Below are 72089 nucleotides of genomic sequence, written 5' to 3' on the forward strand. Positions count from 1 at the left end.
AGAAGCCACAGGAAGCAAGCAAATGAAAGACCTTGAAGTTGGCCAGAAACAGGTGGAGGAGCCATGCCAGGCATATATTCTTTCTTAGCCTTGCGGTATTGCTTGTGAACATCCCACTGGTGCTCCCTTGGTGGGGGCTTCTCTGATAGACCATTATGGTGGCTGCAAGGTGAAAATGCTGCAAAAAGACAAACTGTTGGAGACACCAGGAAGAGTGGGTGCTACTGATGCCTTGATCAAAATGCCTTGGCATCCCCTGCACCCTTACGTGGCACTTTTTCTTATATATAGCTCCTGCTACTCTGCCTATGACATTTGTGGGTTGGGAGCATGTTCAGGCCATCTGGAGCAGGTCAGAAGTAGACAGCCCTAAAATTAACCTTCACTACTGACAGGGGAAGTTGGTGCATAAGCATCCCAGTTTCCTCATTCTTAGGTGGGACACCTCTGAGGTGGATTCTCTCCCATCTCCCAGAGGTCCCTAGGGGGTGCTGATTCCCTGTTGCCCGTAGTGACAATCTTCTCATGCACTAATACATATGGAAAATCTAGAGAAGCATCTGTATTAGAATGCTCACCAAGATCTGCAGCTGAAATGAGGGCCCTCCTTGACTTTTGTCCCTTCCCTATCTCACTTTACGTCCTTCCCAATGATTCCTGGACCTGTCCCTAAAAAAAAAAAAAAAAAAAAAAAACAGTTATATCCAAATCCTTGTCTTAGAGTATGATTCTAGGAGAATCTAACCTGAAACAATGAGGTTAGTTGAGAGACAGGAAATATCAAAAAATAAGACTTCAACTTGTTAACTCTTATCATTATAGGATAGGAAAATTCAGAAATCTCTGGCTCAGGAAGGAAAGTGACCCTTCAAACAGCAATTTATTTTTCTTGAGTCTCCAACTTTGACTAATACCATGGTCATTGTTTTAGTCATTCTGGCTGGAGATCCAAATTTAGAGTCTCACTCACAGTCATTAAATTACTAAAATGGACCGAAGTCATCCTGCTGACAGAGTCCTGAAGAAACTGGCTTTCAGTTCCTGTGACAGGATTTGGTTATTTTAACTTTACCTTAGGTTCTCTGAAGAACCCGTGTTCTTTCACTATCAATGTTATTGTTTGTTTCTGTGTGTTGTTTTTTTCTTGTCAGTTTCTGTGGTTTACAAAGAACTGTAATAGATAACACTCTCCTCTTTGTACCTCAAGTTCAGTTACCAAGCCCTTTCGATTCTTTCTTCAAAATGCCTTAAGTCTGTTGTTCCTCATGCACAACAATGTATCTAAGTAAGTGGACAGAAAAATGAGACACAGCCATGTGATTGAGTAAAAAATACATACAGAATGCACAGAAAAAAAAATCTGTATTACAGTTTGCATCAAGATCTGCTGCTGAAGTAAAAGTCCTAGTGATCATCTTCAGAGAAGGGCAGGGCCTGGCTGGTAGAACGGAGCAAATGGACTAATGGGCCCCTGAGGCAGATAATCTTTTAGAGAGTAAAAGACTGTCTGTGGATCCTTGTCAAGTCTGTAAAATTTCAGAAGATATTCGAGCTCTCTGCTGAGTCTTATGATAATCTCTAAGAGATGTCAGGGCTACAAGGGCTGAGGCCATCTTTGAAAAATGCCTCTGAACAATTAAAAAATAGCCATCATTGAGTGAGTGCCCGCCATGTACCCACTTGCTAGGTATGCTTACCTAACTTATCTCATTTAACCTTTACAAAATTCTGCAACATGGGCATTAGCGTTCCCATTTTACAGATGCAGAAACTAAGAGCCAGAAACTTCCTCAAGGCTATATGTGTTAATAAGTGGCTGGGCCTCCCACAAAGGTAATTGTTCTACTAGAGTCTAAATTTTGCTACTAGAATAAATTAAAGATAATTTCCCTGTATATAAGTTTATTGAGTTAAACAAAATTCTAAAGCAAAAATAATGTAGAATGATTAAAAATTGCGGGGAGGGGATCAGTTGTAACCTAACTGAATATGAGCTCTTCTCTCTGCCCAGCATTTTCCTCGAGACCAGGCCTGGTTAGGCCATGCTGAACAGTGCTAAGTGCTATGGAGAAGAATACGGGGAGTGGTGGTGGGGGTGTCTGGGTAGGTGAGGTGGTGGTAATTTACACAGGTGGCCCAGAAAAGTCTCAATAAGAGAGCTACATTGGAACAAAGGCCTCGGAAAGAGATGAGGAAAGAAGCCATTGATACCTGGGGAACAGCATTCCACTCAGGGCAGCCAAGAGCAGTGGTGCTGGCCAGGTGTGCTTCAGGAACAGCAGGGACAGAGAGGATGGGATGGAGCCATCCAAGCAGAAGGGAATAGGAAGTGAGATCCGGTTGTGTTGGGCCTTGTAGTTTTTCTGAAGAACATGTATCTCTCCCGGGAAAACACAGATTTTCTGAACCTTTGGAATTTGTTCCTCCTTCCCCATCAGGCTGCCATGAAGTGAGCTGACCAAACCACTGCCCTTGGCCACACTTGGCCAAGCAGGCTGGCTTTGGTGTCAGAGTCTTAGATCGGGTCCCCCAGAGAGAGATCCTGATTCAGGGATTTGAGGACAAATAATTTATTAGGGGAAAGGCAATACGTTATTTGTACTTAAATACAAAAGTATTAAAAAGGGATTTTTAAAAAAAGCATCTTAGGGCAGTGGGGAAGGGAGGTGGGAGGGGAGGCATTTTGTGAAGATGTGTCACCAACCCAGGTACCACCGGGGCAATGGGAACTTAACCCTGAGAGCCCTGTAGGACGTTTGCCTCAGAGTTATCCCACCCGAGGCTGAGGAAGCTGGGGTGTTTATACACCAATCCCTGCTATTCAGGCAAGTGCTGCTTCTAGGGAGGCATTGGCTTCCCACATTTCCAGTGTGCTCCATCGTCATGTTTTAGGGAAAACTCTCAAGCAATGCCATGTCAGTCCTGGCAGCTGAAAAACAGTTGTTCCACGCCCTAAATTGGTAAGGGAAGACCTGTGGGAAGGTACCAGCAGAGTTGCCAGCTTCTGCCTAACACGTGTGCATCTTCTCTCTCTGCCACTTGCTAGGAGAGAGCAGGAAGCTTCTCCCTTCACTACAAGACAACTTTGGCAGGAATTCTCAGAAGCAGTTAGTAAAAACTCAAGATCAACATGTAGATTACCCACATCTACCTGTTCAGCAAAAGGTAACTGTACTGTAAAACACACATCCGTTTTTAAGAATGAATGAAAGGGAATATTTATTGCTAATTGCTGTCGTTAGGGTGAGGATTATTTCTTGGTAAATTGCATGGGAAGCTTTTGCAAAGATGCTCATTAATATCATCTATGATTCATGCAAACAGTCTGACAGGTGACAGCCCTGCAATTCACACTGTCATGGGTATTGACTCCCACGATTGCAGGGGGCAAGAGCATTTCTTCCTACCATGAACTTTTTCTTGCTCACCCAAGTCCAGGGTGTTTCCTCTGTAAAAAGATGCTCTCTGTGGCACAGAAAAAGGAGATCCACAGACTATCTCTCTTCCAGCATGTATCGTATGCCAAACATTGTGCCCCAGGGTGGGTTATACAGCCCTTGGGAGAGCTGAGTAGACTTTGCACAGGGATGGATCCCCTCTGTGCCAATCAGTTGCTGGTGTTCTGGTAGCTTGGGATGGTTTTTTATGGTTTTTGTGTTAGGAATGGTTTTTACACCTTTAAATAATTGGAAAAAAGATCAAAAGAAGAGTAATAATCCAGGATACCTGAAAATTATATGATCTCCAAAATTTAATATCATAAATAAAATTTTATTGGAACCCAGCCCCTCATGCCCTTTTGTTTACACATTGTCTATAGCTGTTTTGCTCCACATGGCAAAGTCGAGTAGTTATGGCCACACAGACCACAAATCCTAAAATATTTATAAAGGACCCTTTACATGAAAGTTGGCTGGCTCTTGCAGTAAATAATGGTTTTGTTGAGGATCTGCCCCTGACCTGCCTAAATGTCTAGCAATGAGAATAAAATACTAAACAACCATTCTTAGGGTAAATCTACTCCTGAGAATTTTTTTACATGCAACTCAATATAGACAACATCGTATCTAATTTTTTTTCTTTGCAGTACTGGATATTGAAATCAGCGACACTCTGTCACTGAGCTACATCCCCAGCCTGTTTTATTTTTTATTTTGAGACAGGGTCTTAAAGTTGCCCAGGCTGGCCTTGAACTTGGGATTCTCCTGTCTCACCCTCCCCAGTCACTGAGACTATGTGTGCCACCACGCCTGGCCAGATCTTGGTTCTAAATCAGACCCACGTGTAGGCCTTACTTGGAAGATTTTTGTATTTGTTCTGATCCCTGTTGTTTTAAACAAAGAGGCTCCTCCTGACAAACAGAAGCCTGAGTAGACGATGTTGCACAGCTGAGGACATTTGTCGGACTTATCACAGTAATATCTTCCCATATTCCTGCTTCTAAAGCTATATGACATTGATATGTGAGATTAGTAGAATTCATCTTTTTACCAATTTTATAACTCATCACTCAACACCCTAAGTTTCGTAAATGAAATTGAAAGCCTGGTGATGCTTGAATATTCTAGAATATTGCAGAGCTACATGGAAGGGCATCTTAGCAGCTATGAGCATATAGGTGCTGGAATCAGATCCCTCAATTTAACTCCCAGCTCAGTCATTTGCTAGCAGTGCAACACTGGGGATGTTAATAAATCATTTGCTATGGTTTGAATTCACCTCCAAAGCTCATGCTGAAATTTAATTGCCACTGTGATCGTATTGAGTTGCGTGACGTGTAAGAGGCTTCACATTCATGAAATGGGCTATCGAAGGAGTAGAGTGGTTACAGAACTGCCTTCATTATAAAGGTGTGGTGTCTCTCCATTATGTTCTCATGCTCCTTCTCTACCTGCTCATGTTCTCTCACCATAAAAGCCCTCTTACTGCTATGATGCTGCAAAAAGGCCCTTACCAAATGTGGCCCTTTGATCTTAGACTTCAAAATCCCCAGAAATATGAGAGATAAATTTCTTTTTATTTATATTTCCCTGTCTGTGGGATTCTGTTAGAGGAGCAGAAAATGGACTAAGTCATCCCTCTACTCCCTACTTTTCCCATTTATAAAACGAAAACATGAATGGCATTTCCCTTATAGGAATTCCCTGGGATTTTTGACATGTTCTTCCACAGTAGCTTAGCATGGTGCCTGGCCAGTAGAAAGAGCTCAAGGGACGTTAGCAATGGGTACTGAGAAGGCAAGCTTGCACATTTGGTTAAACACAACAGTTCATCCTCAAATTACTTATAAATCCGGTATTATAAGCTACATGTAGATGTATTCCACAACAAAGACAGTGGTAAATTGTGGAGGAGATCAAGCAAAGCATTCTGCATAAGGAATTGTGATATGTGTGTCAGTGTGTGTAAATGTGTGTGATCAGTGGAGGTATCAGTCAGAACATTGAGGAAGAGCCAGCCCCTCTTGAAGCAATGGTCATTCTTTAGAGCAGAGAAAAGCATATATGTCTCAAAGATGAAGATAAAGGCATGTATGGGGCCAGTGGCATTTCTAGGCACTTGGCTTCTGTTTAGAAGTGCAGACCACGTATCTCAGACTCCGGGTTGAAGCCCAAGCCAGGGGCACCATCATGGGATGCACCCATCAACTGTCAGGTGTTTGTGGTAATGTACGTGAGGGGTTTAAGAAGAGGAGAGGTGGAAGGAGTTATGGAGAATCCCCGACAGCTGCTAAAACAAATTCAGGCAAAACAGTGTCTACAATGGGTTTAATGAACAACAATTTACTTAAAATGACATCCAATATTTAGGGACACATTTCCTGTTCTGCAGATGCTATCAAAGTATAAACATAATGCAAGAATAATACTTAAGGGACTGAAAACATCACACAAATTGCTTGATGAAAAGCGACAAAATAGTCTGTTGTTATTGTCTGCTGCTTGGCAGAGCTCTTCTTATGTTGAACATTAGAATAACGTGACATCAGTTTGTCACTTAGCAAATGGTCCTCTGCTTTCTAAACCGACCAGCAGATGGTCTAGGTGATAAAGTGCAGCCCGGGCATGGTCATGTTTGTGCTAGCTGCCTCCAGCCTGCACTGCTGCAATCATTCAGCATCTCTCTGTCAGGCAACCTCACCATGTTGTCATTCCTCAGTGTCACACACCCAGGTCACATGCATCACAGGCAAGCCACACAGCTCTGAAGTTAAATTACCCACCTTCTTAATGTCAGCTCCCTCAAAGGCTTTTCTTCCTCATTCTTCATATACCTTCTCAATCTCTTGAAGGGTGGTTCCCCAATATTACTGCACTAAATTAAAAGCTCCATGTTCTGGATTTTTGCAGCAAAACTGCTCTCTTTCTCTCTAATCCTAGATTAAATGCATACAAGATCAAAAGATGAGGCAAAGCTAAAAAACCCTATCATTACCCCTAAAGTCAAGAGAAGGGGATTGTGCACAGATGCGAGTTTATAATTGACCAGACCGCATAAGGTTCTTCTGGTTGTATCTTGCACTTCCTCTCTCCCTATGTAGGATGGAAACATAGGATTCTGACAGATAAGATGCTTATAACTGGCTGGGGTTGGAGCAGTCCTGCATCTTCACTTGGTCCCTTCTAAAATGTAGACATGTGTGTGGTGTTCTATTAAGGTTCTCACTTTTGTTAATCTACTAAATGTAATTTTTTCACATGGTTAATCCATGAGTTAGTTAATCCTAAATACGAGCTAAGACTTGAGAACATACTTCAGAGGTACCAGGAAAGGCAGTAGTCATCTGAGGAAGGTGGAGATATGGTGACCTCTGAAAGGTGAAGCTGCTAAGACCTGTGGAGGTTCTTGTCATGTCCTCACAGAGACACTGGCAGGAATGTCATGAAGGCTTTCTGGTTCTCACATTGTGACTTGAGCTTGGAGTTGAAGAATCCAAGCTTATTGTTTTCTTTCCGGAAGTGCTCCAGCTCACAAAAGTCCATTCCATGCCATGGCCCTTGTAGCCACCATTATTGTTATAATGATGAAGTGTAGCAGCCACCTGGGCTCCCATGGCACTTGCTTCAGTTGGCATTCCATCCACAATCAACTACAGGTGACAACTTGACTAACTAGGTGATGCTGCATGTCCTGGTTCACTAGCACTCTGTTCCCCTTGGCAAGGAGCTCAGTGCTGCACACAAGTTCAAGAATATGGCCAAACGACCAAATCCTCTTTCCTAGCCCATTTCTTGGAACTACTTTTGAAGCTAATTTCATATCCATCAGAGTCCAATCAGAAGACATAAAACAAAGGAATTTGAATAGAAAAAGTTGAATATAAAGAATTAATCAACAGGAGATCGGAGCAACATATCAGTTAGTAAAAGGTAAAAAGAATGCCAAAAAAAGAAGAAGAAGAATAACATATACACAGAGCAACCACTGTCCCTGGAGCTGAGCTAGAGCTCTCCAGGAAGAACACCCACTCCCATCCAGTTGGGGTCCAGACCTCACTGGTGAGGATGCAGCTCTGGTTGACTAATGCATCACTGCTGAGAGCCATAGCCAAGTCCGAATGACGCATGGCATTTTTGCCAGAACGGAGTGGTTGAGAGATGACCCCAGCAAGCCATTGAGATGATAATGGCTAGCTCAGTTGGAGTCTCGGGTTCATTCATTCCCGTACTGGCCACCAAATGCCGCAGTCTGGCTGGGCACAAATCACGAGCCACTGAAGCAGGAACAAACTTTATTTCTGAACTCCACCAGCACACTCCACACACGCTCCCCGGGAACTCTCCCGAACACCACCCACGTGGCTCCTCCAGGAACCACCAACCGGAAATCCCTCCTCCAGCACTTCCCCAACCAATGGGAACTCTCCAGGAATCCCCGCTAGATCTCCAAAGTAGCCTGAGAACTCCAAAGTAGCAGGCCGAGGCGGACAGCAGGGGTCTAATATACACAGCTTAACATAACCATTATCATCTCAATAGCTTGCTGGTGTCACCTCTCAACCACTCCGTTCTGGCAAAAATGCCATTCGGACTCGGCTATGGCTCTCAGCACATCACAGCTCTAGAGGGTTCTGGGGTAAGCCTTCCAGGAGGAGGTGCCTGGGCCCCGTTCCTCATTGGGAAATCATGTCGGAAGCTCCTGGGAAAGCCCTTAATGGGAAGGTGTCAGTGTGTCACTGCCAGCCCTCCACTTGGAAGCCACCCAAGGTGGACAGTGGAAAGAAACTGCCTGATATAGGAACAGGATGATGTGTTTGTTTTGTTTTGTTAGGGGGAAAAAATATAGCATGTGGCACGAGTCCCCTCAAGGAACACCAGAACAAGAAAGAGAAACTCTGTTCTAATCCATCGTCCCTCCAGGGCCTCTGAGACAGGTAAGCTGTGCTACCTAACAAGGGAGAAATATTCACAGCTGGGTAATTTGGCCTCAGCAAAGCAAGGGTACATGTCACACATGAGAGAGACAGAGAGAGGAAGAGAGGGAGGGAGGGAGGGAGGGAGATGAGAATATCTAGGAAGACGGTATTTTAACAATAGTATCTATGTACATTTTTTTATCATTTCTAAAACTTTAATTATGACATAGTATTTTTTTTTTAATTTTAAATTGGATGGAGAAAAAAAGGTAGGAGGTAAAGAAACTGCATACTATTTAGAGTATTTAAGGCCTCTAAAAATTCCTAAGTCTGGTCCTAAGAGTTGATTATCATGAGCCACCCAGTCGTGAGGACAAAGATGGGGCCAGGTTCCTGGAGTGGGGATCTGAGGTGGGACTTTGGTCTCAGGAGAAGATCAGGAACCCAGTCATCAGTGGGGCCAGGTTTGGAGTCTGAAATCAGCAGCAGGATAGACTCAGGCGGCCCTGGGCTGTGTGTGTCCTATCTGGCCTTCCCAGGTCCACTAATGGCCCTGCTTGTTTCACAGCCTGAGATGGGCTGGTCTTCTCTAATGAACAGTCAGGGGTCTCAGCTGAGAATGAAAGAGAGCGAAGGAGATGTGGAAGCCAGGAACATCCTGGACAAGTCTGGAACATCCTTCTGATGGTTTACAGATGAGCAAATGGGAGGGTCGTGGAGGGAGACAATTCCCTGCAGCTGTGCAACCTGAACTCTGCCACTCTGGGAAAATGCAGACACAATCTAGGGAGGGCTGCCAGGTCCCAGGTGTGGGACAGCGTCCTATGCATGTGCTGCATTTCCTTGGGACCATGGAGCTAATTCCAAGCCTGACAGTGTACCCCAGGCTATGTTTACATTTTTTTGTAAATATGCATTATTTATTGTAAAATTAATGTTTTATTTTATTACTAAATTATCTATAAAATATTTACATGGGAAAATTTTTTCTGAAGATTCTATATTCTGAATATTGCTATATTCTATATATTCTATATTCTGAATATACTCTGAATATATTCTATATTCTGAATATCACTGCATACTGGACTGGGAATCAGGAGATCTGGGTTTGGGTTCTGGCTTTTGACTGTGAGGTTCTGTGATTTTAGGCAAGTTCATTCATTTCTCTGATTTTCTCATGTGCAAAATAAGGAGGCAGGACCATGGACCATCCAAGATATTTTTCAGCCATAACACTGTATGGTTCAATTCCTCTAGACAGGTACAAGACAGGCAGCCCTCCACGTGCAGAAATCTGTGAGCCTTGTTAGTGTTTCCTCCAAGCACATAAAGGAGCATGTGCCAGCAGGAAGAAGCTTATCCCAGTGTGGATCAGAGCGAGACCTCTAAACTGCAACTATAGAAGGAAGTTGGGAATGTAAGGAGTCAACCAGTGGCTAAGAATATGGGCTTCAGAGAAAGGCCCGTTTGTGTGTGAGCACAGTTTTGCTGCTCATTGTTTTATAATCTTGGGCAATTTGTTTAATCCTCTGAACTTTGAAGACCTTCTCTGCAAAATGAAACTAATACTAAATATTCCTGGAGGTGTTCTGAGGATTATTTTTGTTAGAAATGTTAAATGCATTTTTCAGTTGATATGGCATCTGATAAAGGCCCAGTAAACTTTAATTATTATTTTTATTACTGATTTATCCAAGAATCAACCATGAGACAACAAATCCCCTTCCATCTCCTCAAAGATGTCTATCAAATTCTCGCCCACAGAACCCTTCTGGATTCCAACATATTTAACTCTGTGTTCCTTTACTCACTGACTTGTTGTCATATAAAATAGATCATAATTATAGATAAAAAGGTAATAATTTGTGGAATATGCTATTAGTTGAATATTTGAATATAATTTTATGATTAGCCATTATATTAACTTTTTATTGCAAATTCTAGGAAGATTTGAACCACATAGTGATTGATGTTAGAGCATCTTGTTCTGGTTTTCATGAGATAATATTCATTGATGTTTATTATCCTTGAGTTATTATTTAAAGTGTATCTTTAAGTGTCCTGATTTAGACAATATTTGCTCTATTTAAGTTAATTAGATGTTAGGTTGATGGTTATCTTTACTTAGATCTCTTTGGGAACAATTTATCATAAAAAAAGCCAAATTACACATGTAATATTTCAACTTTGGTCATTTTTCTGAGTGCTCATTTCTTCTCCATATGAGTGTGGCCTAAAAGGGACTTGAATCTGCCAAAGATGGCTACTTAGAAGTTTCCACAGAAACAGATGTCTCAAGTATGTCCTGATTCATTGTCTTCTTCCTTCTCTTCCTCTACCTCTCCCGGCTCCCTTCCTCCTCCTCCTCCTTCTCCTAATGCTGGGAATCAAACCCAGAGCCTTGAACATGCCAGGCAGGCACTCTATTGCTGAGCTACTTCCTCAATCCCCAAGGCTTAAAGTCAAACTGCAATTGTAATTTGAAGAAAATGATTAGGATAAACCTGGATAATATTTCAGAGATTGTGATTCCTCATTTCTTTCTTCGTTTTTTCCCATAGTGCTGAACAGCGGGATGTGGTGTGAGGAATACCATAGTCACAGATAGTCCATTCTTATCTTCATGGGGCTCATATTTTACTGAAGGTCACAAAAAAAAACAACAACAAATTTCATCAAAAATTTTTTTCAGTAGGAAGAAATTATTAGAAATCAAGACAAGTTTAAAAAAGGAACAAAGAAAGAGCCAAGATAGAAAGTAATAAAAGTGAGGAAAATAATGTTCATAATGGGGTTGTTGGGAGAAGTCCTCTACGGGATAAGACATTTAACATAAGGGCAAAGGAGTAAAAGTAGGAGAGATTCTGAATCAGGAAGGATTTGGTCACATTTACAGAACTAAGAGGACTGGTGTGACTAGCTATCACCAAGTAAGGGGAAAGAAAGCCTGGCATGAGATGAGGTGGAGGGGACAGGGGACAGATCATGCAGGGTCTGTGGTAAAGAAACTAGATTTTATTCCATGTGAAATAGAGGGTGCTTTAGCCAGCTATTTTGTCACTTGTCAATAAACCTGACGAGAACAGCATAGAAGAGGAAAAGTTTATTCTGACTCATGGTTTCAGGGTTTCAGTCTGTGGTTGGATGACTCCATCACTCTGAGCCTATGATGGTTTAGATGTGGTGTCCCCCCAAAACTCACATCTGAGAAAATGCAAGAAGGTTTGGAGGAGAAATGGTTGGATTATAGCTTTAACCTAACCAGTGAATTAATACCTGATGGGATGAATTGAGTGGTAACTGAAGGCGGAAGGGTGTGGCTGGAGCTGGGAATTGGGGGGCATGGCTTGGGATGTATATATTCTGTAACTGGAGAATGGAGTCTCCCTCTGCTTTCTCATCAGGATATGAGCTGCTTCCCTCTGCCACACTCTTCCAGCAGATGTTCAGCCTCACCTTGAGCCCCAAGGATTGGAGCTGGCCTCCTATGGCCAGTTCTAAAACTGTGAGCCCCTAAATAAACTTTTCCTCCTCTACAGTTGTTCTGGTTGGGTCCTTTTAGTCACAGCAGTGAAAAAGCTGACTAAAACAGCCCAAGGTGAGGCTCAACATCATGGTAGAGGGTGTGGAGGAGGAAAGCAGCTTAGGACATGGCATCAATAAGAAGAGAGAGAGAGAGCTCCGCTCCACCAGGGACAAAATATAAAGCCCAAAGGCACACCCCCAGTGACCCACCTTCTCCAGCCACACTCCACCTGCCTACAGTTACTACCCAATTAATCAGTATCAGTGGATTAATTCACTGATTAGCTTGCATCTCTTATAATTTAATCATTTCCCCTCTGAAAATCCTTGCACTGTCTCACTCATGAGCTTTTTGGCCTAAACCTTAACAGAAAGTGATTAAAGAGTTTTAAGCAGAGGAATGACATGATCTGATTTATGTTTGATATTAATCTGATATAGTATAATTTACTTTATTACTATGTGGAGAAAGAATTGAGTTGAGTTGGGAACAAAAATGGAAAGAAAGACACCAGTTGGGAGGTATAAAGTGGACCCAGGTGAGAGATGATGGTGGTGTGGCTGGCAGGGTAGTGGTGGAGATAAACAGATTCACGACTATTGTTCAGGTTGATAGGACTTGCTAGTAGATTGAATGGTGGGTATGCAGGAAAGTGAAGAGTCAAGAATGAACCCATGGTCTTGGCTTCAGATGCTGGGAGGTTCTAGAGGGAAGATATGTGGAGGTGGAAAGTTAAGTTTGGGGACCAGGAATCAAGGTTTGTGTTCTGATAATGTTAAACATGTTAAATCAGAGAAACATTTGAGATATCCAAGTGTAGGCAGTTGGATATATAAATAAAGATCTCTGATGATCTGTGGTTGTGAATTTGGTACTCATTAGCAGTGGATTAATTCACTGATTAGCTTACATCTCTTATAATCTAATCATCTCACCTCTGAAAATCCGTGCACTGTCTCACTCATGAGCTTTTGCCTAAACCGTAACAGAAAGTGATTAAAGAGTTTTAACTCCATGGAGTTAAACGTTGAGAATGATGGGATCAGCCATGGAGAGCATATAGATGGATGAGAAAAAGAGGGAGAAGAGAGAAAGGAAGGAAGGAAGAGGAAAAGAAGAAAAGAAAGAGGAAGGAAAAAAAGAAGGGTGATAGGACCAAACTCTAAGGAATCTTAACCTGTGAAACTGAAAGGGGAGGTAGAGGCAACAGAGGGAAAAAAGACAAAAGCCATTGAAGTGAAGCAAACAGAGGATGGTGTGAGGAAAACCAAGAAAATAGAATATTCTTAGAAAGAGGAGGTGGTACAGGGCTGGGGTTGTGGCTGAGCAGTAGGTAGAGCACTTGCCTAGCATATGCGAGGCTCTGGGTTCGATCCTCAGCACCACATAAAAATAAATAAATAAAATAAAGGTATTGTGTCCAACTACAACTAAAAAAAAACATTTAAAAAAAAGAAAGAAAGAGGAAGTGGTAAGTTGGATGAGCAACCAAATTAAATGAGATCAGAGAAGTGTCCCTTGGATTTGGTCACATGGATGGAGATGGTTAGAGACCTGACAGGAGCAGTTGAATCACTGTCTTTAGAATTAGGGTATCATATAATGGATACATTACTCTGCATAGATTTTCTTGTGATTCACAAAGATTCAAAATTCAAGTGAATGACCTGAAAATAGAGGCTCCACTCTTATGCTTGCTCACTACGATGGCCTCAGCAAGAAACTTAATGGGATCTTAGCAGACAGTGATGGAGGGTTGCTGGGACTTGGGAAGCTTGGAATGGGCAGGGTGGTGGGTACATTTGTACATTGTAGTTTATATAATGCAGGTTGAAGATACAGTGGAATGTCCAGAAATGTTTGTGGACTGATTAAAAAAGAACAGAGAGGAAAAAAAATTCACTGCAGTTCAACTCCTTTTCTGTTTACTTCATGAGAGGCAATGGAGACCACGAAGGAACAGTTGCATACATGTCTAATAAGGATTTCTCTAAACAATATAGTAAATGATTTCATTTTCCTTATTTCTCTGTGGAGTGAGTGAAATGTTATACAGCATTGCTGTCCTGATCTTGAAGACTACACAAGTTGGTCAAGACTGCATAGCCACACGTTCCCCAAGTGGGCTTGAGTCCCAGGCCTGTGGGTTTCCCATTCCTTCACAGGGAAGGAGTTGTGATCCACAGCCCTTACACTACTGCCCTGGAGCAAGACCATTCTCTTGATGCTTTTCTTCTCTGTTAGGTTCCTTCCTCTTTTCTATGGGTACTCTTTCATTTCTTCCCTTTTCCCTTTTGGTCTTTCTTTATGTGGTGGCTGGAGAACCAAAGAGGATTGAGGCCCCATCCCTCACCCCTTTCTCTTGTCTTTTCATTCTGCGAATGGCTCAGTGTTGAAGAGCAAAAAAAACATGCCCAAGGTAAATGGATGATTTATGAAATGGGAGGGAAGGAAGGACTGCACACAGGCAAGGTCATTATGTAAGAGACCGTGAGGGCTGTGCACATATGATTCAATTCTCAACAAGACTCATAATATCACTTTCATGTGTGGGGCTGAAAAACCCCTTTTAAAAAATTCTTTTGAGTGATTAGAATCAGGTGGTCATGTACAGTGTGGCCATTATTCCAAAAATGAAACCAAAACAGACATATAAACACTCCACACAGTTTTCTCAGCTTCACTGTGGAGCATGGAGTCCTGAGCCAAGCCAGATGGACAGGGGTCCCCAGTGTCACTGGCAGCATCCTTGTGAGAACTCTGGTGTGAAAGCCACTAAAGGAGCAGGATTTTGGAGGCTCAGAGGACACGAGTGGCTGAGAGGATTTCTTGAGGACATCCCTGATGGGATCATTTAAAAATATCCCTCCCAGAGCAGGACATTGTGCACCTTCCTGGCTACCTGCTCTCATAATTCTGAGTTGCCCATTGACCACAGCAAGAAAGGGATGGCTTCAGTAAATTCCTCACACTGATACTCTAATTAAAAGAAAGTCCTTCTATGTTCTGTAGCATTCAAAAGCGTCATTGTAATAAATGTATGTGGAAATAAAGCCTTCCTTTGATTGCCTTGTGGCACAGGGAGAACTGGCCACATTTCCACAGCAGAGATGCTGGAGAGAGAGGACCTCTTCAATGTGCTATGCAAATTTATGAAAACAACATGCAAATCAGTGGAGTTCAAGTGACTCACAACAAACAAATGACAGGAAAGCGAGCGACCATTGTGTCTTGTATGGGATTCTTGACCATATAGGGTTGTCCAGGTGTGCAAGTGTGTGCTTGCATGTGTGTGTCTCAGTGTGTGTGTCTCAGTGTGTGTGTGTGTCTCTGTGTTTGTTTCAGAATGTGTGTTTGTGGAGTGAAAGGAGAAGATGTAGGGCAGCAATGAGATCTGAGCACAACAAGAAAATTAGAACTTCAACTCTATTTTGCTATTTCCTTATACCCAAGAAGTCCTTCCCCTGTCAGGAATAATAATTATCATTTGGAGTAGAATAGGGTTATAGGTACATTGCATTATGCAGAAGCGAGTGTTGTAATACAGAAAAATGTCTAGGACTAGGAATCAGGGTAGGAGGAGAAGTCTCTTAAATGCGGCCCTGAGGTCCTGCTGGACCACAGGTTAGAGGAATCAGCTCTGGCACGCTTCCGTACAGTTCTTACAGGGCCAACGGCATGTGCCTCTCTGGAGCTTGCATCTCCCTTGTGCATCACATTCTGGGTACCCAGAAAAACCCAAGATTTCTAGCACAGAAGCTGGCCTGCTGCATTGTTAGGAAGTTATGCTTGTCAAGGGAGGAGATGGACTACATTTCATAGTTTACTAGCTCTACGGGGACATTTAGATGGCTAGCTTTATAGATGACAGTCCCTTCTTACTCCAGCACTTGTATCTCCAAGTAGAAGAGGACCTGGACCAGGGACATTTTCTGGTCTTGGGTCAGCCCTGAGTGGTGGTATCATCTTGAGCAATTTCCTCTCTGGGCCTTTGATGCCTTATTGCTCAATCAGCATCAGGGAGAAGCTGTACTGGATGAGCATTAAGGGCTCCGGAAGGTAAACATCTCTGAGAAAGTTGGGACCTTTAAAAAAACTCTCCTGTGCCTGTGACCTATAGGAATTGTGATGTCAAAAGGAGGGTTCCACACAGGTTGTGTATTCACAATTTCTGAGTTACAACGAATTCAATGGTTTAATAATCTTACATTCTCAAATAGCATTTATCTTGGTATGTATTTGCATACAGTTGTAGGGGGTTATACTATTGATATAATTCAGTTTAATTATGCCTTCTTGGAGTTAAGGCCTTCTGAACTTAGTAGTTGAGTTTACACAAATAACATGCAAATAAGAAAACAAGTGATTTAAAGAACCCACCCAAACAGGACTGACCACCATAACCTGGGTTATGGTTGTGGTTGGCACCACAGCTAGGTTATGTCACAGTTGTCAACATTTATCTGACTTTTAAACACTGTACCAGGGTGATACATGAATGAATTCGTGCAAGTCCTTTTCATTCAGGACAAATAGGTGCCCTGCAAACCCCTTGTGTGGCAAAATCTGAGGCAAACTACTCCAGAAGCTACACTGAGCACATATTCCCACCTCCCACTCCCAGGCCAGTCTTCCTCTTATTTGTCCCCTCCCTCTTCTCCCCTCATGAATAATTAGCTGGCATACCCAGCAGCCAAACAGGTGCTTACCAGAAGGGGGGCATGATAAACCTGTGCTTTCCTTTCTTCCAACTTTGCAGATAAGCAGCCCAAATACCCCAGTATGCCTTGAGCCCCATTGTTTTACTGTGTCTGATGCCAAATGTTGTCCCTCCCAGGCTGAGCAGGACTACTGGACCGGCTTGCTCACCCCTGTCCTTCACAGCATGGAGAGACAGCCTTGGTTTATTCTCTGATAGCTCACAGGCAGAAATGTCACAGTAGCAGAATGTGCCCTGGAAGCCCCAGAACCATTCCTTGTCCCTGACTTCTATTGCTCCACAAACTCAGGTTCAATAGTCCACAGCAACATTGTCCAATAAAAATGTACTCTAAGCCACAAGAGAATTTAAAATTTCCTACTACCCATAGTAAAAACATATAAAGAAATATTTTAAATTTATTTTAATAAAATACTTTGTTTAACATAATATATCCGAAATATTATCATTCCCATGTATAATCTATATAAAATTATTAATGAGATATTCAAGCTAAGCCTTCAAAATTTGGTACTTTTTTTTTTTTACACTCTTTGTACATTTCATTTGGGACTAGAAACATCTGAAGTGCTCAACAGGCACATGTAGCCTTTGGGTTGTTGGATTGAATAGCAAAGGGCTGGAGCCTTTGACTTTCCTGACCCTTTGCTTAGGACCCAGGAGGCTGAGATGAGACACGGGGAGAAAACTGGCTCTCAAATGTGTGCACTGCCTTTTTGTAAGTATGGTTTATCTTTGCAGTAATATGAATAACCATCCCATCCTATATGCCTACTTATGTAATTAATTAACATTTATATAGAAGTTTATGTTTGCAGAGTGCTTTATTGATGTAGTTGCCAGTATATTTATCTACTTGCATGTTTATATTTCCATGTGTGCCTACCTGTGCTAATTACCACTATAATTATTGAAGTTGTTTAAGAACACAACTCATAGTTACCTTCAATAGAACCAACAACTATTTTAATAGCAACAATAAATTCCATCTTCCCTCTCCAAGTTCTGTCTACTTCACTAAGAGATTTTATACCTCCACCCAATATTCTCCAAGTTCTTGCTATGCCTCAGAGTGAAAAACGCATTTAAAAGCAATCTAGTAATTGTCTTTTCCCCTTTGTCAGCTTAAATTTCATAGGAATGAGATAGAAATTTAATGGCACATCTTCCAGCAACCAAAGCATCAAAATACACAGCATTCCAACTTGAGAAGGATTATTACAAATAATGACCACCACCATCAAATAATGCTATCTCTAATACCGAATGTCATTTCCTACTCATCCAAAGAGTCCGTGAGCAGGAGGGGGATGAGAGTGGAAGTAGGTGGAGATGGGGACCTTGTGCTCTGGTCACCGAGGTCATGTATCCTGCTTGGACTATGCACCTGATGCTCTGAGGATGGAAGCAGTCTGGGCCTGTTGAAGAGGCTGGCAGAGGCAGGCAGAATGGAAAGAGGGGAGTTTGAATGAGCAGTTGTGAGGTGAAAGAAACATCCAGTAGTGGTGTTGTTGGGAGATTTGAAAGAACATTCCACCTTACCCATTCCCCTCCCCATCCCCTCTCTCCCTCCCCCCAAATCAATGAGGGGGAAAAATTACAGTTCTCCAATTCGTTCTGTGGTTCTGCTGCTCTCTGTGATTGGAAATGCCAGTGCGGGGAATGATATACATCATGTGATGAAAAGAAAGTACAAAAATATTCACCCACAGCTAAGAAATGCAGCTGCCTCTGCGGCAAAACCGGCGGCTCTTCAATAGAACAGAGCAACACCACCCAAGAGACTCGACACCAACTCCCGCTCCGAAGCAATTTTGTGAGCCCAATATTGGGGATTAGAGCTGAACATGAGAGATCTTATGCCACAAATCACTGCATACCCAATGCTTCTGCTACCTATTCTGCTGTCCCCTGGGGAGAATCATTAAGCCTCTTTGTGTCTCTCTTTAAAATGGGAGCTAAATTAGTAAGTTACCACAAAGGAGTGTTTTCTTAATTACTTGCGTACAAATTACTTGACATTATTGAATGAAAAGTATCAAGGAGAATGCAAGCTATTACCATGATTATTTTTGCTCTAATATAAAGCAGCAAGCCAGAGCCCTTTCTATCTCTGGATTATGTTTCAGATCAGTGATACTTCAGGGAATGGTTTCCTAAGGCTCTGACCACCATTAGTACAAGCAGCCTTTCAAAGGTGAATTGAGAGAGGCCAGCATCCCTATGCTGAGTTTTGATTGATGTGGAGGTACAATTGGAAAGAAAGAACAGATCCAGGAGAGGAAATGAGGGAATGAGCAATGGCCTCATCCTGTGTGATCACAGATGAAACTACTAGTCCTGGGTAACCAAGAGCTGTCTTTTGCCCTGCCATTGGGTATCCCAGACTTGGTAGTGAGGGCACCCAGATAGATGGTTGCAGGATGACACTTGAACACCCATTTGTTCTGAGGCATCAGACATGCTCACAGGCACCAGAAATAAACATGGACCAACCCAATGTGATATTGCTAGAGAAGACAAAGAGAGAGGCTTTCCTCCAGGTTATCTCTAAGGGCAGGTGGAAGAAGGGATGCAAGAGGCCAAATATAAGACAAATACAAGAAGCACCCTTTCCTCGAAATCCTGCCAGAGCCAAGCCAATGTCACAGTGAGCACACCCATCCTAATGGGTGGTGGTCCAGCCCAGGAGGGATCTATGAATAAACCCAACCTGCCCAGGGAATTCAAACTAATAGTGATTGACCCTGATTTGCTCTTGCATCTTTGAATCACGCTGTGATTGTGTCTTCATTAGGAATGTGGGGTTAAGAGAAAGTGACACAATACGGTAATTATGCTAGAAAATTGAGTGACATTAGAATCAGGCCTTGGAACATTTTCTGTGGAATTCCTTTGATCAGCCATTTACTCTGTTGGAGATGGTACTGCTGGATGCAGTCCAGTGGGATGGCAAGGGAGAGGAGGTCTATTACTCACTGAATCTCTCTTTTATACATAGAGTTGTTTATATACTTTCTGAAAATTCCTTCTTATGAATTCCAGTATATTATTTTTCCTATTAATGTCTTAATGATAGTGGCAGGAGAATGTTTAAACCCCATTTCGCTGATGACTCTCTCTGTAGAAAAACTCTCTCCTCCCAAATGCAATTTTCTGTCCATTCATTAATTGTACTGCTGCTTTCCTAAGTTTATTTACTGCTTCTAAATATGTATCTTAATTTATGCCTCTAGTCCCCCGGGGAGCCTATAAAATGTAAAATCTTATATAATAGCAGAAGCAGTCACAAATATTTTAATATCCAGGGCTGCTTCGGAATCCTAATTTTGCAGATGGCGTGATGTTCATTTTATAGCAGCTATTGAAAACTAATAAATGCCATCCACATCACTCAGCATTGTCAATAATCGGCCAGATTGTGTGCCGGGGGATGCTGGGGAAGCAAGATCGGCTCTCAGCCCATCCCTTACCAGCCTCCAGCTGCAGACCCCGTAGCTGCCTTGCCTTATCAGCTGCCATGATTCTATGCAGGTCAGCAACAAGGCGAAGCTTTTTGAACTTCTAATCTGCCAGTGGAGAGATACTTGCAAGAGGGTAATTGCTGTGCAGGGCATGCAGGGGAGGGAGGTGAGTGCATCTTCTCCCCTGATTATTGAATTTGCATTCCTCAAATGCAAGAGGGGAGCAAGGGAGAAGGAGCCGTGAGGCCACCACTGGGTCTGGTCTGGAAGTCAGTGGAGAAGTCATACATCCCATATTGTAGGCCTTCTTTTTAATTTTCTTTCTTTTTTTTTTTTCTTTTTGGTAAATTCTCTCTTTAAACAAAACAAAAGCTCATATGATAAGGGAACAGTAAGGGGTTCAGAAACAGATTCAGTGAATTTATCATTTATTCTTTCATTCTTTATTTTGCCAAGTAGTTATCAAGTTCCTACTGTTTTCCGGGCACCGTGCAAGATTATGTCTGTGTCTATGTGTTTATTTGTGTCTCCATAAACTTACATTCAGTGAGAAGTTATGTCACACTTCCCAGTGATCCCTGCCCTAAAGGAACTTATAGTCTCCAAGAGAGTTTTTCCATAGAGTAAGCCAGAGTAGGAAGTAGTAAGGGCTGTACTAGAGCAGAGAAGAGGAGAGAGTCTATTTCCAACCTTGAGGATGGAGGAAAAGGTAGGAATCCAGATAGACTGCCCTGGGGAGATGACACCTGGACTGGGTGTTATGGGAAGGTGTCATTTGGCCCTCTTGGATCCTGAAAGATCAGTTGATGTCAAACAAAGCAGAGCTCAACTCCCTCTTTTCCTTTCTAATCTTCTGGGAGCTGGTTGCCTTCTTGTGAAAACTTCTATGCTTTTCCCTTTTACAGCTGTCTTTGCTGTTTCCTTGAACTGGATTTCATCTGGATGCAAATTCAGAAGGAGCAGGAGGGTAATCTGCTTTTAGGCAGTCCCGGGAGATGGTCTGTGAAAGCTGCGCAGAGCAGCGTATCCAGAGTCTTGATGAGATGCATTAGTTCAGAGGAGGCAGAAAACGGCTGGCCCCAGAGCAGCTTGGACGCAAAGGAGCAAGTAAATGGTTCAATCGAGTTTTGTCTTCAGATTCATCCAAGTCACCTAGATGGGAGCTATAGAGAGAGAAAGCCTGGCTGCCCGAACTCTTTGTTCTGCAGTCACCTGGCCTTAAATTACCTGAATTTTTTAAAAATGAAAAGTTGTGCCCATTGATCATAATTTTATCATTTGGGAATCTGCCTAACACCCAAACCCAAAAACAAATGGATCAGATCTAATCTTTCAGTGGGCTGCTTCTTGCCTTGCTTTCCCTCCTTCCTTCCCTCCCTCCCTCCCCGGAGCTTGCTTTCTCTCTTTCTTTCCTCTCCTTTTTCCTCTCCACCCTCCCTTTCTTTCTCTTATAGTTTTTTACCAAAGATATAAAATAAATGATTTTTTTTAAAGGAGGCTGCGTGGGGTGAGGTGGGGAGGAAGAAGTCTCATACATTGCCCTTGACAGGAAAGAGGAAATCTCCACTGTCACCTCCATAGCTTTCAGTCCCCCTAGAATGAGGAAGTCCCTGAATCATAGAAACATATCAGATAAAGCCTCAGGCTGTGGTGTGAAAGAAACACCAAGTTTGAGCCAGAAGGCTTCCCATCCATCTGTACTCAGGGACTCATAGAAAGTTTTGGGCCTGGTCTTAGGGCAGAAACAGGAATTAGGCACATGGTGGAAGAAATGTTTTTTTTGTGTGTGTGGAAGGAACTACAAAATGTTAGAATTGGAAGGAACATCTTCATCTGAAAGGATGAACTGGGGTGTCCATCTATAAGAACACACTGGAAACCAATGATCTCTCTGTTCCAGAATGGAAATGACAGGGCTGGTGAACAGCACTCATTTCTGCCTGGATGCTGTGCACTAAACTCAGAGTGGAGGAACAACCCATTATTATTATTTTTTTTAAGATAGCAACCACCTCGTCAAGCAGATAAGGAAACTGAGGCCCAGAATAGTGAGCTGATTTGTTCCAGCTCCTAGAAATTAGCTGTAGGTTCAAGAGAATCCAGAAAGAGGTGAGAAAATAATAATGATCCACATTCTCCATCTCCCTAGTCAAGCACTCAGGTGAGTGCCTCTTTTTGGTGAGCTGCAAATGGCTGAACATTTCACTCTTCCCAGGGACAGCAGAAATAAGTGGTGTCCAAAAGAACTCATCTAAGCATGTGTTACTGCACTCAGCACGACAAATATGACCCTGATGGTACGCGCCCAGCTGACAGTCTCTGGCAATTCATGCACCTCTCATTCATGGTGGCATGGATTTGGTAAGGAAGGGTCTGAAAAAGAATTTGCAGACCCATTCATTGGGTGACCCAGCAAACTAGGATGGGGTTCTGACATGGCTGAGTCAGTCAAGAGAGGCTGCCCAGCAGCTTGGGTACTATTCAGAGATGACTAACGTGGTGATTTTATTGTATCACAATATATGTTTATAAATATATAATATAGAGCATAAATAAAATATTTATATTAAATATGTAGAGTATATAAAATTTATATATATAAGATAAATAATATCATTTTATGTATATTAATTTGGGGGGGAAGCATATATACTTGAGTTAGACTAAATTAAATGTATATATGATATCACTTGACTGTAATATCACTTATTTTTAAGGGAGTTAGAGTGAAAATTAAAGCCAGAGTGTGTGGGACTCCCTGCCACTAATTGAGCTGATCCCAGTCAAGTAGGAGGCATGGGTATATATTCAACAAATAGTAGCTGTTTTTCCTCTTCTTGTGGCAGTTGAGTTTCAGTAGCCAAGAATGTGGACTGTTATTCTGGGGACAAGTATTTGAGTGACGAGACTGTAGTCTTGGAAGATTTATAGGAGAAAGACAGAGCACCCTGATTCCTTGCCAAAGGGGGATTCAATGATCATCCTATAGGGAGACCAGTGACTAGGATGAGGGACTGTCAAATGTAAGGAGTGGGCCCCAAGTGAGAGGCCTGTTCCTGATGCAGTACCACTGAGGTAGGTAGGAGTAGAAGATGAGGCAACAGGAGTCCAGAGCACACCAGGCACCCAGAGACCATTGGAGACTCCACCCCACCTTCAGTTTTGTAAGAGAAAGCCTTATTGGAACCAATGCTGGAAGCAGCCATGGTTGGGCCTGGGCACTGGGCCAGAGAACAGGGTGGCTGTGGAGGGACGAGGGATCAGGTGTCCAGAGTGATCTGGAAGTACACCATTTCTACAGCCCCATGGGGACCTATTGTTGCTGGCACCATTATTCCTGGAGGGAGATGAAGCAGTGGCTTTCCACTGTGATTGAAACAAAAGAAAGGAGAACACACTAAAGTTCTCCAACACTGAAAGGATGAACTGGGGTGTCCATCTATAAGAACACACTGGAAACCAATGATCTCTCTGTTCCAGAATGGAAATGACAGGGCTGGTGAACAGCACTCATTTCTGCCTGGATGCTGTGCTTATTCAGACCAAACCCAGAGTGGAGGAACAACCCATTATTTTTTTTTTTTTTAAGATAGCAAATTCTACTGTATTTAAAATAATCATCCCAGATAAGTGAAGAGTTGATAAATGAGCTCAATCTGCATAGCGCCTTGTAAGAGCAGAGCTGTGTGTAATTACACAATTGCCCTGGGGGCTGTCGCTTTATTCTGCTGAGTAGAAAAGGCAATGCCTTGTGAAATGTGAAGCCAGGGCTCTTGCGGGTAAGCAAAAGGAAGGATTTCATCCCACCCATTTGCTCCCTTTGCTTTGTCAGAGAAACTCCCCAAAGAGAAACAAGGTATTGTCAACTCTAATTGAAGGGGTCCAGCATTGCCTCTGGAGATGCTGTGGGACTTCTTATTTAATAGGCACACACAGCCGTGTGGTATAGGCCCTCTGACAGCCATAGTTAAGACAGGCAAGTTTAGAGGATTTTAAATCCACTGAAAAGATAGAAATCACAATGAGAGGGAGAGTGAATGCAGGTGCAACTGAGAGAAACCAAAACCACGAAGGGAGGTGAGAGCCACTGGAAAAGAACTGCCTCCATCACCGCCATCATGAGCTACGCATTTCCCCTTCTAGTGCTGAGTTCTTCCGTGAAGAAATCATTTTCTCAGTCCTACCTTTCTTTGTCCTTCATTACTTATTAGGTTTTCTTTTTCAACCTATTGGATTTCTCTTTTCAAACCACCCTCCCAGTGGAAGAATGCTGAAGGCCCTGGACACATCCTTTTTTTCACACTCAGAGAGAAGACTGAGGGCTCTGAATTCAAATCTTTGGGAACTGTCAGATCAGAGGTCTGAAAAAGCATTAGAGAACTAAGGTTCTTCATTGTGTTCCACAATGGGCTTCTGCAGGACACCTCCTTCCCATGCCCCATCCTGCCCATTTTAATGTGAGCCAGATCATTTCCTATTAAAATTGGATCATGCGCTGCACTTTGATCAAAAGTTTATAAAATATTTTGGACATAATTTCATAAGTTACAAAATGTTATACAATGGAGGTCAAATCTCACATTCTAAAATTCTTTGGATACTGGGTGGTCCAGGAAAGCAATAGCTTGATGACATTCCAGGAGTCATTTAGAAGGCCCCCTTTCAACTTCAGGAAAAATATTGCTGCTAAAATCATATCACACCAACTAATATTCACAATGGGGTCCTCTCTGGTATTCTCTTTGGTTATATAGTAGACCCTTAGGTATCTCCTCAAATTCTTTTAGTAAAAGACACTTCCTGAATTTTAGTAGGGTACATGGATGTTCATTTTTTTAAAAAGCCTACATTTTTGTGAGATATGTGGCTAAATTTTAACCAATGGGAAGTCAGCAGAGATTCCATATCTTACTTTTATTACTGAGAAGCAAATGGGAAGGCAGGAACTAGGGCAGCCACTTTAAGAGAATAACCACTAGAGGATATTTGTCCAATGCCAGAGGAAAGAAAATGGAGGGCTGTGGTAGAGAATGCTTGGCAGGCATCAGAATACCTTAAATGTTCTAGTCACTTTGTTCACAAACAAGGCATATGATTGAAAAAGTCATGTAATTCCTCAAGTCTTTGAGCCAATCACATTTCTCAAGGTTTTTAGTATCTTCATGTACTGAATCCAAACAGTAAGAAGAGCTCAGTATCATAGGGCTATTATGGGGATGGTAGAAGCTATTTGAGAATCAGGAGTCATTTTAAAACCGAAATAAGTTATGGCTGATACAATTATAGGCAAAATGAACTTCATCTATGGAGTTAAAGCAGATCTTTTGATGAAGATATCCCGTAGGAGGAGCTTCTCAACTCAGGATTCTACAGTCTCACTGTTCAAGAGAAATCGTGTCAAAAAGAGAAAGCATTTGACCCCAAGACCCAAAGCTTGCCCAGGTTATGTATAAGTGGCCTTCTATGATGCTGTCCCCTTTGAAAAAGGAAGGTTCTGCTGTCATCAGCAGCAGACGAATTTCCCATTTTGACAAATTCGATGAAGAACATTATTCTGCCTAGAACCAGACAGATATATAACAGCTGTACCATCTTGTGACAAGTTAGTTGCCATGGTGGGTATCTGAGGACCTGCATGTGTGAGGTTCAAATCAGAGACGCTTGATACTTAAAATTCAATGTCAGCTGTCTGTGATCCTGCTCACCCAATGTGCTTTAGTGTGACTTCAGAATGATCTAGTCCATCCTTCACTTGCCCGCTGTGAGGCTCAAAATATCGAGGCTCATAGAATTCCCCAAAGCATCCAAAGGCCGAACATGTTGTCTGGTCTTCTGCATATATCTGAACACAAAATTGAACATCACCATTTTTGATCCATTTTTTTTATCAGTACCACTCAAGTTTCATGAGGCAGTTTTTGACCATCCCCCAAGGTTTGCTGTAAACTTTCTGAAGCAGGAAAGCATGGGAAATGATTTTACATGGCACATAATAGCAAGAGGCAAGATCTCTTAAAATAGGCAGTTTCAATGCAAACAGAAAATCATCACTGAGGTCTTATCATATCGTTATCTATTACTTATCTTATTCTTAAATGATTAAATGTAACAAATGGCATTTATATGGGTTGTTCCACTGAGTAGCCCTGTTAAGAAATGTATAAAGATGCATAAAGATGCAAAATTTATACATTTATGTATAAAGATTTATGCATCTTTATAGAATGAAAATAACTTTTGACACAATATAAAAGGAAAGAGAAAATAAAGTACTATTGTAATTATTGTATACCACTGCCACAGACTCAAAACTAGGCATAGACTAGTTTTGGCCCAGAAACAAGATTGTTGAAATACCCTATTTCTCTAGTTAGGCATATGTTGGAAGTGTCATTCTCCTCAAAGTAGAACATCTGGTAATGTTGATTTGTCTTCTCTTGGTAATTTCATAGGTTAGAAGTTGGAGACAGCAATGTAGAAATTTCTATTTGATTTTCAATTCTAACCAACAAGGAAGAACTGGATAGTGTTATGAAAATGATAAATCTCTGGCAGAAATTGGCCCCATTATCTTGAAATCCATGATAATAAAGGGAGATTTACTAGCTTAGCTTGGTGAGAAACATAACATTTATAAAATATTTTATATTAACTTAGACAAAATATATAATCTAATAGATGTAGTTTGGGGTGTCTACCTCAACAATGGTTCATTTTTTTCCAGGAATTTTGTCCTTCAATGATGGATACCAATCAATGATGAGACCAAGAGATCAGCCTAGACTACCATGTTTGCATCCCACAACCTGAATTAGGGATGACCTCCAACCAAGGTCAGCCAGTGGCTAGATGGCTAACAGAGTGTCTAGTTGGTACACTTTAAAGCTGAAAGGTTGTAGAGAATCAGAGGTGATTTCTGTAATACAGTGAGCCAAAGTTAATTCCTGATGAAGCTATAGGGGAGCTGAGACAAAGAGAAAGTCAGGGAAGTTCAAGTGTAAAGAGAATAATGGAACAATGGCAGATTACATGGAGACATATAATTGGAATGGGGGTGAGGAGGGAGAAAAAGCTAAGAGACAAGACTCCCTAAAGATGAAAACTTCATATATTTTTCTTATTTATGTAAGTGTCAAATAGTCTAAATTAATAGAGAAGGAGGCAGAGACAGATATTAGGATCTCAGTTACCAACTCTGAAGTTCCACATTTCCAGCCCTGTGAGGTCCAGTGGTGCTTTACTTTACGCCCTTGAATATTTATTATTGCTGGATGAGGCCTGTCAATAAGTGATCGATCTTTTAGGGAATATTTTTGTTTTTAAATTTGAATTGGTCGGAGTAGGTATTTGTCAGTTATTACCAAAACATCCTGAATCTTTACTGGATGTGGCCAGAGATTGTAAAGATATCCATCCATACAGTACAGATTTTTCACTTTAAGTTCCCTCCCTTGAATCTCTGCAGAGCAAACATTCTTTGTCTATAGTTCTCTGTCGTTGGGTCTGCGACCGGTGCTTCAAGAGTTGTCTTTCAATAAGGAATCATTGTAGAATACCTAACAAGATGTCCTTGGCATTCAGTAGCCTAATTGTGGCTTCTTTAAATAATTCTTTCTCATGCCTCTTCTTAATCATGGTTCTATTCCTCAGACAGGCATTCATGGAATATCATTCTTCCATCTTTGATCATACACTGTGTTTATTAAACTTGTTTTTAAGCCTTTCTCCATCTCAAATGGAAAATCCAGAAAACCACAATTTCTCCACTAACAAGGCTTCAAAGTTCAAATGAGTCAGCCTTTCTATGTGAGTGACACTAGAGTCAGACAACTCAGATTTTCTGGTTTCTGAACACAAAATGGGTGTGTCATTCCACATACCACTGCTCATTCCACATCGCCTCCTGGAATACAGCTAGAGGGGAAGCAAAGGTAATTAGCTATTCTTCTAATCTTTTCACCAAACTCTTAGATCATGTTATTTGGTGATACCAAGTTTGGGGATATTTCTTTATTGTGTGCAGTGTCAAAGTGGTTCTTTTTCCTAGTGTGTTTTCTCACTAGAGGTTGTACTCATTTAGAAAATGCGGACTGGTGGGCCACAGTTATCATATTTGTAAAATGGGGATATCATCCTGGTGCATAATCCATAAATTTCTTTAACTTCTGATTATTTTATACAATGTTGAAGTCAAAGAAGATTAAGTAGCAAATGGAAAATGGAGGGTATAGTTCCAGCCAGTGTGGTCCATCCAGCTCTGTCAAGATTTGATCCAGATGAATTTAATTTATTTGGGGAAGAGACAGACTGCTAATTAGAGTCATTGATGTTTGCTTATGGGATCTTTTCAAAAAGATAAAGACATGACAAATTGAAATATCTAGATCTTGTCCGGTAGGTTTAGAGATTTTGAAGCTGAACCATGTAACAGGCCTCTGTCAAGCTACACTGGGAAAGCCAACAGGGAGAGAGTCAATGCCTTTGTTGATTTTCAATCTGCAACTCCTGTTCAGATACTTGTTTCCCTCTTGGAACAATCCCCAGTGGGAACTCTAACCCCTTCAGAACCAAACTGATGACTGTGTAAAGCAGTTCTCAGATGATTTGCTTGGTGCAGCTCACAAGCATTGAACAACTGCTACCTGAAGGAAACTCCTTGTGGTGATACACAGCTGCTGTTGTCGTGGTGTGATCCATTTTCCTTTCAAAAGCCCCTTTTGCTCTACAATTTATAGAAACTGACTTTAGAAGAGGTAGTGCCAGTTTGACCCTTCAGTTGTCCAAAGAGAAGAGAATCAAGTCTGTCTTCTCTGTCCTTATTCTTTTCTCTTCCTTCATTTCCTACCTTCCTTCCTCTTTACCATTTTTCATCAGCTTATATGGCCTGGGACTCCTTGTCTATTTTTTTAAAAGAGGAATTCAATCCATTAAGAAGGCATTTTAAGATAGAAATTAACTAGAGATTTTTAAAAATGAGGACCACTTATCAAATGGAAGGAAAGTAAAGTAGGCTGCCATACTTGGGCTTGACTTGTCCTCCTGAAGGTGGGGAAACTTGAGACTAACCACAAAGTTCGGGGCATCTTTAGTAGGTTGTTCTTGGCTTTGATTCAATGGAAGAAGGTACATAGATGTTTGCTAGTTGGAAAGCCCTCTAGACACTGGCACTCCCACCAGGACATCATAGACAGGACATCCAAGCCTTGACACCAACCCTCCTCCAACCTAGCTCATTATAATCCATGCATTGCACTTTACCAAGTCCCAAGGGTTCTGGGTAGCAAAGAAACCAATGCCATGGAAAAGGTGATCCAAAGGTGACCCAAACCCTGGGAGACAAATGGAGCCCGGCACACTTGTGACCCTCATAATGAGCCACTGGATGGCACTGTGGGTCTGTGCAAATGTGCTCAGAAGGACATTTATCTTTCTTTTAAAAAGGCTGTTTAGCTTTGGCAGGTAATTTGGCACATTTTGAGTTGAAATGTGCCAAATGATTTGGCAAATATTTCACTTACCTCTGAAAATAGGCACACCTGCTGTTGTGGCCTGCAGGGAGTTGGGGGAGGGTAGCATTCACCCCAACTTCCTTGTTTCTAATTTTAGAACTGAAAACAAGATTTTGGTCAAGGATACATAAGTCAATCCATTTTCAGTGTGGTACCATGTTTTAAAGAAATGGAAAATGTTTCATGTTTCTTAAGAAACCAATCTGTCCAGGCTAAAGGGAGAATTTTTTTGTCACCCCAGTGTTGTCTGTTTTGCCAATACCTGGCACATCTGGCTCATGACCAGATGGAAAGGGATTTGGTTGAAGAACAATGTCTTCTAATGGTCCTCCAACCAACTAGGAAAATCTGACTCCAAGCTTTCCAGTTCTAAAGAATTCTCTGCCCAATACTTGGTGTTTGTTAAAGAAGAAAGCCAGGCAACATAAGAACATCTCAGAAAGCAACTCTTGGCCATAATGAAGTCTCTGCTTTGCTGTACATGATAGTGACATTCACAGTGGATCTTCCCATTCCATGGAAGAATCCAAGTGACAGGCTGAAGCATCCTTACACCAGCCTGCATGTCAGGCCAAGTTCAAGCTGGTACATGAAATTTAACTCCATCTCTTACATTATTTGCTACTCAAGAAAGCATATTGGGTTACAAATGAATACAAATGGTGTTATCATTGATGTAACTTTAAATGTGATCTAGTTTTTAAAGTGGTGAAACATTTGCAAACCCAATCACTGTGGCTCATATATCTACAAAATGACTTGGGATCACTTCCTAAGTGGCCAAGCCACATGCTGGGAGCAGGTGAGTTAGAGAGAAGAGATTCAGAACTCCTCTTTTTGAGTATTGCCTTATCAGGTACTGACTAGTAAAAGAGACATCTTGCTGTGGCAAATTTACTCATCTTTTGAAATATATCAAGGAAGCATAGCACTACAGAATGACTCTGGCTTTGAGTTTTGAATCTTGGCTGCAGGTCCCAGGTCTACCAATACCAATTATGTGAAAGTAGGGGATGATTAAGCCCCTACCTTGTTTTCCTACGTAAGCCTAAGAAAGGCAACTCGCATGAGCTCCCATGGCTAGAAAATAGGGGAATTTTCTTCAGTTTAGGCATCTTTAACAAATTTAATGTGCTCTTTTAAAAATGTTTTTTAATTGTAGATGGACACATTTATTTTATTTATTTATTTTATGTAGTGCGGAGGATGGAACCCAGTGCCTCACACATGCTAGGCAAGCCCTCTACCACTGAACTACAACTCTAGCCCCTTAATGTACTCTTAGTGTGTATTAGGATAATATGTAGAAATTATGATAGGAGGATACATTTGTTCAAATAAAATCTAAACTATGTACTTAACAATTTTCTTGAGTACAATAAATACCAGTGTAAAAAGAAAAAGAAACTCTTCTGGGAGTAAGATTTTTTTTTTAAATAATGTATAGCTGTCTAATGATGTATATTTACTTTTTGCCCTTAGATTTTATTTCAGTGCAGATTATTCATAAATTTTGATCTGTAAACACCTGTTTGTTTGTTTTTTAACCATTCTTCTGTGTCATGGTACTTCAGGGTTTTGTCATATGTGGCCAGATGAAGAACATCATGGAAGTTGTAGGTCACCCTGATAAGAGGTTTCTGTGGACTGATAGGGCAAGAACCCAGTTGCAGCAGGCTGAGAACAAAAATGAGAGATGAAGCACTAGTAGCAGCAAGTACAGTCGACCCTTTGTGACTGCAGGTTATGCCTCTGTGGATTTAACCAACTGCAGACTGAAAATACTCAGAAAAAAATACATCTGTATCGAACATGTACAGACTTTTTTCCTTGACATTATTTCCTAAACCAAATTGTATATCATTTACATAACATTTATATTATATTAGGTATTATAAGCCATGTGGGATAATTTTAAAGATACAGGAGGACAATTTAAGTTACTAGCAAATATTATGCCATTTTTATCTAAGGGCTTGGAGCATCCATGCATTTTGGCATCCATGAGGATCCTGGGACAAATTCCCTCCTGGATGTTGATGGAGGACTGTAGTGACCACTTTTATGAGGAGTCTGCTTTAAAAGGAGGCAAATAAAAGTCTTGTAGCTGGTACCTGAAATCCAGGGAAAGATTTATTTTTTAAGAGATACAAGATTTCTTTCTAAGATTCACCACATCAGGAGGAAATCATGGATATACCTATTCATAAACATATCTGGAGTTTTGACCAAAAGATTGAAATCTGGTTGTAGATCTTGAACTCAATTAAGAACAAGGTCATCTTCCTGTCCCATGCCTCGAAGCAGAGTTGTCAGGGTTTTCAGTGAGCTGATGGAGAAGGGCCCAGGAGCACTCCTTTTTCCTGCAAAGTTAGCAGGTCTTTATTTAGCAAACCATTTCAGAACCGGGAGATAGTGTCATCCAATTTCCTCATTAAACTGACTGAGGTATCTGAGGCTCAGAAAAATTACATCTTGAGATTTTGTCTCAGAACAGTGGTGGATAAAGACTAAGAAAATGACTTTAGGTGTAGAAAACACCTGGGTTAGAATTCCAACCCTACCACCATTTATCACCTCTGAGAACTGAAGTCATCCTCAGTGTTCTCATCAATTGAGAGAATTGTGTGATATTTGATAAACAAGCATCCTAAGGGGACCTTTCCTTATGGGGTTGTTGTAAAGATAAACAGATAAGATAAGCAAAGTGCTTAGTACAATGCTGACAATATGGCTATGCTAACCACTAATCTTAACTAATATTAATGTAAACATAAATGTTAACTAATATGATTAAATGCCAAACATAAAAATTAACTAATATAATCATTGCCATCATGTGAGAATTTGAATACGTGGAAATAATACAGTATAAACTTGCATGCATAGAAAACATTTTTAAAATGTTATGGAGAGTTCCACAAGTGGAATGTAATAAACACCAAAGAAGGCACACAGGCCACAATGTTTAGTCTGAGCCTTGCTAAAGTCCATAACCAGCTGTAGTCACCTTATTCAAACTCTGTAACTCATAATTGACTTGAGGCTAGATGCCCTTCCAAACTCCTATGTGGCCTGCTGATACACAATTGGTATCTTCTGTATAAAGACTTCAGAGCCACCTCCCCACTGGCTGGATGCTGTTTAAATTTTTTCTCTCGTTTTTTCCCCCTGGCTTTTCTTTTTAAAGCCAGCCAGAAGTTTAAGTAAAGCTGGTTGTGGTTGAGGGCTGCCAGGTGGCTGACAGGAGCTACAGCCAATCCTCTTTCAACGCTTCAGAGTTGGCCGGATAGGAATGAAATGGGAGAGATGTGAATGCAAGTCAGAAAGAAGGAGGGGGAGCAATCAAGAAACGCAGCCCTCCCCCGTCCCACTGTGTGCCCTAAAGATCTGTTTGCCTCCAGCAGCCTGGCCAAGCTGGGTCATCAAAGCTGTTGAGTGGGCGCCTACCTTTGTTGTCACCTCTTAGCTGAGGCACTGGGAGGTTATCAGAGATTCTGTTTGTAAACGTCAAAGTAGCTTAGAATGTTTGTTCTCTCTCTTTGGGACTTTTACAAAGAAAAAAAAAAAAACAAATTCCTAAGCCACCACTTTGCTCAACCTTTCCTATGTTGGTTTTTCTTCTCACTGGAGATGAGCCACACAGGCCTGAATCAAAACCAATAGAACCGCACAAGTTAATTGGAGTCTCGAAAGGATCAGGAGACCTGAAACTCAGCTTGATAAGCCCCCACAGGGCTTGGAAATGAGTCTCATGGGAAGAAAAAAAAAACCTGGTTTTCATTGTCCCATGGATCCACTCACCAGTTCTTCATAGTAATCTTTGACATATAACTGAATGCTTGGTTTTAAATAAACAATATGTTTATGCTTCTGCTTTACATATATTGTGGAAAGAGTGGTTGAAATGGAAAATTTAAATTTTAGAATCTTGGGCTGGGGATGTGGCTCAAGCGGTAGCGCGCTCGCCTGGCATGCGTAAGGCCCGGGTTCGATCCTCAGCACCACATACAAAAAAACCCAAAGATGTTGTGTCTGCAGAGAACTAAAAATAAATAAATAACTATTAAAAATTCTCTCTCTCTCATACTCTCTCTTTTTTTAAAAAATAGAATCTTTCTACCTACTGACATAAGTCATAATATAGTAGGAAAAAGTAAAAAGGTTGTTGTTTGCTGGATCTGAGATATATGTACATTTTTTCTTCTCATTTAAATATAAAACAGTGTCATAATATCTATAGCCTTGCTCTAATGCGCCCTTCCTATATTTTTTAAAATTGCCCTTTCTAAAACTTACTTTCTTAAAAAAAATGTGGTTACCCCTGAAGAGAAAGTTTTCTGAGTTCCAAGCAGTAAGAAATTTGATAAGAAACTTATTGGAAGCTATCACAACATAAACAGGAATTCCAGCCTGGGATGCTGAGTGGGGGAAATAGAACTGTTAACCTGTAGTCTATCAGTTGAATTTTGGCTCAGGATGTAATGACACAAAGTCATTACCCCCTGAAGGTTCATGGTCTTTGGGGAAATGATTGTTCAGTGGTTTCAGTTCCATCCCTAACAGCTCAGAGTCTTCATCAAACTGGCTGCCATTACCATTAGAGTTAATTGTCACTAGTGCAGCCTGGGACAAGGATTGAACGCGATGGGAGAGTGAAGTGCTTCGCCTATACTGCTAAAGGTAGTCCCTGAGCAGCTAAGTACTGTTCTCCTCCCAGACTGATGAAAAACTGTTTTGGAAAACAAAAGGAAGTCGTGAAAAATGTCTATTCATGTGTTCGGTCACAAAGTCTTGCTTTTCACACAGAATCATATTTTAGTAGCAGGTGTCATTCAAACTGTATTTGATTCCCTTCTGTGTTCAGGCCATACAAAAGTGCAAATCAGCTACTCTGCTTCCAAGGAGAACCAGTTTCTCTTTGAGAGGGTACCGTTAAATCTTGAGTTTTTTCAGCTGGTAGATTTATCTTAACAATTGCTTATCAGCAATAAGAAGTCAATGCTGGTTTTTTGGGAGAGTATCCATTGGAGAGCTTTTAAAATTGACTTTAGCTAGACATTTTAGAGACAAAGTTTGTTCATTTCCTTGTTTATTGTAGGTTGTATTTATGCTGCAAATAGCAACAATGATGTAGTTTTGGAATAAAAGAGGCAATTAAATGTAAATAGGAGATTGAAATAACCCTAGTCTCTTCACATATTTATAAAAGATGTTTCCTACTCTTTAACCTTATCCTGTGAAACTCCATAAGGGCTCATGGACAACTTCTTTTCCTATTGATGTTTCTAAATTGGTGACATGCAATTACCTTTTCCATACTCGTACTGCAGAGTAAGCTGAATTTTTAAATCATATACTTGTAACTGGTTGAAATCTTCCCTAAGTATTAAATGCATGTTAAGTGTCTTGAGTGTTGATTTTAAGATGTTTAATTCTTTGCTCTCCTGAGCAAACTAGTCTTATTGGAAATTTCTTAAGAAAGGTTGTTGCTATGCTAACCATTTCCTGATCTTTGGAACTACTACCTGATTATGTCTCACATTCATGTTCCAAAGTTACCAGGTGAACCCCAACCAATGGAAAATTATGGCCATGTTCACAATTTAAGAACCAGAAACTTGGAAACTGAAAGTAGCCAGGTAGGCAGGATGGGACAGATGGACTTTTATGATGTGGTAACATGCTCAGTGATCTCCTTCATTGTTAGGTTATGTGTAGGACAGTCTGACACAGTTGGGTAAGTTCCAAAAAGTTCTGATTCAAGGACTTGAGAAGAAGTAGCAACTGTATGGGTCATTTGGGTATTTTTATTTGTTTTAAAATTGGCCAGGTATATAAAGGGAATCATTACTTAGAGAGCTGTCTAAAGCGTCATACACTCTTACGTCTACGTCTTCCCCTCAATATATCTAGCCATGGTTAAATCTGCTAAAACTTATGGAAGATGAGCAATGTTAATGAGAGAAGTCACACTGATCCCAAATGTATTGGTCAGAGAAAGCAAATCAAATATATAAACATACATAGGTACGTATACATATGTATGTGTATAAATAAATATGTATATATTTATACATATATATATATATATATATATATATATACGTACCTATGTGTGTATATATAATATATATTTGACTTTCTATATTTCTATAAAAATATATAGAGATTAGAAATATCTAAATATCAATAGGAGATATTATTTCTCTCTATGTGTTTATATATGTATTATGTGTGTATATATAGATAAGAAATTTCTTAGAAGAATTGGCTCTCATGATTATGGAGGCTGAGAATTCCCATGAATGGCCATCTGCAAACTGGAGAACCAGGAAAACTGGTGGTGCAATTCAGTCTGAATCTGAGACCCTAGAAATTGGGGTAAAGGCCCCTTGTATAAGTCCTAGAGTTGTAAAGGCAAAGGACCAGGAGCTTTGATGTCTAAGAATAGGAGAAGATGAATGTCCCAGGTCAAGAAGAGAGTGAAAGTAGCTTCCTTTCCTCCATCTTTCTGTTATAATCAGGCCCTCAATGGATTGGACAATGCCTGCCCACTTGGTGACTTGGTGAGGATAGGTCTGCTTAGGTAGTCTAGGATTCAAATGTTAATGTCTTCCAGAAACACCTTCACAGACAAACTCAGAAATAATGCTTTATCTGCCATCTGGGCATTCCTTCACCCAATCAAGTTGACACAAACAGGTACATGGGAAGGAGTGAGTCAGGGGCTCAACAGGAAAGGCTCAGGGGCAGAATTGAATCTGAAAGTTACAAAACCACAGTTTGGGGCATGTTCATCCATAAAGAACATAGAATCAAAGACCAGAGGGCCAGCATTGGAGTCCTGGGCACAGTGGCTTTTTTAGAAGAGAGCAAAAGGACGAATGAAGGAAATGAAGAAGGAGCACTCATAAGGAAAGCAAAGAATTTTACAATGTCCCCAAAGCAAAATAGTTTCAAGCAGGAAGCAGTGGCCTACAGTGTCAATATGGCAGAGAAGTAAGATAAGGATGGAAACATCCATTAAATATGTCAATACGGAAGCCATTAGTGACTCTGGGGTCATGAGGCAGTTCCCATGGCATAGTGGGGCAGGAGCCACACTGCAAAGTAGAGAACAGAGGGAGATGAGAAAGTTGGGCTGTGAAGGGAAATAAGAAATAGGGAGGTCACTGGAGTGATACTTGGGGTTAAAAGTCCCATTTTAACTTCTGTTTTTAAAAAACAGGCCTGGGACTGGGATTGTGGCTCAGTGGCAGAGTGCTTGTCTTGCACGTGTGAGGCAATGGGTTCAATCCTCAGCACCACATAAAATAAATAAATAAAATAAAGGTACTGTGTCCATCTACAATTAAAAAAAAGTAAAAGAAAATAATAATAGAGAGGCCTGAGACTGTTAATACTCCTCTCTGTTAGAAGGAAGAGGGGCTTGATATACAGGAAGGAGAGTCAGGAACTGAAGGAATGAGGTCCTATAAGTGGAGACCAAGGGGCCAGATGGACTGAGAACCCCAAAGCAAGAAGGAACTCTCTCCCCAAAGCCTCGTTGGTGGGAGGGAAGAGAAGATACGCCTAGGTCTAGATGCATTTGTGGGGAGGGTAGAAAAGGAAAAGATTTACAATAATATATATATATATATTTTTTTTTTCTGCAAAGAGAAGTTATGGTCTTCTGCAGAGAATTACAAACTGGAAAGAAGAGAGGTTTTAAAAGAAATCAAAGTCTGTAATAGGCACTGGGGGAAGGGGAGAAGGAACTGACTAGATAGAAGGAGCTAAGCAGCAATGTGTCTGTGGCTGAAACCTCTAGTTTGATTAGAAATATTGACCCCAATGACTTTTAGTTTGTTTCTCAGACCTAGAATGTGTCCCCAACTCATGTCACAAATATATGTTGTTGAACAATAGAGGGTTAGAGATTGAGAAAGTGTGGAAGGGTCTAGAGCATTTGAGAGGGAGATGAACAACAATAAAAGATATAAAATAGGTTAAGATGTTTTTCAGGTGCTGCAGTGGCAGAGGCCTTGCCTAGCATGTGTGAGGCACTGAGTTTGATCCTTAGCACAACATAAAAGTAAATAAAACAAAGGCATTCTGTCCATCGACAACTACAAAAAAATATTTTTAAAAAGATGGTATCCAGTATGCATATCTTTTAGCAAAACATTACTTTCATCTTGTATCTGAAACACAGCATCATTTTCAGTTTATGGTAATCACTACTTTGACTTTCTGTCTAAATAAGAAACTGGTCCCATAATTTAACAAAGCAAGAATATATTACCTCAGATTGTACAGTTTGTTATTATTTTGAGTGCCACCCTCCCCCAATGCCATGTAAAAAAAAAATCACTTTTACCAGTTTTATTTTGGTGACCAAAGGAATGTGGTTATTCCATGATTCTTCAAAACGGCTTAGCCACTTTGGTAATTGTAGTAGTGAGAGGGTATTTTTACATCCTTTAGTTAAATTTAAATCTTTGTTAGGATTTATGTGTATTTTCAACGGTTAGCTCCTTTTTTAAAATGTAATTGTGATGGAGGAATTTCTATTTGTTTCACTTGGGAGAAGGAATGACTCACGATGGGAACTCTTTCTTTCTAAAGGCCTTTGTCACCCAGCTAACGCTTTTCACGTATGCCCTTTGCATGATCTCTTTAAAATTTATGGGAGGTCAAAGAATCTTTAAAAACAAAGACAAATAAAACTATTTTCCTAGTCTCTCTTCTTTATACAATCTTTGTACTAGAAACGCATTCACACCGATGCCAAATGAAGTTTTCTGTTTAAGCTCCGGTTCTCAAGATAAAGTAGGGAAAGTGGCATTGAACTAATCCATTCTTGAAAACATCTTAACATTATAAGCAGAACAAAGTGGTACAAAATGTATTCAGCCTCACGGATTTCTCTAGATTGTAACCAGAATAGAAGATGGCAGAATATATTAATTCCTGAGATAAAATTATAATGAGAACAGAAAATGGTGCGAGATGAATTAATGTAGTGGCAGGCTTCTGTCTGCAGAGCATGGTGCTCTCTAAATACCACATCGCAGCACTTTGTAGTCAGCTCTCTTCTGTAATCTATATTTTAAAGATGCTCTAAAGATAAAGCCAGACCATATTCTCATCTCCAGGAGCACTGCGGCAGCACTCTGGACACAGAATAGCCCCAGGGAAGTGATGAATGGGCTTACCTGAAAGGAACAGAGGAGATTTAAGTTAGATAGCAGGAAGATTTTTCATTTCTGCAGATGTCTACTGACATGCCTCCTTCACTAGCAGGTCTCCTTTAAGTCTGGAACTTCAAGGAAAACTTAGTTGAAGTAGTCGTGGTTACAAAAGAAGAATTTGCTCTTTGCAAAAAAGACTTTACATTTTGCAACATGGAAAGCATTGTTTGATATTTTTTGTCATTGCTGCTTAAGAGTGCCGGTTTTAAACTGGGATGACTACCGTTTTATCTGGAGTGATTTTCAAATAGGTACTGCCCTATGTGTCTGAAGTTAGATTATCTTTTAATCCATATTATAAATATACTTATTAATAGACCTAGGGTGAATTTGGGGAGAAAGTTAGTCAATGCAGTAATGTACCTGTAGTGTCATTCAGATACCTATTTTTAGGAGCTTTGTACTATTCAACAAGAGCCAATATAGCCCAATAATAAACAACTGAGACTCATTGCTTCAAATCCTTCAAAGGCTAACATGACTGCAGCAGCCACAGTAGAAAACCTTGAGTGGCTATACTGGAACTTTGAAATGCTTAATAATGCTTGTTCCCCATAGCTTTGCATCCTCTGAAACCTGATCTGATTGCAAATTTTTAATCAGGAAATCTGGTCTTTGAATCAGAGTGGCTTTGCCAATTAGATTGGCAGCAATATTGCTCTTGTTTTGAATTTTCATGATGCAGGAAATTTGGGTCCAAGTTTTTTCCTCTCTGCATTGACACTGGTGCACAGGGCATGGCTAGGTTATCCAAACTATGAATTAAAGTTTTTAATAACATCAGAATAAGGTATTAGCAGTGCTGTCTTATTGTGGCTGGTTGTGATTTCAGATGAAATCTAACTCTATGATAACAAGCAAGAGTGAACTGTGAGTTAAAATGTGCTAACCCCAGACGATATTGTAATCCAGGCTTGAACACTGTGTATTTTCTCTTTTCACATATTCTCTGGCAAGACAGTTCCATGACATTACCTCCAACAGCAAACCTAGTGACTTGTGATTGTATTTGTCCTGGGATAAATCCTCCATACAGAGGAGGCGCCTTTATCCTTGAAGTACTTTGGAAATGAAGCTGTTTATTTCTTCCCAGCCCTCTGACTTGTCTCTAAAGATTCAACCAAAGGTATTGTAGACTCTTTAATATTTTATTAAAAGGAAGAGAGACTCAGAGAATTAAAATCCAAGATTGCTTTACTGCTTCATGATTTAAGAAATCAAAACTTGTAAGTAAATAGTGCTTTTGAGCTTGAGAAATTACAGTGAATCAAGCCGCCTCTCTTTCCGGAGAAATTTACCTGAAATCTATTCTCCCACTGTTTGCATGGTCAGTTCCTGCAACGCTTGCAATTTCTTTTAAAATCATAAAAAAAGAGAATTAAAACCCTATGATGAAGCACTTACCCAAAATTAAAGGGTCATGGTTATTTATTAGAAAAATACTATGTACCTAGAATTTAATCACATTTCAGATAGACTTCTTTCTTTTTTCTTTCTTTCTTTCACAATTGTACACCACGGACTTGATATTTCTGTCTATCCTTCTTGACTTTCAGGCATGGTTTACAATATTATATTTATATCTGTAGCAGTGTATGGTAGGAGAACAAATTTTATAAGTTTAGTGTGGATTGGGTTTTCAGTTCCCTATAGGAAGTCCAGTTCTCCTTTGCTCCTCTGGGTTTCTATAGTCTGAGCAGAGAATGGCATATGATAGGAATTAGGTGGTGATAATAATTTAGCTGCCTGCATGAAGTTTACAGTTTAGAAGGAAAGGCACAATTCAGAAACAGACCTGTGTTTGTACAAAAACTTGATATGTGATAAAAGAGTTACACTAATTTAACAGGCAAGTTTGAACCGTTGGAAACAGGAAGTTAATCTTCTGCTATGTTCCACAATTAATTCCAGGTAGATTAAAATAAAAATAATTAAAATTAAAATCATAAAGAAAAAACAAAACATGAATAATTTATCTGTTCTCTCTATGGGGAAGGATGACTTATATTTGAAAATAAGAGAAAGAAATAGGGGAACAAAAAGTTGCATGATATTTTTAATTGAATTTAAAAAATAAATGAAACTAAGAGACAAGAAATAAGAAAAACATTTGTCACAATAATGAGAAAAGCCCTAATTACTTATTATATAAAGAGCTCATACAAACCAATGTGCAAACAGGATGGTAACAAGTTAACAGGCAAATTACAAAAGGTGGACCTAAGTGTCCAAAGCTAAAAAAGCAAAAAGAATTTAGCTTCACAAAGGTGCAAGTAAATGTAAATTAAAGCTCACGCTACCATTAAATAGCAAAGATTATAATAGAGGCAATATTTGAAGATGGTATTAGAGAAAAAAATGTCACTTGGCCCATGCTAATGATGATGGGTGTTGGTGTGGCTTTCTGCATACCAATTTAACATACATCAAAAGCCTTAAAAATGTTATATTCTGTAGTAGGTCAAAAAAGAAAATCACAAAACAGCTTTTTAAAAATATGATTCCCATTGTTTTTCATAGAAGGAAAAGAAGGAATAATAGAGGAAAAGAAGGAAAGACAGAGGGAATTGTATGTGTGTTCAGGAACAAGTAGTGATTTTGTTTTCTTCTTTAAAAGTCAGAAAGGTTCATTTGTTTTTGCAATATGTCTTTATTACAATCAGAGAAGGTAATAATATTTAAAAAGAGGAAGAAACATGAAAAAATGCTCTTATCCTTACACCCACTGGTTCCCCATTTAGAAAATTACCCAAAGGAAAAGGCAAAAATGTAGACAAAGATTTATGTACAAATAGTGTGGTTAAAAATGAAAACATCATCAGGAGATTGTTTAAATAAATTCTGGAACATTCAAAAGATAGACTATTATGCAGCTGTTATAAATTATATGTCAGAGGATTTTTCAATGACATGGTAAAATGCATCTGACAAATTTTAAGCAAACAGAATAAAACAAAACAGGATACAAAATGGTATAAGAAGAATGATCCTAACCTCAAAAAATGCAAAAAAGGCTAGGGGAAAAAAATACACCAAAATGTTAATGGTTGTGCCCGGGTAGGGTAGATTACTCATGGAGGATTTTTGTTTTCTTCTTTGTTTTGAGTTATGGGTTTTGTTTTCTAAAACAATTACTGTGCACTACTTTTATAAGTGGGTGTGGGGGACATTTTAGATCCTTTCATCCCTCAAATTGAGCCCTTTCCACTGTACCAGAGCACCACAGTTTTCTTCAATAAAGAGCTTCACTACCTTGCCTTAAACCAGAAATAATGAAACATCAGAAAAGGGGCCTAAAATCTGGATGCTATTGGGAAAAATAAATTTCTGCCAATAAACAGCAGGCGTTTGGTGTCCTTTACCACTTTGCCCAATGACATTCCAGGTAGGGATTGTCCGTTACTTTAGAATGACAAATATACAGCTAAACAGAAGCAGCCAATGATCCCTACTCCGGGGGACAGCATTTCTAGAAGCAGCCTCCAGAAGGTCTGCTTTCCATAAATGGTGTGCTGACTTTCAGCAGCAGGGATCAGCATTTTTGCCACGTGCAGTACCTTGGACGGCTGCATCACTGGGTGCCTTGAGAAATCGCTAGGTAAACATCCGAGCGCCAATTGCAAAAAGATACTCCTGTGGGTAGTAAAAACTGTTCTCCGTTTGCAAGTCGAGGCTTACCCCTGTGTTTTGGAGATACCTGAATTGGTTTGGCTCTTTTCCAATTACAATCTGTTCGTAATCACCCAGGGTCTGTAACATCAAGCAGCGTTATGAGGGAATTAATTCTTTCTATGTGACAGTTGTTAGTGTAATTCATGTCCTTGTTTTTAATTGCTGGATCAAATTACTTTGTAGATTATTTCATATTTCATCCCAAGAGAAAGGAATAGAAAAAATGCCCAGTGCCTGTGGTGACTTATTTGTTTAGTCTACTCTGGGAAAAAAGAAAAAAAATAAAGCAGAATTAAAAAGATTGACTTTCTAAACAAAATGGCTCTTCTCTATCCTTAGAGTATTTTTTGCATCATTTTAGATGGAAAGTTATCCTGAGTACATTCTTTTTGTTTAAACACTCTAAGAACTAAGTTTATTTTTATAATGGTTCTGCTAAAATAATGGCCATAAAGGTCACGAAGCAGTATCTCCTAACAAATACCTTGAAAAGGATTTACAATTCAATGCTGTTTCATTAAAAGAAGCACCTTGAAGACAAGAAATTAATGAGATTTAGAATAATTTGTTAAGAAGCATCTAATAGCCACTCATGAGATTCAAATGTCAAGATGTTAAAAAAAAACACAAAAAAACCATGCACACATACACAAAAGAAACTTAGCAAATGCAAATTATATTTGGGGGAAAAAAGAATATTTGAAAAATCTTATAAATGTTTATTTTTGCAGCACTGAAATTTAATCCCTGTATTTGAGTATATACCCAGTAGGCATTTCATCCATTTTTGAGTCATACTCTCTGAATGCTTTTCACCCTAAAAAGTCTAGAATCTCAGAAAGAGTTAGTAACTGTTTCATTGATGTCTTATGAGTTGAGAGTTTACTTGTAGGCTGAAGGGGAGGTGAAGGCCCAGATAAAGCAAGCTCACAGAACTGAAAAGCTATATATAAAATTCATTGTTCTATTTATTTCCACTTTGTGATGAGTTGAGATGAGTTATAACAATGGGGCACTTGAAATGAGCTGTTGCTATAACTGTCCAAGGCCAGCCAACATGCATATTGCCTCATAAATAGTCATCTTATAAAGTAGACCTGAGTGATAAACTGAAGAGGAATTATAGATCAGTGATCACTTAAAAGCAAGCAGCAAAGAAATTGATAAATACTGCCTGCCTGCCTGCCTGGCAAATAAAAAACAGTCATCATTAGAGAAAGAGCTGGAACTTGCTGATTGCTGGGAAATTACAGTAATAGACAAATGAACAGATCCACTCATTCAGGGCAAAGGTGCCTTGTAGTTCAGGTAACGAAGTACTGTCAACACAGAAAGGTCCTTGAAATAGGAGCTGAACTTGCTATCCTGAAAACAGAAGATATATATACAGACACAGTTGAAAAGCTGGCAGCCCCACATCAGTTTTCTCCACCAGCGTGTTGAATGTATTTATTGTCACTGTCATCTTGGAAAAGGGAAAAGAGATATCCATAAAAATAGATCCGTTTCCATCATTGGTACTATCAAATGCTAAAACAGAATTCCTGTGGTCACTTATATCTCATAAGCCCAGTCTGTTCTAGTCTGTTATAGGGAAACAAGATGGTTATATTGATTTCAAAAGTTGGTTCTCTATTTTAAATATGTTGTTTGTTTGCCTATGTGTTGATGGAAAAGAAGCAAGTGACCTATTACCAGCTAAGTTGATTGATGGCTGTGGGTTTCCTAGCTACATTTGGGCCTCTACAAAGCAAGTCTCTTGTTGAGCTGGTGTAAATGCATCTAAATGAGCCTCTTCAGGAAGCCAAGAGGAATGGCATAGAGTTACAAGTACTGGAGGTGGGGAGGATGCCACATTCTCTTTGTGCTTCAAGCCAACTTCATTCTGATCAGAACGGAAAACCATCTGAGGATTTTAAGGGTTGCTCATTTGTAATAATAACTTGCCTATGTGAAATGCATTCACGTGGCATGCTCAGAACAGCTCTGTGAACCATGTGTTATCACACCCCTTTCCAAAAAGAGATTGAGGCTCAGAAACATTTGGTACATGCTCACGGTACCAAAGAGGGAGTCTCAGTTCTTCCCATTGCCAACTCAGGCTTACTGATTCCAGCTTCTATGCCTATCCTCCACTTGTAGCCATAGTTAAAACATGATCCCACTTCCAGTTTGATTCAAATAAAGACATGTAAAAAAGTCAAGAGTGGACATCTTCTTCTTTCTATGGTTATCTTTATGGCAGACATTCTTGGTTCAAATAAGCAAGGGAATAATTTAAGAAAGATGAAGTAGCAACATTAGAAAGAGAATACCTGCATAGTTGAGGTAGTCAGCTTGCATACTTGATAAAGCAGTGAAAGCCCAGACCTGAAAGAGTTGCACATAACAAAGATGACAAGTCAATACTCCCTAGAACACCATCACAATGTTATAAAGTATAAAATGATTAATGAAAAGATAGTCAATGTAAGAGCAGTCCCCAAATACAGATTTCAGTTTCTTTTCTGTATACTTGCTCCAATATAAGGCCTTTTAGTTCAAACTTCAGTTACAATGACAAGTTCTTTCAGAAAATTGTCATGATGCCTACCATAAGATTTCACATAAAGATTGACCATTTTATCAGTTCTCTTTAGTGGTGTAAACTACCATCCAAAATTTAGGAGCTTATAATAACATCCATTTAATTTTCCACACAATTTTGTGTGTTAGCTGGTGTTATGGTTTAGATATGAGGTACCCCCCAAAAAAACTCATGTGTGAGACAATGCAAGAGTTTAGGGGTGAAATGATTGGGTTATGAGAGCCTTGACCTAATCAGTGCATTAATCCACTAAGAGATTTACTGGGTGGTGATGACAGGTAGGTAGGGCGTGGCTAGAGGAGGTGGGTCATTAGGGGTATATCTGTGGGGTTTATATATTGTTGTGGTGAGATGAGTTCTCTTTCTACTTCCTGGTTCTATATCCTGAGGTGCCTTCCTCCGCCACACTCTTCTGCCATGATATTCTGCATCATCTTGGGCCTAGAACAATAGACTCAGCCATTTATGGGCGGAGCCCTCTGAAACCATGAGCCCCCAAATATACTTTTCCTCCTTAAAACTGTTCTTGTCAGGTCTTTTGGTCATAGTAGTGAAAAAGCCGGCTAAAACATCTGGGACAAGTAGGATATTTGGAATGGCTGTTTTAGTTGGGGCCAGCTTGGCTGGGGCTGGATGGGCTGGCGTGACCTTACTTGTGTTTCTCATGATTGGCAGGTTGGTCTTTGGAGGACTCAGCTGGATAGTTTGTCTTGGCTCCACATGGTCTCTCATCCTTTACCAGGCCAGCATAGATGTCTTCTCATGTTGGTCTCTAAATTCCAAAGGAAAAGAAGATCCTAATATGCAAGGGCTTGGAAAAACCTCAGCTTCTATTGGGCTTGCTGGAGAGCTGGGGAGATCTGTCCAGGTCCTGCTGAAACTGGAAGGACAAGTAAGGAGTAAGACTGACTGAAGAAGAGTTGGGGTCCAGCGTGAAGGGAGTGGGTGTCACTCACTGTCTTATGTCTATTTTTCTTAGATATTATTTTAGCTATTCCAACCTCCTTTTCCCTTTTTGATTATTGTTTTCATAATCTATCTTTTCCAATTCTTTTTCTTTCAACCTATCTATATTTTTATATTTTTTGTGGGTCTCAGATAAACAGAATATAATTGGATTTAGTTTTCTCTCAAGTCTGGTAACATTTATTTTTTAATAGGAGTATTTAATCCACTCACATTTCATTTAACTTAATGATATATCAGGCTTTAATTTAACATCTTACTTTTTTTCCCCCTATATGTTCTTTGCTCTTTTATTCTCCTTTCATGCCACATTTTGGTTTAATCAAGTAGCTTTTATTCCAGCTCCTTCTCTAATAGTGTGTTAATTATATATATTTTGCTATTCTTTTATGGTTACCTGGAGATCACAACATACATCTTTGACTTCCTAGAGTCTCATTTAAATTACTACTTTTTCAACAAATCAGATGATGCAAGGACTTTACAAGATGTTAACTTACACACATTTTTAGTTTTAACTTATACACGTTTTAGAGTTTCATTATTGTTCAGTTGGTGTTCATCTGGCTCAACTGGATTTTAACCTTTGTCTTCTTTATTCTTGCCTCCATTTCTGTGATCCATCTGGATCATGAAGAAATCCCATTGGTTTTTCTTTTAGCCTGAGTCTGAAGATAAATTCTGTATGTTTTTTGTTGGTCTGAATATGCATTTATTTGACCTCCCTTTTTCAAGGATATTTTTACTGAGTTTAGAATTCTAGATTGTTTGTTATTTTCTTTTAATACTTTAAAGATTTACTTTCTGCTGAAGATTCCTTCCAAGGTGCTAAGAGGGGGAGAAACACCCTGGCTTCCCACTTCTTCCATGTCTCCTTGCAGTGCCCTCCATTGCCTACCCAGCCAAAAGTCAGCAGGCATAGGAACCCCCCCAAACAGCCCCCTGGATCCGGTCCTCTTGTGATGCACCTCAGAACACAGGTAAGGCAAGGAATGGATCTGAAGCCTTCACTGTCACTAACATTTCTCAGTTACACCTGACTCCATGGTAATCATATTACAAAGTATATTCACAAGATAGACTAGGTTAATGATGCATTTAAAAAAATATCAATGGCATAATGGACACAGAATTTACTTTGAACTCAGTTATGTGCTTAATGGTTTGCAGATCTTGAATCTTGTAGCTACATTTTCTGGAATATGTCACTTTTTAGATGGCCACAATAGGGAAGGAGAGTCTGAAAAATTATGCCTGGGTTCTTCACTTCCTTTCATAAACCACTTAAATAGTCCTAAGCACATGGCCCTATTTCTGCACAGGTGGGTTCTAGGAAATACTGAGGAGTGCATGGACAATCTGGTGAGTACTATCTCCATTTCTCATGGATTACCTTACTTAATGAATATAGCTAATGGGGCTGAGGGTCTAGCTTAGTGGTAGAATGCTTGCCTATCATGTGCATGGCCCTGGGTTCAATCCCTAGCACTGAAAAAAATAGATAAATAAGTAGCTAAGGACTACTTAATAAGTAGTAATAGATAAATAAGTAGCTAAGGACTCTTCCTCACTTAACAAGCCACTAGAGTTTAATTTCTCTACTATGTTCTCCCTGCCAAGTAATTTCTGGGAATCCTTCAGTCAGGCTCATGTGTTACACTAATCTTTCCTGGAGGCCACTTGTCACCCCCACAAGCCATCCGTCCTCCAGGTGACTTTCTCAGACCCAGCAGGTAAGTCAACTCTTGCCAGCTCGTCTTTCACTTCTCTCAACTACTTTCTCCATTTTATTCTGCTTCGTTCCAGTATGGGCACATAGATTTCCCTTAATCTTACAGGGCACACATAAAACCACACAGTGGTATCTAAGAAAATTTTCTGGACTATTTGGGGATTCTGGAAGGGAATTATAGTGCAGAAGAGGAGAACTTAGATGTCGCTATACTCCCGCTTCTCCATTTTGCCTCTAATAATGGCTTCCTTTTGGCTATGACCCTTGCCACTCATGATGGTCAGTGCTTACCAGTAGTGCTTCCCAGTCCCTTCTACTTGAGAGGACCAATTAGATGCTGCCATTCAACAGATGAGAAAAGCTTCTCTCCCTCATTTTCATAGCTGTTTTCTCCAGGGGCAAACTTCTCTTACCGATAGTGTGTGGTCTGACCCTGAGGGCTCAGACAGGGCAATCACAAAATTTGACAGCAGATTTTCTGAAGTCTAGATGATACCACCTGAAATAACACCACTGTGGGTTTTCGGCCCAGGGTATACTTTGGCATTTCCCATATGGTTCCCTTTAAAGCCAAACCCCCAGATTAAGGTACGGACACACCTCCACATGCATCCCCTCAGCATCTGGTTTGCACTCCTGATCTCTCATGACTAGTTTTAAGATGAAACCTATGTGCATGTACATCCCAAGAGCAAAGAATAATATACAGAATCAGTTACACTTAAAAAAAATCTAATTTAGCTAAAAAATCTTTTCAAGGGCACACCCCTACTGAAAAAGATAGGATTTGCATTGATCAACAAATATGTAGCATGTCAGTTTGAGTCATTTACATCTAGGTTATTGGGTGGCAGTCTCCTTTAGAAATGATGCCCGAACATTTGCTTTACGTTTGGGTCAAAAAAGAATCCTTTCCAATTATTTTCCAGAAACAAAGGAAGTCTTTTCCAAAGATGAATGATGTCTACACCAGTAAAAATAGAAAATTGTTCACAACTTTTAAAGGACATCTCACTCATTTTAAACAAATGTCTTTCCTATAGCTATCTTGTTGTATTTGGTATTGGTGTCTAAGAGAAAGAACTAGAATGAGAGATATTATTATATTATGAAGACATTTGTGATTGCAAACAGTTGTTTATGCTTACAGTTGCAGGCTTGAGAAAAAGAAGACAATTTTCAGTTATGTAATAGGAAGATCCCCAGCAACATAGTCCAATAGAAATACAACATGAACTTAAAATTATGTAACTTAAAATTTTTTGGTAGCCACATTAAATAAGTAAAAAAATAAATGAATAAAGTTACTTTCAGTAGTACAGTTTACTTAACCCAATATGTCTAAGATATATTGAAACTCGTTTAATATATTCATATCCTATATAAAGTATTTTAAAATATTTGTAGTGCTCAATAACCACATGTGGCTAGTGGCCATCAGACTGAGGTGTACAGGGATAGCTGCAGGACTAGACACAGAGACTCAAATGAGGCATGGGGGTCCATTTCTTTCCTCTGATTTCTCTGTTCTTCCCTCTTTGCTCCACTCTCAAATATGTCCCGTCCCCTTAGTAGTGAAGTGGCTGTACAGCTCCAAGCAATATTTTTTCAGGTTCGGGTTCTGTATCAAAGGGTGCTTCTGTCTCTTTAACAATGGGAGAAAAAGTTGGTTTTCCGTCCATTCCAAAAGCAATTCCTGGAGTAAGGAGAGTGGAATGAAGGCCCAGATCACAAGACCACCCCCACCAGCCCCCAGAAATCAGTCCTCTTCAACTGCTTATGCTGAAAATAAGGACAGGGGAAGTTCGTCAGAGAAGAATCAGGTGCTATTACCAGAAGAATGGTGCTGGTGCTGGGAGAAAATACTGAAGCAGAAACAAAGCCAAAAATTGGAGGTCTTCTCTAGGAATCAGCAGAGCATGGATGGTTACTAAAGCCCAGGCGTCGTATAAGGTCCTTCAGCACTTCCAAATCCAAGAGGTGGGCAGAGGAAGAGGAGCGTGTGCAGGGGAAAGAGGAAGGGCCATGAAACCAATGAAAGGGAGACAGGGAGGACGTTAACCTGCAGAAGTCCAAGTCAGAAAGGGTTCAGAAGTCAGTGGCATTTAAAGTTGCTAAGAGCCATGCTAAGTACCAAGAAGTGCTCAAAAGACTGAATGAAGCATGAGCCGTTACTGACCCAGGCAAGCACAGATTTGGTGGAGGGATTCGATAGGTTGAGAGTTAGGTCCAGGAGGAGGTAAGGAAGCAAAATCAGGTTGAGAAAACTCTTCCAAGAGGTTGGAGTGAGGAAAAAAGAGAAAGAGAGAAAAATCTAGGACGGTAGCCTGAGGGGGTCATTGTGTTAAGGAAGAGTTTATTAAATACCTTATTATTCAAGCATAAACATTGTGATAGTAAACTCAAAAAATATGCAGTTGAGTGCAAAGCTGGGTTGGAATTCCTCAGTGACTAACTATACTACCTTTAGCAAGCTACTTGGCTTCTCTGCCTTGGTTTTCTCATTTGTAAATTGGAAGTAATTGTGGTGATTTAACAGGATTACCAGCTATATGAGATAATGAACAAATATAAAAGTATTCAGCCAAGTTGTGCTTTTAAATTTTTTTCACAATACCTTTGTTCTATTTATTTATTTTTATGTGGTACTGAGGATCAAACCTAGGGCCTCTCATGTGCTAGGCAAGCGCTCTACTGCTGAGCTATAGCCCCAGCCCAGTGAATGTATTATTGCTCTCCTTCTTCCCTAGTGACTGGTGAACAAACCACACTGTTTCTTATTTCTCTGCTTTCATATTTCTCTTGGAATGTTTCCTCCCCATACCATCAGCCTGGTGATCTCTCCTGTAACATCTAAACAAAAGCAACTGTCCTGTTGCTGGTCACTTCCTCCTGCCCTTTAGAGCTCTTGCCAAAGATGAAGTCAGGCTTTGCCACCCTGGTTCTCCATTGCCCTGAATCCACTGCTGCCTGCTCACCTGCACCGCTTATCTCTGACATGGATCTGTGCTGTTTCCCACCAGAAAGGCCAGTTCCTGTACTGAAGAAGATGTACCATCTTAGATAGTTTAAGTCTTTCTGTCTGTAATTCTATGAATTCAGTCTTGGAATAAGTAGTTCTCTTCTGAACCATGCTGAGAGACTGCATCGTCTGCATTTCTCTTTGAGCTTTTGGTGTTCCTTGGGTGACGGAGTAATTCTTTGCAACACTGAAAAGCTGGAGGTGCAGCTCTCTGTTGCTGCCTTCCAGTGACAAATGTGTTCTGCCCATGCCTTGGGCAAATGCTTCCTCCAAAATTTCACCTCCTCCTACAGAACTCCAGCCATGGAGCTGGATAAGGAATTGTATGGACGGAAAGCCAAGTTGTGCTTCTCCCTTCTAGATTCCGCAGCAATTTGCTCCTCTGTGGTCATATCTGTAACCCAGGCTGAGTCTTTTCTGTACATTCCATGATCACTTTGTTTCTGCAGCTGGGTCTGCTTGCTGTATTCTTAGGTTTTGTTGCTTAACTCTTTCCTGCCATCTTGCATGTGATGACCATGATTCGTTGTTATAAGAGAGGTCTAACAAGGTCAAGAAAGACTCTAACTTTGTATTTCGTGTAATGTCTTTGTGTTTTCCTTCTTTCCATATAGCCTGATTTTTTACATCTATTTAAATAGAAGAATAAAAGTCTGATGTGTTTATACACTTGGAGTTTCTCCATCCATCCCTCCCACTTGGGACAAAACTAAGTGTGAATTTTTCGCCGAGCTCCCATTCCCTAGAAGCTGGAGTGCAGATTGGAGCAGAGGGTTAAATCCTGGCAATTAATAACTTTCACTTTTGCAACGATTGCAGCTCTGGAGTGGCTTGTTCAGTAGCTGTAGATTACAGCAGTTCTATAGAGAATGGGGTTGAGATGTTACTATTTTGATGATTATTTCAAAATTCTGCCACTGAGAGATCATTGCTTAGAAACTGTGGAAAGAAATGGATAAATAGAAGAAAGGATAGATAGAAAGGTAGATGGAAAGAGAAAACATAGAACACATTTACAAGACTTGGAATATATTTCCAAGACTATTTTTCTATTTAAATGTGTTTATTTCCTGATAAGCCCTTCTTTGCATTCTGTAAGTCTCCTGGCTGCTGATGAGGCAGAGTCCGGAGTGCACAGCATGGAGTCTGGAGTGTAGCAAGAGCATAATAAATGCTTATCCAGGGGACTACTGCTCCATTTGGCCTGCTCAAGCTAGAGCCAGCTCCTCTGTGCTCTGTCCTTGTCAACAGACTTTCCCAACCACTGAGGCAAACCAGAGAAGGCTGATGGATTTCACCCAAAGTTGTTAATCTGTTAACAATTGGCTGTAAAAGTATGCGTATGGAAACAAACAGGAAAACTAAAAACCAGATTTGCAGTTGCAGTGTAAAGATATAATTGTTATGCGTTAGCAAAAAGAAAGGCCTCTCACAGATTGCAAATGTTATTTTAATACATAAGGAAAATGCACTGGGTTTAATGAATGTGCTGTGACCATCAGCAAAACGGAATTTCAGATTTGAATCACTAAACCTATTTTTTTTTTTTTTGGTCATTGCTGCTATTCTTTTTCATCTCATCTTCTCCTCCTTTTTTTTTTTTAATTTTAATCATGGGGTCCTGACAAATTGATCATGTATTTACACCTCTCACTCATTATGGGACCTTGGGTCATTTACTTAACTCTCTATGTCTTGAGTTCCTCATTTGTAAAATGCACATAAAAAAATCTAGATTAGTTGGATGACTGGATGGGATAATGTGTTCAGAATATCCTCTGTAGCGCCAGGAACACAGAACAGGTATTAACAGCAGGACTTTCTGCCACAGCTGCTGCTGCTGCAACTGCTTGGTAGTTGATCAGGGTTCCCTGGAGACACAGAACCAATAGGATGTGTGTGTGTGTGTGTGTGTGTGTGTCTCCCCCCCCTACACACACACACACACACACACACAGAGAGAGAGAGAGAGAGAGAGAGAGAGAGAGAGAGAGAGAGAGAGAGAGATATTATAGAATTGCTCCTGATTATAGAGGAAAGCAAGTTCGTCATTTGCAGGGTGGGTCAGCAGGCTCAAGACCCAGGAGAAGCCTATGTTACAATTCAAGTTTAAGCCCATCTGCTGCACAATTCAGTCCTTTGTTCTATTCAGGCTTTCAACTGATTGGATGAGGCCCACCCACATTATGAAAGCCAATCTGTTTTACTCAAAATCCATTAATATGAATGTTGATCTCATCCAAGAGCACCCTCACAGAAACGTCTGTAATAATGTTTGATCATGTAACAGGGCACCGTGGCCCAGCCACATCAATATATAAAATTAACCATCCCAGTCCTGTTTTCTTTATTCTCCAATACTATATCAGAGGACAATAGCCTTTGACAGTTCTCTCTTTTTCTACTTTTGTTTCCTCCTGAAGAATTTATGGGCAGTAGCAAGAATGTTTATAAGATAAAATCTAGATCCCTTCTCTCTCGTGCTTAAATCCCTTAATGACCTCCTACTGCACTTAGAATAAGTGCCAGCTCCTTATCAGAGCTAATAAGGCAGTGCTTTGCCTGGCCTTCTCTGACCTCACTTTACCAGAACCTCCTGCTGTGATGCTAGATGCTGTGGTCGACCAAGCCTGAAGTGCCAGTGTTTCATACAAGGAGGGGTGTATATCCTACGCACACTGGTAGGCAGCCTCTGACTGACATAGCTCTCCAAAGTCCCTGCCTTCTAGTATCAACCCTTTCCCTTGAAAGTGGACTAGATCAAGTGACTTGCTTCAAGCGAGCACAATATGGTAGGAGTGATGGGATGTCATTTCCAGGATTACATTACAAAAGATGGTGACTTCCATCTTGATAGAACTCTCTCTGTGGTTCCTCATGCAGGCTTGCTCTTTGACAAGGGACAAAGCAGCTTCTGGTCACCCGAGGAAAACACAGAGGCCTGACATCTAACAGCCCTGGAGAAACTGAGTCTTGCCAGCAACCACAGGAATGGGCTTGGAAGCAGACCCTTACCCAGTCAAGACTTCAGATGAGGCCACAGCCTCAGGCTGATCCTTGATTCAAGCCTATTGAGAGACCTTTAAGCAGGGATTGGACTATGATGTGCCCAATTCCTGACTCTCATAACTGTGAGATAATAAATGTGTGTTGTTTTTAGCCCTAAGTTTGAGAGTAACCTGTGACACAGTGGTAGACTGGCAGATAACTGATGGAGGAACTCTGCTTCATGCCGACATTTAGGAACCCAGACTGATGGAGATTCTATTGTTTTCATCGAATGACTTCAAGGTCCTTTGGTGTCAGCATCCAGGCAGCAGTTGGGGGATGAGAAACAGTGGAGGACTAAGTGTGATGAGGAGGCTGGCCTGAGAGACGCAGGTTACCTTTAGTCACACTAAGTCGCACGCTCTCTCTTACCTAGGTGAAATGTAGCCAGCCGCTGGCTGGGCATCCACTTCCCAGCCACAAGTCAATAATGTAGGAGGAAGACTTTGGTAAAGAGAGAGTGGATCTCAGCCACAGCCCTGCACCTTCTTTTTCTCAGTTTTATGAAGAGGACAAGCTCCATCCTTCTCTGAGGGTCTCTATTCTTCCTTGTGCATGAAATGCTTGCCCCAGATGGTTAGCTCCCTCACATCTTACAAATCTTAGTTTAAATGTCATTTCTCTCCTTTGGGCAAGATTTCCTGAGTACTCTACTTAGAATAAGCACCACACTCTAGTATATTCTCTCAGCCCTTTGTCTCCATTGTAGAACTTATCCCACGTTGTGATTATCATATAAGACAGTTCACTTGTTTTTAGCCATCTTCTGTGCTCAGGTGTTAGCGCCATGAAGGCAGAGATCCTGTTGCTGTGGTTCACCCCTGGATAGTACAGCACCTGACATTGTTGTTGTTGAGGAAATGAATGAGGTGCCACATTCCTAGATGATCATCTGATATAATCACGTAAAAGTGTTCTCTTCTCAGTTCCTCTCAGAGAAACCCCTTGACAAACTGGTAGGGGTTGGAGGTCATTTCTTGGAAGCGTCAAAAACTATGAGAAATTCTCAGGGGGAGTGTTGGCAGCAGGTCCACCCTGGCCCCTGGAGCCCTACCTCCACTAGTTTGTTCTGCATGCCAGTGTGGCCAGCTCACAAGGCCATGGCGAACTTGCGGTTTTTCTGTTCCTGCTTGTCCGTCTGAGACATATGCATCCCACGGGAATGCCTTGACCTTTTCTGGTCTGATGGACTTATTGTTAAGGGAGGTTTCGGTACCTGACAATAATAGATGTTGAAACTAAATTTCTCCCCCGTCCCTCCTGCTTTTGGGTAGTTTTCCACTTCTGCTGCTTGGGGTATAAAAAAAGTGTGTTAGCAATAAAGGGTATTGACTCCTGGATGAAGAACCTTGGTGTCCTGTGTGTCTTTTAACCTCGCCGTCCCTCGCCAGACTCGGCTCCCTTGGCCGGACGTGGCAGGGGAGGACTAATAACAGATGGGAAGTTGTTTGCTATTGCATTGCAATGTGACCCAGAAGTCCCCAGGACCTATAAAGCTTCAGTAGGATCCATCCGAAACACATGCACTCTATGAGAGTGGAGTGGCATAGATGTGGGAGTGGGTGTGGGTGTGGGTATAAAGTCATTCAAAAGTGGGAAGGAGCTGCCTTTTGCATTTGCACTGACTCATTTCAGACTAGACAGAACAGGTACAGAAGTGGGAGTCCAAAGGCCAGATCATCTTGAGAATTTAAATCCCTAGGAATTCACTGGAAGCTTTGTTAAGAATTTCATCCTTCCCATGGGACGTGGAAGAGTTTAAGTTTTTCCATATTGAGCATTAAGTGTGAATGCCAACCAACATGTCTCCTATCAACCTTCTGACTTTCTTGTCAGACGTGAGGGAGCTAACCATCTGGGGCAAGCTTTTCATGCACAAGGAATAACGGAGACCCTCAGAGAAGGATGGAGCTTGTCCCCTTCATAAAACTGAGAAAAAGAAGGTGCAGGGCTGTGGCTGATACTCAACAGGGGAAGACAATCCCAGCTGTGTTCCCATATGGGTAAGATCAGGTAAAGGGTTCAGGCCAGTGGAACATGGCATATCCCACAGCCCACTCTGTACTGGGCATGGCACGTTAAAAGCTCTCCCCTGCATTCTCCTACTATTCTCTTCTCCATTTACCAGCTAGAAGTTCATGTCCAGGGTGACCTCAGAATCTATAGAGTGAAGATGGCCATGTCTCTGGGATATGAGGCTCCTGGGTGTCTGAGTGACAGAGGATTTCAGGTGAAGGTCAGAAAATGTCTTCATAAAAGATAAGAAAAGCAAATGCTCAATCATAACTGTGTTCTTTGTATTTCCTTCTGTGCTTGGGGAAGATGGACAAGGTACACTGTCTATAAAAAACATAGACATGTCAAGCACTTGGCAAATGCTGCCTCAAGAGCCTTTGGAATTAAGGGTGGGCTGATTTACTGTATATTCCCAATGGATCAACTCATTGTTAAACAAACCATTTCCAGTGATCTTTCTAGGACCACTCAGCTGGTGGGAACTCTGTGACGGTTCAGTTGGCTCTGGGAGGGTACTATAGCATCCTTCACAGATAGCAATGCAATAAGGAAATGAAGAGGTGGTTTTTTTTTGTTTTTGTTTTTGTTTTTGTTTTTTTTTAATGTGCCACCAGAAGAGACTTCTTGCATCACTTTGGAATGGAGAATAGGTGTGGTCACTTGTTAGGTCACTGTCTTTTCCCCTTATACTGAGATATTGGAAGTCTTTGCAGAGGACAGGGAAATCAGTAAGATTTACTTAGTCCCAAAACATTTAGGGATGGGATAGACAAGTGCCACACTCTTCCAGAATGGAGTTAGAGCCATGGTAGCTGTGTCAGTGCTGGTCCTTGTGAGCCAATGGGCCCTACAAACCTCAAGGTACACAACAAACACTGACTTCCTGAGAGCCCAGGGACTCTATGGGCTTTATCTTTTCCATAGAAAATCTTCTAACCTCTGGAGAAGGGATTCTATTTAATTTTGCCTCTGGACATATACACCTGGTCCAACAATCTATGCCGTATCCTCTCATTAAATGAAACACCCTGGAGGATGCTTGGCAAAATCCTGGCCTGAGAACAGTTTTTTGGAAGCCAGAATTGTGATTTAAAGTTAAAGGAAAGAAACAGTCCTCCTCCAACTTTAGTTCCAGGAAAGCATCTGTCTTCATCACCTTCATCCAGACTAACAGTTTGTGCTTAGGAAAGACAGATGTGTCCTGGAGGTCTTTCTCCCCTCACATGGCGAAGCAGGCAGTGCATCATACCTGGCTTGTGAACAAACAGAGAATAGCAGTCTCCACTTCACAAACGCATCCATTCACTCTGAGGACTTTTTCCCCTCCAGCCAAGGGAGCAAAATGCCCATTCCAGTGTATTCTGCGTGTCCCCAGGCCTTAATATATCTCAGAGCAGCTCTCCTCAGCATTCCACATTATAAAATCAATCTCTATTTAAGTAAGGGGGGATATTTATTTCTTAATTTTTTAATAATGTATTTCGTGATTTGTTATAGCTTCAGTGTTGTATTATTTATTTATTGTGCCTATAGGGTGCACTGCCACTTGGTAATAGAGGAGCCAAGGAAACTTGAGACCTAAGCAGAAATGAGTTCTATAATATTGCTCTACACTCTAGGACTTTATCCAAAATTAACAGAAGAACAAAAGTGCAAGGCAATGATAACGGATCTGACAGCAGTGGGGGGAGTGTTTGTGAAAGACATGGTAGACATTTTAAAAGAATGGCAGACAATGGCAAGTGACAAATAGAGGGACTGTTTTACAATTCAGATCCATTTCATAGGCCCATAACACTGGATTTGCTGTATTCATGCTCTGTGTGTGTGTGTGTGCGTGTGTGTGTGCGTGTGTGTTTATTTAATGTTTTACCAAAGAAGAAATTGTCCCAGGACATGATAGAACTTAAATATGCTTTCCCCTGTCTTCTTGCAAATCACATAGGCAAGAATCATGAGGGATGTAGCTTGGGAGGGGAATGCATTCATTTTGATCCCAAGGACTGTTGACAATTTGCTGAAAAGAAGGGAGATCTTTACATGAAAAAGAGAGTGTTTTGTTGGTTTATTCTTTCCATTTGTGAAACAGCATAAAATGTGGCATTTACACTTAACTTTTGCCTCCCACAGTTAAAGTACTGGAAGATACCACAGTTGAAAATTCTTTAATATGCATACAAATGATGTCATAAAAATTGGGGACATTTAGATAAAATCAGTGTAGGATTGACACATTTAGCTCCCAAACTTTCTACATCTGTTAGGTATTATTCAAACACTGTTACTGGTGATAGGATTCTGATGATTGCTAATACTCTCCAGTGATTTTTTTAATTCTTTAACCTTCTCATTAGTTCTGGGGTGCATTTCAGGAAACTGATATCATGCTGATGACACCACTTGACATTAAGTGATAAATAAAGGCAGTAAAGGACACTTGTCCTAGGTGAAATGATGCCATCAGTCCGTCAGCCAGCCTGTCTATCAACAACATTTACTGAGTGCCTACTGAGAGAAGGTACCATGAGAACAGAGGCCTTGAGGGGCAGCCAGGACAATGACAGAGGCCTAGGAAAGACATGTCTATGGATTCCAGAAGATCAGCTCCTCAGGAAGGGCAGTGGAAGACTGGGTACCTCATGTTTGCCTGGCACCTCCTGCATGCAGCCCAGGAAAAGAGCCTTTTATCAGTGAGCTCCTTGGGGACTCCAGCAACCCTGTGAGGGCAGTAGCCCTAGCCTCTCCCAGTTTGTTTCCTTAGCTGTGAAATGAACTCCAATGAGCAGCCAGGAAGTGGCAAAGCTGGTGTCTGCATGGCTCATTCTACCATTCTGGAGGTCAGTGAGCACCAAAAAACCCCGCAGAGGCAGACAGCCAGGAGAAGGGACCTCAACTCCAGCTCTTGGAGACCCCTCCCTGTTCCAGGCCCATTGAGCAAATGCAAGGTTTCAAATAAAGGGAAAAGCTATGAAATTCTTGTTTCAGGATTTGGCTTAAAGAGATCACATAAGAATCACAATGTGCACATTTGGTGTTAGCACATGTTCAGTTCTGTCACATTTGAGATTTATACAGTAGAAGCAAATTCATAGCTGGATGCCTGTGTAATCTAGTAACTTCTCATGAGCACTGAGGGCACAGCCTGATGACTCTGGTTGGTGTTCCCCTGATGGACACAGTCATGCTGTTTAGGAGTGCTTCTCTTTATTGGACTGCGAAGTATTCATTTTCAGTGTGTCCCGGGGACAGAACCCTCACAGGGTGGAGAAAGCCCATACCCGTTGTCTTGTTGAAGAGAAGCCTCTTCCTACCCTTGTGCCCTTTGGAGACTGCATCAAAGAAGGAATATTAGCTAGCTTTTGCAAGAAGATAAAAGTCATTAAAACGTTCATTATGGCCATACAAAACTGTTGAAATATTAGAAATACAGTACCAGTGAGCTGCTTGTTCAATCTTATCAAAAGCACAAACGAACAGTTTGATTTTTTTCTTTCTCTCCTTTTCCTTAAAGGACTGATCTGGAGGTGGTGGGAGTTGGGGAAGAATGGCTGCTGTCCTCAGACAGACTCAGCCACAGGGAGCCAGGTCCTGACTCACATGTGTGGGCAGCAGAGGCCAGCAAAAGAGGACCATAATGTAGCTTTGTTGCTGGCTGGAGGATCTGGATGTAGGATGCACTTATTCTTTATTTCTCAATACAACATTTCCAATTCAATTTCTTCCACCTTAGAGGGAATAGGCGCAAATTTCAACATAATCAGGCCATTCATTCACTTAAGAAACACATGCGGATCACCTACCTTGGGTCAAATATACCAGGTACTTGGGTGGGGAAAGATTTTCTTGCCCTGTTCTCAGGGAGCTCCATTTATGGGAAGGAACATGAATAAAGAAGCCCATAGAACACAATGTGATGCCCAAAGATGACAGATACATGAGGCACCGTGGCTGCCCTAATGAGGTCATGGTTGTTGGCCAACATACAAACTCTGCCTCTAGGAAATGTCTTCAAGTAGAGGTTATGAAACACTGAATGGCTTCTTGGCTTGGAGGCTGTGTTCAATTCCATTCCAGTTCACAAGTGTGAGGTCTCAGGCTGGGGTAGGTAGAGACTTAGGGGCTCTGTAGTTCTTCAGGCTGATGTGTAGAAATGGAATGGTGGAGGCTTTGAGGTTCAGGAGCCAAAGTTGCTCAAAAGCTGGATATCCATTTCCCCCTGACTCGCAGCAAGTCTCCCGACACTAACTGGAGAAACATTCCCGGGGTTTTACAGGAGATGCACAAACAGATCATTGGCCTGACTGGATGCTGGGAGTTGCCACGCCCCCAGCAGGAGGGAGGAAAGCCAGCCATCAGAACTGTGAGGGAGCAGATTGGAAAGGGATGGATGGGCACATTGTACAGCACATTCCTATGCTTTAGGAGGATAAAACAAATTTTGATCAGTACCATCCTAATTCTAATGGATCAGATAATTTAGTTGACTAAAATGCTCAATGTATCCAAAGCACATACTATTTTGAAGTAAAAAATAGAACCAGAATCAAATGCAACCAGATTTTTTTTTTTTTACAAAAAATAACAGAACATCGTAGAAGCGATGATAAGCAAAATGAAAGATGAGAAGTAGCAGAGGGTCTTAAGCTTGTTCTCCCAGCATGAGAATTAGAGGGACTAGTACAATGCTTACCTGTGTTCTCATCTCCCAGGCTCAGTGATACCATTGGCTCATGGCTGCCCTTGCTTCATTTATACCCCTCACCAGCCTGGGGACAGAGCAAGTTTGAGTTGTTTTGCTGCTGTGACTAAATGACCCGACCTGCACAACTGTAGAGGAAGAAGAGTGTATTGGAGGGCTCGCGGTTTCAGAGATCTTGTGGACAGCTGGCTCTATTCCTCAGGACTCGAGGTGAGGCAGGACAACATGGCAGAAGAGTATGACAGAGGGAAGAGCCTCACATGCTGACCAGAAAGCAGAGAGAGACTCCACTGGCCACATAAAAATATATACCCAAAGCCACGCCCCAGTTCCCACCTCCTCCCGCCACACCTACTACTTCTTTACCGTTAATCCCTAGCAGGGGATTAATTCACTGATTGGGTTGAGACTCTTACAAACCAATCATTTCCCCCCCTAACCCTCTTGTACTGTCTCACACGTGAGCTTTTGGGGGGCCTCCTATCCAAACTATAACAGGGCAGGTAATTTTGAATGTGGAATCACATCCGGGCACATCAAGGAAGGAGGGCGGTGAGCTGGGAGGAGTTCATGCCAGTCATGAGGCTGGGCAGGGTGGCATCAAGAGATGTGGTGGCATCTGTGTCCCCATTCTTGTTGGTCCCTTTGCCTGCTTCCAAGTTTTCTGTCTCTTTCCAGAGCTCAGAGTTCTATCTTCCTGGAAGTCAGGTGCAAGTGGTTTGGGTGTTTTCTGCTCTAGTAAAGGAGAGTTTCTGGACAGAAGAGGGGAAGGAGGGAGAGAGGATGGTCATACAGAAGCAGAGGTGGGACTGGGGAGTGGAGCTTGCCAGGGGCCACCCCGCACTTTGAGAGACAGACAGAACCTGTCACATTCTCTGTCCCCCTCTGCCTTCATTCTCTCATGCTCAAGACAGATAGGAGGAGCCATGTCATTTCCTCAATAACCCATGATCTGTCTTGATTCCAGATTTCTTTAATGCTGTCATTCAGCCTTGAAGGCCACCTCCTCCTTGCACCTTGCCAGTATGTGCTCCAGTCTCAGCTCTTATACCACTTCTACCATGAGATCCTTTGAACGCTGAGTCTGGGTAATCCTTCCAGGCATCCCCACCAAACTTCCTGCACTCCTCCCGACTTGGAGCACTTCACAGATTGTTGTATGGCTCCTGTGCAATCATTTATCTTCCCCAAGAGACAGAGGATCCAACAAGACAAGAGTAGCAATTATTCTATAGTTGCATGCTCAATGCATACCAAGTGCCTAGCATGTAGTAGATGCTAAATGTAATTTTTAATGAAGGCATAAAAATAATCTGAAAACAGAATTTGTTGCTATGCATATCCAAGAAGAAGGAGAATACCTGTTTTGTAGAAATCAGACAAAAGATAACTCTTTTTGAGAACAAATGCTACCTCAAATCAGGGCACACAATTCATAGGCTGAATTTCAGTCCTCACTACACCCTCTGGTTAGGTGTCCTTGTGCAGTGAACAACCTGCTCAACCATGTGTAGCAGGTCTGAAAGGATCTTTACACCAGTGGTTCTCATCTCTGGCAATATGTTAGGAAAACCTGGATAGTTTTTGGAAAATATCCCTGTCTAATCTCCAATATCAAGACATTTAGGCTTAATTGGTCCCCAGGCATTGGTTTACTTTACAGTTCCAAGAATTGCAACCTGGATTGAGACTACAGTTTTGGATTTACTGTCATGGCCACCTCAAACTAGGCTCTATTGGAGAGATGAGTTTGCATCACGTAGGCATGCATTGACAGGATCACATTCCAGCTAAAGTGCTGACACCAATGCCACCTTCTAGAGTTATTCCAGGAGGCTTTGCCTTTATCATTTACCCCCAGATACCCCTTGACTAGTCCTTCACTGAGGAAGGAGGTAAGTTGCCCCACTATCCTGGAACTGCAGCTCAGGACCATGGGAACATAAGATCTGAAAGTGAAGGCTTTGCCCAGCTCACATCTGGCTGTGTGACCTTGGGAAAATTACCTAACAATTCTCTACTTCAGTTATGTTGGCTATAAAATTAACTAATGGTACGGACCCACTTGCCAGAAATGTCATAAGAGTTAATGAGAAAATAATTGTAAAGTGCTCCATCAATATAAATTGTTGTTGTAATTGCTAAATAACTTCATTGTGTAAAATTCCATTGAAATCTATGCTGTTCCTTTGGGTTTTTTTAATCACTATTTATTTGATTTATGCATAGAAGGCAGCATTTGCCTAAAAACCCCTTCTTACACCGGTATTCTCTTTGATTTATTCTCTTTCACTCTGCCAGCACACAGCTTGACATATGTATAAAGGATTTGCAGGAAAAATCACTTAATGCACAGTGTTGCCTTTGTTGTGACTGTCTTATCACGAACGGTTATAGTTGTCACTTATTCTCAGAATTGTTTGTCTAGTTTTCGTTCAGGCTTATAAATACTCACCTTGGACATGGTTTATAGACAGTGTAGGGAAAACAAATACATATGCTGGAACCGTCAACGTAGATTTATTCTTACTTAAAAAAAAAAGGCTTAAAGGTTTAATGTGTGCTTGATGAGCCATAATTCAGCCTGAAAGATGCAGGCGGTTTATATTGACTCTCCTGGGTAGGCTCAGCAGACATGGTTTCAACCTTTCTCAGTCCCTCTTTAGCAGGCTGTGTCTTTCCTAGAAGGACTGATCTCAAGGTATAGCTTCTAAGAAGGCTAATCTCTGAGGAGAAGGGACTTTAAACCGACTGTGTACCATGGACAGTGCCCAGGAGGGACTCCGGATATTAATGTGCTGGTTAAAGAACCTTGGAAGGAAGGGCCTTTGCTGTGAATGCACCCAAGCCTACCCCTAGTGCCAGATCTTTGAAAATTGGAAATTTGCCTTAGTGTCCCCAAATCTTTTAACAACAACCTCCACTCCAAAAAGATTATCTTTCCTATTGAGAAAAAAAGCCATTGAAATTACTGGGCGGGGGTCAACACTGAAGGAGCCTGGGTCTTGGGTCTGCTCTTTGGAGAGGCTGGTGTGAATACATCCACTCTTGAACAGAGATGCGATGTGGTGTGGGTTGAAGTCATAGGACTCAGTTTTTGTCTCACGCTCTGAGGCTGTGGGTAAGTCTCTTCACTTTTCTGAGCCTCTGTTCCTGTCAATGAAGATACAAATACTCATAGGTTTATTTTGTTGAACAGATGCCTTTAGATGAGATGTCTGTCCAGCACACAGGAGATTCTTCAGAGTTTAGCTCAATTTGAATTATGAAAACACCCAGAATCTTAATCCAGAGGGAAGAATTACATTAAAAAATGAGAGACAGTGTGGTGATTGCCAAGGAAAAGCGTCAGGCTTTTGTTTCACAAGAGCTGTATACCAGTCCCTGTCACTAGCCGTGTGACCTGGGGTGAGGTCCTATCCTCTCCTACTCCGTTCTCTGAGCTAGAAAATGGGGATAATTGTGTCCACCACATGGGACTACTAAGATGATTAAATAAAATAACACAAAAGAATCCCTAGAAAAAAGAAGGGTTGGAAGGGTCAATGACAATAGGTAGCATTGCTTCACTTTTAGGGAAAAAAAGCTCTTTGATAGTTTTTCAATCATTGATGGATTACAGATTTTTTTAATAAGTAATGCTATTTTTACAAACTAATGGAAACCTTTTTACTGACTATACACTGAAAGGTCTGTTACTAGTCACCGTTTTGCTGTCATAAAATACACAGATAAAGTACTTTTATGCAAGGCTGGTATTTTGCTCAGCTGAGCTATTCCACAGCAGCACTGATTAAGGCCCTGAGCCCCTTGCAAGCCTTTCTTCTCATAGCCTGTGAATAGGTTAAGTTTCCTTCATGATTACTAATTTCACATAACTTCATGGGATGATTACATATTTATGTATTATTTATTATGCAAATCTAGCATTATAAATTATTTAAAGCCATATTAATAGTATATATTATTTATGATGGAACTGTATTCATATATATTTTTTCAAGTAGCTTTGGCTGGAGCTTTTTTCCCCCCTGTGGACCATAGTCATTGGAAGTTAGTATTCCCCTCAAGAATTGATGCAGCACTTTTTGTGGGGATGTTGCCATCAGGTTCCCCATCTGCACTTCTTTACAACCAGGGTCTGTTAAATGGCTCTAACATTAAGGGGCAAAGCCTGAGGCTCCCTGACCACCTATGATCATGACTGGAGAGTGCCACTCATTTGAAAAAAAAATGTGAAGTCAGGAGTTTGCCATTGGGATTGCCCCTCCTCTGATGGCAGTCTTCATTCCCAGAACATCATCTTTCCTGCTCTGAAAAAAAGCACTCAGAAGAACCTAAGAAACCAAGCCATGGTAGAAGTAGACTGTATTTGGCTACAAGTCACAGAAAACCTGAAAAATAGTGGCTTAAATCTTGGCAATATATATTAGCTGATGTTATTGGTACCCATAGGCAGGTGAGCCAGTTATTCTGTGGTTCACCATGGGGGCCCACCTATGATATGCTGACCTTATGTGATGTGTTCAACAATATTACTCTAGGTTCCTCCCACACAGATGACCAAGATCCAACCATCAAATCTTCTCTCAAAATATTCTAAAAGTAGAATAAAGGGAGGCAGGAAAAAAAATCTTTGCATCTTTGCTCTATATTATGGTTTAGATGTGAGATGTCCCTCACAAGCTCATGTGTGAGACAATGCTGGAGGGTTTCGAGGTGAAGCGGTTGAGTTGTGGGGGTTTTAATCTGATCAATGCATTAATCCCCTGATAGTGATTAATTGTGTGGTAATTGTGGGTAGGTAGGATGTGGATCCAGGAGATACATCCTGTGGGGCATACATTTTGTCCTTGTTGAGCAGATGACTTTCTTTTCCTCTCTCTCCCTCTCTTTCTCTCCTCACCCCCTTCCTGATGGCTCTGTCCTGAACCACTTTCCTCCATCACAGTCTTCCACCATGATGTTCTGCCTCACCTTGGGCTCAGAGCCATAGAGACAACCACGTAAGGACTAAGACCTTGAAATCATGAGCCCCTAAAATAAACTCTTCCTCCTCTAAAGTTGTTCTTGTCGGGTCTTTTGGTCACAGCAGCAAAAAACAAAAAAAAACAAACAAAAGTGACTAAAACACTCTGTCTGCAGCTCCAGGTTTCATCTGGGAGAAAATGGCACCCTGGGTCACACAGCTGTATATTAACCAGATCATTGACAAAGAATTGTCTTTTCCCCCTATGGAGCATAGAAAGACTCTCACATGCCCTTAGGCTTGGAATATTCATATCCAAAGAAAGATGAGACTTCCTTAGTAAGGAAAAAGAGCATGGTTTGTGGTGGGCAACCACAGTATCTGTCATAAGGTGCCATGAATTTAATAGGTCAGTCTTTATCACAAAATTTACATTTAAAAGAAGGTTGGTGTTTTTAAATGAACCTAGATGGAATTTCAACTTGATGCCAGGATGAGTATCAGGGACCAGATTTGCTTTCCCATCTGAAAAAAAAAAAAAAAAAAGCTGAAAACCTAAGAGATGAAGTAATGGTTTCAAGACACTGAACATCAAGGAATGGAAGATGAAGGATGGTGATTACTGAATGACAAGAGTCCAGTGAGGTAGGACCCAGAAGAATGCCAAAGGAAAGACTGACCATGTTAAGTAGAGATGTAGAAGGCAAAAATCCACAGATAGAATTCCTAAAAAGTCTGAGATGACTTTTGGATGGAGTTAATGGCACATTGCAATCTCTGGAAGAGAGAAGCAGATAATGGAAAAATTGTTTCAACAAATAATGGCCAAAAAGTTTCAAAATTTGATGAATACTTTAAATCCACAAGGATAAGAAGCTCAACAATCTCAAAGTGAAAATTGTTGAAGACACACAATGAACAAATCACTTTTTAAAAGTGACAGAGAAAAATTTTACTTAAAATATTTTAGGTTTTATTTATTTTGTTGGGAGCATAATATTTTTTTAAATGTTTGTTTGATTGATTTAAACAAATACTGGAGAATCATCCAATACTGCTTGCATTGGATGCCCTCCTGGGCCAGGAGTCTGCACATTCCTTTGCATCTTGCCTTGAAATGGCAGAACCTTTCATTTGATCTTTATTATTTACTATAACTCCTGTATTATCTTCAGAATAAAGAATCATGCTGTCTTTTCTTTTGTATAGCTTTTTTTGTTGAATTACCACTGCTGGATGTATTTTCTTTCTGAGTTCTGGTTTTGTTGCCAGGGTCTTAGGAGAAAGCCTGATTTGGGGGAGTCCCATTGTACTAGATCCACTCACTCCAAATAGCAAATGTAGAAAAAGAAGCAACGTTGAAGTAGGAAATAAATTTATTCAATGTAGCTATATTGGGAAAACAAGGGTACTAGCATCCTTACCCCTGTTTTCAGGGGTACTGACATGAGCTTCAGGTTTAAACAGAGGAAGAATTGGGGCAGGGGGCAAAAGGTGTGAATAATTAGGTGTCTTGGTCAAACTGGTCTAGGTGGTTTGGTCAGGCTTGGTTCCGTAAGGTCCTGAAATTGTATCATTTGAGGGGGCCATTTGGTTCCTATCTTAAAAAGGATTGCTCCTCCTAAGAGGGGCCAGCCTCAGTTCCCATCATGGGGTAATTGCTCCCACTTAGGGGGCAGTTTCATTGTGGGGTGATCTGCCTGCAAGATACACTATTCCTGGCAGATTTAGGGCAATGACTGGAGACTTCTAGGCATGGCTCCAGGGATCTGGAACAGGACATAGTAAAAGCTGGTGGTTGACAATCTGTTGAGGATGCTATGCCTGCAAGTCTTGAAAATGCTTTAGCTTTTCTTATTTTGGTGCCTTCAACCTTGAAGGGAGAGGAGAGAGGTTAGGTAATTTTAGAGATAATCAACCTCACATTTCTAGTTTTTAGACAGACATTTGTTAAGCGATTAACATGTCTACATGCAGCATTGAGCAGGAATCTGACCCAAAGTTTAAGTTAATAAAGGAGAGAGACACAAAATGAAGGCAGAGATATCAAGCTTTTGCCCTGCTTTTAATAACTCACGAGGTACCTGCAGGTCGAAGTGAAGAATCAGTACTTTTTTAGCCAAAGCAGCCTCTAAGTCCTGTTTCAGTTTGTCTTTCTTAATGGTGGCCATCACCATGTCACAGCAGCAGGGGGATGTCTGTTCAGTCGTCCCTTGATCCCCTACAGTGGAAACAATATACAGAGACTTTCAGCTCCTGTGCGGTCACCATAATTGATCATGGCCCCTGCTGAAGGATGCAAGGAAATGCAAGAATTTCTCACAGGAAAACACACCGTGTCCTTTCTTCAATGTCTTGAATGGCAGAGAGAAACAGAAAGTAAGAGAAAAAAAATGTGAGGCAGTGAAAAAAGACATACACAAAGGAACAAAGATAGGCACGACAGCAGATGTCTCACTAGAAACAATGCAAAACAAGAAGACAATGGAGCAACATTTTATATGCATTTAAAAAGAGGGGGTGGACCTTAATTTCAAGCCTAGAATTTTTTCTTTTCTGGTAGTGGGGATTGAGCCCAAAGGCACTTGACCACTGAGCCACAGTGGTCTAACCCTTTTTATTTTGAAACAGGGTCTCACTAGGTTGCTTAGAGCCTAACTGAATTGCTGAGTCTGGCCTTGAACTTGGGATCTTATTTCTCTGGTTGCAGAGTCCTCAGCAATTTCCCTTTGCTAAAGGGAGCTGCCTTGCCCAGTTGGGAACCCTTTCTCTTCCTCTGCTTATTCAAATGTAAAGTACAATCTAAATTCTAGCACCACCTGTGGGATTGTCTGAAACCTCTGTTGCAAGCACATCACAGTTCAAATTCTCTCTCACCCTTCACAGTTGTTAATCTCAAATTCAGGCCCCATTTTTATTTGCAATCATGAGATTTCCTGTTTCCTAAAGAACCCAATGTGTGTCATCCACCATGCCCACACTGTTACCTTCAGAGAAAAAGGTAGAGGCTGAAAAGAGATGTGCTTCACATTAAAAAGAGATAGGGACTGGGAATGCAGTTCAGGGAGAGAGCACTTGTCTAGCCTGCACAAAGCTCTGGGTTGGATCCCCAGTACCTCCCCACCAAACGGAGATAATAGAAGATCTTAAAGTACTAGATCATCTCCTAGATGGAGATAACCTGAATTTTCTCTTTAGCCTACCACCTTCACCTACTTGAAAAGCTAGTTTTGTTTCAACAGAAGTGTAGAAATGGTATCATGTTCTGAAAATGTTGGATGGGAAGGGTCCTTGATTTTCCTATACTATTGGTACAACCTCTAAGCAAAATGGGTTCAAAGAATGAGAACCCAAACCTTTTTGATAAGAAGGCTTCAACACCATGGAGGAAAATTGTAGATAAAAAGGAGTCATTGTTAATTTATATTTTAAAATATCATCTAAATAATTCTTCTGAAACGTTCCTCAAGAAACAGTTTTAATCTTAATTCCCCAGTGCATTATGAACCTAGCTGAATTGCTGAACAGACCACTGTTACTCCCTGCTTTTGACTTTACTGTGACAAAGTGTCCAAAATCCAGATGACCCCGATGGCTTGAACAACTGTCTGGAGAGAGAAATCCTCTGTGGAATGCCAATTCTCTCATCCAACTTTCCATTGTTCTCTGCTTATTTATTCTACATGTGCATTATCCAGTTCTCTTTGTACTCTAGCTTTCTAGTCATTTTTAAAAAGTTTTTTAGACTTTTAATTTAGATTTACAGAAAAATTGCAAAGATAGAACAGAATGTTCTTGTATAGTCCTCACCCAGCATTTCCTAATGTTAACATCTTACATAACCACAGAACACTTGTCAAAACCAAGAAATTAACGTTGGTAAAATACTATTAACTAAAGTGCAGACTGTATTTGGATGTTACCATTTTTTCCGCTAATGTTCTTTTTCTGTTCCAAGATCCAATCCAGGATAGCACATTACATTTAGTCATTATATTTTTTTATAATTTTCCTCCAATCTGTGACCCTTTCTCATTTTTTTCCTGTTTTTCATGACTTTCCAGTTTAGAGTCTGCTCTTCATCAATTTTGTAGAATGTTCCTCAATTTATGTTTGATATTTTCTCATTAGTAGGTTAGGGCTATAGGACATTGGGAAGAATATCACTGCGTTGATCATCATTTGCTGATTTGACCAAAATGTCTAACATGAACAACTTAAAGGACAATTGGATTTATTTTGAATTCATGGTTTCAGAGTTCTCAGTCCATAGTTAGTTGGCTCCACTACTTTTGGCTTGAGGTGAGGCAGACGCCACGGGAAGGATGTGGCCTAAGAAAGCTGCTCAGATCATGGCATCCAAGAAGCTGGCAGAAGGAGAGGGAGAGAGGAAAGGAAGAAGGGGTTAGGGACAAGAAATACCCTTTCTAGATGTGCCTCCCTCTGACCGACTTCCTCTAACTAGGTCCCACCTTCTACAGTTTCTATGACCTCCCAATAGTTCATTCAAATTATTAATCCATAAAATTGATTAATCCATTGATGAGGTTACAGACTCTATGATCCAATCACTTCATAAAAGCCCCACCTTTGAACATCGCTGCACTAAGGACCAAGCCTTCATCACATGGGTCTTTGGGGGACACTTCATATCCAAATTACAACAATCACAAAGAGGGGGTGGCCTGGTTGTCACCTCACAACAGAAGGTCCATGACATCAACAGAACTTACCACTACTGGTATGACTAGGTTTCCCAGCTACCTACTCCTTTCCCACCATTCTTTGTTTCTTAGAATCAAGTCACCAAGCTCAGCCCACATGCAGAGAGAGGGGAGAGTCCAGTTGAGTTCTTCTGTAGAGTTTGTTCCTCCTCTCCTATTAGTTTATCAGTTATTTGTATAATATGAATTTATGGATATTTATTTTATTCTTTATATTACAACCCTCTCAAGGAACTTATTTTGTTGCTCAAATTGCTCCAGCTTTGGCTACTGGAAAGTCTTTCACATGAGTCTATTTAACACGAAGGTCTCATTTTTTCTTTTCTTCTTCTTCCTCCCCACCCTCCTCTTCTTTCTTCTTCTTCCTTCTCCTCTTTTTCCTCTTATTTTTATTTTGGCACTTCTTTAATTTCTTCTCCAGACTCATCTAGTATTTTTCCTTTCCCAGTCCCTATGATCAGCCATTTCTCTAAGGACTTGGTTCCTTTTATTTGAGAATGTTTGTTTAAAAAACAAGATCTGGGTGCTGGGTGTGCTTGTTGCTACTGATCTGTCACTGCTTCTAGGCTTTCATTAGATAGAGCCACGAAATATATGTATGTATACTAACCCACATATGCCCACCTAATTCTTTCTCTCCATATAAACTCTGTGTGTGTATTTATAGCATAAAAATAAATGGAAGCTCATACTAATGTTTCTGACTATACTCCAATACCTTGGGGCTTATTCTAGCCATCCCCTTTATTTACTTATAATTCCTTTTTTCTGACCATAACAACCTGATTCCCATTGTACGTGGTTTATTTACTTATTTGTCCAATACCAGTAAACATGTAGTTTCAGAATTGCAGATTCCTGGTGTTCCTATGAGAAACAAATTTACTAACTGTATTACAGTATCCGTATGTGCAGCTTTTTTTTTTTTTTTTTTTTTTTGATATGCTGGTATCCATTTAAAACACTGCTTTCCAAAATTACTTAGGACAACTTCTTTTGCCCCCACTGTCTTTAGTGAGGTAATGGCATACATGTGTGAAACACCTAGATTCAATTTTGTCACAGTCTGCATTCCATCCATGACATTCTGGTTGATTTTTAAAATATAAATACTTAAAGCTCTCCATTTGTGGCTTATAATTCTAGCGGGCTTATGAGAGAGGGGTTTGTAAGATGTAATGCAAGAGTCTAAGGGATGCTGTATGTGTACAGGGAGGACAGATTCAAATCCTGGATCCACTACTGTATGGTTTTGGAAGACTCTCTGAACTTTGGGACCTCAGTTTTCTCTAAAGGAAAATAGAGGTAAATTATGAAAATCCCACGAATGTATCTGAATATGATTTACAAGTTTCATAGTGAAGGGAGGCCTTTCTAGTCCCTCTTCCTCCTAGCTACTTGCCCTTGGAGGCATTCAACCTTCCTCTACCTTGATTCTTACCTGCACTAGCCTATGTTTTCCAGGTGTCCTCAACATCAACACCCCCCCCCCAACAGTATCTCTCTAAACTTCCATTTTGCTAATCTTTATCTCATTCATCATAACTCGCCTTATCTCTGCACAAATGGGGAATGGAAGCAGGAAGGACCTGAGTAGTTATGGCAAGACAGTTCTGTCCTGTGAACAGAGCATGATAACCAGCCCACGGGAGCTCCAACCGCCCCTATGCCTGGAAGTCATTTCATCTCCAGACCTCAGTTGCCTCACAGATAAAATGGGGATACTCAGGATCCATGGTGAATGAATGAATGGGGAATTAATGTTTACTGATCTCATTAAGTTGTGATATAATGCTCAGGTTTAGCAGTTTCCCTGGCCCATCAACTCCACCTGCAGGAC

The 72089-nt window shown here is 40.8% G+C and overlaps 1 long non-coding RNA gene across 1 annotated transcript; it reads left to right on the forward strand.

Moving 5' to 3' along the window:
• Positions 1–8220: 8220 nt before the first annotated feature.
• LOC125615748 lies at positions 8221–54250 on the forward strand. The gene is made up of 3 exons (XR_007346329.1): positions 8221–8374; positions 17259–17323; positions 53677–54250. It is a non-coding gene; the product is annotated as an uncharacterized LOC125615748 (long non-coding RNA).
• Positions 54251–72089: the final 17839 nt, after the last annotated feature.

The sequence above is a fragment of the Marmota marmota genome, unplaced genomic scaffold (genome assembly GCF_001458135.2).
Source record: "Marmota marmota marmota unplaced genomic scaffold, marMar, whole genome shotgun sequence".
In the NCBI taxonomy this organism is placed as follows: Eukaryota; Metazoa; Chordata; class Mammalia; order Rodentia; family Sciuridae; genus Marmota; species Marmota marmota.